Genomic DNA, 72,089 nt, shown 5'->3' with positions numbered 1-72,089 from the left:
ATATCACTTGTGACATACAAATAAAATAATTCATACCTTAATATTTTATAGTAATTTTATATAAACTTTTGGTAACACTTTAGGGTCTTTTAAGCATCCAATTCTCACTATGAACTAGTTGTTAGCTTATTAGCTTATGAACTAGTTGTACTACTTATTAGCACTTCCAAAGGATAAGGACTTTTTTTTACTGTTTTTACTGTTTACTGAACACAAGAGAAGATATTTTGAAGAATGTTGGTAACCACACAGTTGACGGACGCCGCTGACTTCCATAGTGTGGAAAAAAATACTATATAAGTCAATGGGGTCCGTCAACTGTGTGGTTACCAACATTCTTCAAGATATCATCTTTTGTGTTCAGCAGAAGAAAGAAACTCATTCAGGTGTGGAACAGCTTGAGGATGAGTAAATGATGAATGGTGAATATCCCTTTAATAGTGAGATCTGGACCTTAAGTGTGACCAAACTTGATATATTATTTTATGATTAAAATAATGGTAAAGCAAGATTGATCACAGAATTTTTATTTATTTTTAAATCCACCACACTAAGAAAAAAAAAAAGAAAAAAAAATTGTGTTAATGGAAAGTCACGAACATGATATCTGATAAAAAGTTATCACTTGCCGTGTTTGACATGCAAGTCCTTTTTTTTTTTGTCATAACAGTACTTTCCTTTCAAACAAGCAAGACATGTGTTCCTCTTAAACATGCAATGTTTTTGTAAATTTGCCTATGATTGCACATATTTGCCTTCCGTTGTTCCTTGACTGCTTATATTACATTTCCAGTTTTTTTCTCATTCCAATGTTTTATTTTGTCCTCTTTTTTTTTGTTTATCTTGATAATTTCTCTTTTTGTACGCTTATTTTTTTCTACACTGTTCTTTATTACTATTAGTAAGTTTGTCTAGGCTAGGGCACAAAAGGAAAAGACAGTAACAGTACCTGTGTTGGCACTGCACTTAGAGAAATTTAATGACTTAAATGTAAGAATCTATTTCTGCTTCTGGTTCTGCTCTCCATCTTGCTACTGACTGTGTACTAAAAATGTTAACATGGTTTTATTTTAATTGGTGGATGAAACTGTTTTTATCCCATTCTTGTTTCATTCAATGTGTCTGATCTCACGTTTTGAGTTTGCAGAGAATGGAATATCTGCAGGAACTCGCATCCAACCGTATCCATAACTGCAAAGAAAATGAGGCTAGTTAGGTTGCATTTGAACAGGGTGTTTCTTGTCATCAATCATCTGAACACCTAGTGTGTGACATTTCACTAGTGAAAATATAATTACAGATATCAACAATTCATATCCTGGAAATGAATAAAAGTTAAAACGGCTTGTCATAGATGGTGCTATGTCTGACTATGATCTGCTAAAGATTGAACAAAACTAAGAAATGATTTTAGAACCAAAGCAACCCAGATGACTTGCAAATGACATTCTAAAAACAAATGAATAATGAACAGACATTATCTGGAACTGGTTAAGAAAATGTGAAGTAAATCATTTTAGAGCCAACTGCTAAAAAAGAAGAAGAAGAAAACAAAATGAAAAACTTGATTATGGGCATTTTATAGTCATGTGTGTCTAGTATGAGTGTGTGATGGTGACGGCACTTCATGTCTTGTATGTGTTAGTTTGGGGTAGGCCTATACTATTATTTCCCGATGTTGTGGATATAGTGTCATTAACCTATGAGTGTTTTATCATTACAGATGGGTTAAGAGAAGCGACAAAACTTTAACGAAGCTGATAATTCAGAGTCAATCTGATGAAAAGATGATGCAGAACATGGGACAAGCTTTAAATGGATTAGTTATCCAGCTCTGTCTGCTACTGGTAATTATGACTAATTCTGTCATTTATGATGTTGATCTGAATCACTCTCTGGATTAATACGTTTTAAGAGTATTTGTGTAAATGGACTGTGTTGGAAACTGCAAACAGAACTGAGAATGCTTTGACAATTATTAATGCTGAAATAAAATAAAAAAATCAGAGATGCTGTTATACAGAATAGATTACAGTTAGACATGTTAACTGCTGAGCGAAGAGACAGGACATTTTTTCATTTAACTCAGATTGTATTCGACATATACACCTAGGATGACTTGAGGGTGAGTAAATCATGAGCTAACTTTCATTTTTTGGATGAACTATCCCTTTCAAATTAGTCCCCACCACAGAAATAGCCACACATGTAAAATGATGTACATTATTAAGTGTCCACATCTATCAACCAGCAAGAAACCGAAATGTCTATTTACCGGCCCGAAGAACAATGCCAAGCAACAAGTCAGAGCATAGTTCTGTAGCAACCAGCTATGAGCAGCATTCGAATCATTAACATACATTAATATAATCTATGAATTAAAGCTGAACATCAGTTACTCTAGAAACATTTAGCATGGGTGTTTGAGTTTGTCAGATGTGTGTAGGGTCCACCCCTTTCTGACCAGACATAAGAGGAATGGAAACATTGTTATTTCACTCTGTTCCTGAGACATGATGGATCTGCGAGTCTCTGTTGCTATTTTTTTCTTTTTTCTCACTGGAGGTACAAAACACTGCAAGTATTGAATGTATTATTTGGTACACATACTGTAGAGTGGTAACTCACTGTTTCTCTCTGTCTTTCAGGATATTCTCTCAAGTGTTACTCGTGTATATCTTTTTTGACGGGTTACTGTGAAGCAAAAGTGGAGGTCTGTCCAGATGGATTTTCTAAATGTGCAAGCATTACAACGGATCAATCAATCTATGGTATGTCATGAAGAATAGGTCATTGACTGTTGTAGTAGGGGTTGATTGACATCAGGTTTTTTTAAAGTCGACATTTATGCAATGAAAGTCGAGTCGACGTTTAGCTTACTAGTCGCCGAAGACATCATTGATGAACAAAGAAGGCTGAACACCGAGACTCGTATGCAGGTATAGGTGTATGTGTTTGTAATGCATTTTAGAAAGATTAATTTGCCTGTACAATAAGCTGTGTAAACGTGCATTCGTGCAATCCATTTTGAGCATCCAGATTCCAGATGGTAAAATCACACATATCTTGTGGAGCGCTCTCTGAGCATGTATTTATTTGTCATTTTTACTGAAACGGTAAAAGTGGATTTCAAAAAAGTATTATCCTGATCATGGCCCTCTAAAAGCCATGAATGATCAGCAACTTGTCGACGTCAAGTTTAAAGCGTCACGGCAGAGCATTTAAGTAGACTATTCTGTTCAGCTCCTAAGTATCTGTTAATCTCATCACATAATTACAATGATTTGTCTATTATAAGAGGAACATGATTTTTGTAAATCTTTTTTAGGTTATTTACCAGGTTCCACTAGGTGGTCTGAAACAGTTAAAGGGTGTGCAAATCCATGTAAACCAGGGATCGAAAAGGGACCACCATATTCAGGGAATTCGTCCACCTGGTGCTGTGACACTGACCTCTGCAATGCAGCAGGTACTGCCTTTATTCCACAGCGTGATATTTTACATTTACATGGGTTCATCTAGCAGTTGCCTTTTCCAACAACGACTATTATACTAATTAAAATAAAAGTGATTGTTGATAAAGAGCACAATATCAAATTTCAGTAGTCAACAATAGCATAAAGCTGGAAAAATGTGAAAAGAAGTTTTTGAAGTAGTCAAGTGTGTTTGGCAAGTTATTATTGTTTTTAGAAAATGGATGAAATTGATCAAAAATGAACATGCCATTTTATTAACTGCTATTATTATAATTATTATTATTAGTAGTAGTATTTATTAATAATTGTTTTTCTTATGATCTTGATCAGATGGAGTGTGTAAGGCAAGCCTCCTCCTGCTCTTCTGTCCTCTGCTCTTCTACTGTGTGTTTCAGTGAGTCCAGATCCTGCACTTCAGATTCTACAGCAAAAACCACTGCAGAAAACTGAATATGATACACAGGTGCTATAGTTTACTGAATAAAGCTTGTTTGTTGCTCTGCAGTTCTTTGGCATCATGATGTAAGGAACATAAAAATATGTATTTTAATAAACAAATCTGAAACAAATATACTGAGCAGAAAAGTAATTTGTAATAGGATAAAAGGTGTGAGTTTAGGATATTCAGGGTTCACTAACTCCATTAAACCCAAGATGCTCTGTGTACTTTGACAGTGAAATAAACTTCTTGACTGAGATCTTCAACATCCTCATCTTTTTTTTTTCTTACAATAACCTGACAGATAAAACAGATATATGTTTGATTTTAAAACTCTGCAATCATGTTTTTGTGTGTATAAATTATGCGTGAATTCCTAATCTGTCTGATCTCTCTATGGGATAGGCTATGTGATTGCTTTCATATTTCTAAAAATAGGCGATATAACAACATGTCTGTATTAAAGTAAAATTATTGATGAACACGTGTTTTAAATGGAATTATATGACAAGTACTTTGGGTATTGTTCATCATATTTATTTAGGCTACACATAAAAGCAATAGAACTTAAATTACATTCAGTTTATTAGCAACACCCGCCAACCACGGTTGTCTACTTTTTGCACACTCAAAAGTGTCTACTTTTTCTTCATAAAAAGAGTACTATTAGGGCATAGTATAAGTAGGCGAATTGAGTGTTACAATATATTCGGTGTCTGAAATATTTGGTTCCGATGGGTGGAGCTACCATGAATATTCATGAGACCATAGCTTGGGCAGAGCGACCAGCACTGGCGAGTTATTAGCTATTAACAGATAATTAGTTATTAACAGAAATGAATAGCTTGAGTGCCTCAGATCGCGGTTTGTTTTATGGATTATTTATTTCAAACAGAAAGTTGAACGAAGTTAAACTTAAACTACATATATTTGATAAATAATTCACTGTTTTTGTAGCATGTGTTTCTCAGTACTCTTTGTTTACCTGAACTATTACAGACTTGATCCCGTAGATTAAGCTTTTTAAATGTGTATGATTACATGTTTAAATAAATATTTACATATATATTCTTGTGTTTTTATTCTGTCTCCAAACGTTGTCTGCATATTATTAAAATAGCCTTTCAATTATAGACTGATAGCTCACGACAGCATAAGAACTGGAGGCGCATGCTTTAAATGTTTCTTTACACGCAACTGAAAATATTTTTGATACACAACCGTCATATTTATCAAAGGTTATCATAAATGTTGAGCTTCAGTTGCATTAACAGTTGTTTTCTCTACCAATGCTTTAAATGTTGGTCCAATTAAGTGATAATAATGACTAACCATTGAACATAAGAATTAGGCCTACATCAGGTTTTGTAATGTTTTCATTCTTATGTAATCTTTTTGTGAACAAGTGAACACAAAACACACTGGTGTAGAAGGCATGGGTATATCACAAAATGAAGGAAAGGTATAAACTTATTTAAAAATTAAATATTATATTAGTCTTGCTGTAATGTTGTCCTTGATCCCATGTTTTTCTCTTGTCTAACATTCTCATTTTTACAGATGAATATGAATAAAATATGTAAGACACTTTATAGTAATTTCGAGTTAATGAATGAATGCTTTAAAAAACCTCAATACATTTTACACAGAAATATGTTGAGATGTTTTTATTGATCAAATTTTTACAGTCTAGATCATATTTAGGATAGGTAGATACCTTTTTGTATGTTGTATTATTGTCATGATTTGGTTATGTTTCATGTTCTTGTTATGTGTCTGTCATGTGATCCCCTGTTCAAGTCATGTGATCCTGCCATGTGTTCCCAGGGGCATGTTCAAGTTCGGTGCGCAACGTTTTGCTACGGTTTCCGGGTTGAACGTCATGTTTCCTGGAAACGGCGTGCACCGGTGTGCAACGGGGTTTGAGATACGTTTTCTCTTGTTTGGTGGGTGTGTCAGAACTGCAGTCCAATCAGCAGCAACTTAAAGCACGCAGTATTAAAGTGAACTCGCACAACAATGGGTTCAAGGAAAATAATTTACAAATGTGTTCGATCCAGCTCGGTATACGCAACAACTGAAGATATTAGAAGACATGTTTGTCGTAAGTTTTATTGTAAAAATATAGGATATCAACATAATGATGTAGTTGTTTATATTTTTAGCTTCATTGCAAGTGTATGACATTTGGTATAGAAATAAACAATGGTAATTAAGTGCTTTTCCTAAAAATGAGAAAGAAAATACAGGGTATTAAAACAGTATGAACTACAAATAAAGTCAGTATGTGAGGCTAAATAGATGTGTCTGAATTAGGTGTGTGGTTACATTTCAGTTTCCACAAATCCCTTCACTCGATTGGGATGTTCTCTTTTGTTCTGGGCGGCAAGTGCAGTAACTGTAACATCGGGCATATTTTGTAGTATTAAAAACATATTTATACCGACTTCATCAGGCTCCGAAAATTCTTCACAAAGAACACAAAGAATGGCCTTCTCAGCTGCCATAGTTGCAGCTCTTGCGTCATCAGAACAGTGTGTTCAACGCATCACCGTTTCTGTTTAAAAAACGTTGTGCAACATTAGGCTTGTTTGAGATGCGCCTCGCCTCGCCTGAAATGTAGGCGAGAGTAGGCGGCTGCAGTGAGAGGAGGAGTGAAAAAAGCGCAGGCAAGCCGGACAGTTCTCTCTTCTCGCAGTGGATCTGACACCTGCGAGATCAAAGACGGATATCGCGGGATTCACCGGATTCACGCTCGTGCACAGTGTTGCTAATAAACTGAATGGAATTTAAGTTCTGTTGCTTTTATATGAAAATAAATATAATGAACAAGACACCAAAAGTAGCATACTTATTTAATTCCATTCCAAATACATGTTTTTCAGTCTTTTTTTTTTTTTTTTTTTTTTTTTTTAATAAAAATTACATTGCATAACCCATCGCACTGAGGTAGTTTGGGAATATTACCACATAACGTACACATAAAACATGATATCAGAGTTTTAAAATCAAACATTTTAAATAAGAGCAATACATCACGGTTGTTTAAACCAATGAACATCAAGCTGTGTCGTCAGCAAGTCGTTTCCCATCATGCTTCTGATCAGCGCAGTCGGTGGAGAGCAACTGCGCTCGACTGCAGAATCCGACAGGTGCGCCTTGCGCTCGCGAGAGATTTTTTACATACGTCAGCATGACATCAGAGCAAGGCGGACCGCACTCGGACACATTTCTAACCGGCATGCATCTCGCGCTGATCACCGGTGATCGATTCTGCGCAGATTTTGCTCATCTCAAACAAGCCTATTTTGTCGGCGCTGAACGCAGCCCTGGTCTGATGTGTCATGTTGTCATTGGTTCATTGGTTCATTGTGCACAGGTGTCCCTTGTCTAGTCATTAGTCTTGTGTGTATTTAAGCTCTCATGTTTGCCACGTGTCTTTGTCAAGTTTTGTTTCCCTGTAACACAGTGTTCATGCCATGCTTTTGTTTTATGTTTGTGAATAAACTGCACTTGAGTTCTCTACAACTTGCTGCCTTCAGTGGACTAACATTACAATTCTATTATAAACATTTATAAACATTCTTCTTTAAATTACAATAATTTTTTCATTATATATGTCCATGACCCACCACACCTGAGAAACTCAATAAATAATTGGTTCATTACATATAGTTTGTGAAGCATTCAACATCCAATTAGCTATGGTGATGTTTTAAAAGAATAAGGAGCCTCAACCACAATTCATATAAATAAACCTACCTATCTTTATTGAATTTGTCATTTTGGCTGTCAATATAGATAAAGAAAATGTTTAAAACTTTGTATGAATTTAAAAAATCATGATGTAAAAATATGAGACCCTGGATCACAAAACCAGTCTCGAGCCGCACGGGTATATTTGTGGTAATAGCCAACTATACATTGAGTGGGTCAAAATTATAGATTTTTCTTTTATGCCAAGGCAAGGCAAGGCAAGTTTATTTATATAGCACATTTCATACACAATGGCAATTCAAAGTGCTTTACATAGAAGACATTATAATAATAAAAAGAAATGAGAATAATTAAAACAGTTTAGAAAAATAAAATACAGTAGGCCTATAAATAGTCAGACAAACAGTGGCACAGTGCTCATTCAGTAAATGCACAGCTAAACGGAAGTGTTTTGAGTCTGGATTTGAAAGTGACTACTGTAGGAGCACGTCTGATCTCCTCTGGAAGCTGGTTCCAGCTGCGGCTGGCATAATAGCTAAAAGCAGACTCGCCATGCTTAGAGTGAACCCTTGGTATTTCTAGCTGATATGATCCTAGTGATCTGAGTGATCTGTTGGGTTTATATTCAGTGAGCATATCTGCAATATATTTAGGTCCTAGGCCATTGAATGATTTATATACCAGTAATAATACTTTAAAATCAATCCTAAATGTAACTGGCAGCCAGTGTAAAGACCTGAGGACTGGTGTGATATGTTCATATTTTCTGGTTCTGCTCAGAATCCTGGCGCCAGCGTTCTGTATGAGCTGCAACTGTCTTATGGTCTTTTTGGGAAGGCCAGTGAGGAGTCCATTACAATAATCCACCCTGCTGGTGATGAAAGCATGCACAAGTTTCTCTAAGTCTTGTCTGGAAACAAAGCATCTAATTCTTGCAATATTTTTCAGATGATAGTATGCTGATTTAGTTATTGCTTTGACATGACTACTGAAACTAAGGTCTGACTCTAGTGTCACACCAAGGTTCCTGACTCGATGTTTAGTTGTTTGACCCCTAGAGTGAAGGTATGCGTTCACCTTGAGAACTTCATCTTTGTTTCCAAACGCAATGACTTCAGTTTTGTCTTTGTTTAACTGAAGAAAGTTTTGACACATCCAACTGTTGACTTCATCAATGCATTGGCACAGGGAGTCAATGGGGCTGTAATCGTTAGGCGATAGGGCTAAGTAGAGCTGTGTGTCGTCTGCATAGCTGTGGTAAGAGATCTGGTTCTTTCTCATTATTTGGCTCATTGGGAGCATATACAGGTTGAACAGGAGTGGTGCAAGAATTGAGCCTTGAGGGACTCCGCATGTCATGGATGTCCACTCAGACTTATGATCTCCTATACTCACATAATAACCTCTCCCATCTTAGTATGACCTGAACCATTTTAGGACTATGCCAAAAATCATTAGGACATTCAGTAAAGATCATGTTCCATGAAGATATTTTGTAAATGTTCTACCGTAAATATATAAAACATGTATTTGTGTGATAGAAAGGGGTCACTTGCGCTTCAGCCTGGTTGGTGCTCACGGAACAGGAAGAGGAGACCCAAGGTCTAGCTAGGACCAAGGAGCAGGACCGGAGCACACAACGATTTAAGTGATTTTTATTGGTGCAAAACGACTAACGTTTCGACGCCCATGCGTCTTCTTCAGAGTCAAACAGTCAATGGTAGATGTACAGATTTTAAAGAATCTTAAAGGAACTGTTGCTTGCAGTTAGAGGATTCTTGAGGGGTTCTCTCTTCTGTTAGGGTTAGGGTTAGGGTTAGGGTTCTCCCTTTCACTTTAAAGTCTCTAACTTCATCTCTTGTTTGTCTGGTAGATTCTCCAAGGAGCTTGTCCAGCTTGACATCTCAAGGGCTTCAGTAACTCAACGAGATTGTCGCTTGGCAGATGTCGCTTTAAGTCGTCAATTACTGCTTGAAAAGACTGAAGCCTATTTATCTCCTCTCTCTCTCTCTCTCTCTCTCTCTCTCTCTCTCTCTCACCATGTCCACCAGTTTAAACTGGCCCGATGAAATACTGTGTTCAGCCTTCAGTGGATTTACCTCCCAGGACCTTCAGGTCTACATTTGCATCATCCTACTCGCAAGAACAAACGCCACTTCTGTAGAGGACGGTGTGAAGGCCAATCATTAAGAGCTTCATCCTGGACCAAGACAGCCCAGATTAACACACACACACACGTGGCCATCTTTTACATGCTGGGTGATATAGGAAGACATGCAGCTGACAAAGACATTACATCAGTGGAATATGGAGGACAGAAACACAACGAGACATGGGAAACTAATCAGACGGTTTGTTAAACAGCACATCTTAATGGAAGAGCAACTGTGTCTGTAAATACTTCTCTGCAAGGAAGGCACATGGTACTCAGCAAGGCTTTTCACATAAACTAAAAGATATTAAATTCTCAGAGGAATCATGGGACAAAAACAGAGGAACAGACCGTTTCTGAGCTCGGACAGTTCAAGTCTTCCAGTCGATACCAGGTCCTAAAACACAGGCAGGGGAGCCCAGACGTCATGGCACTGAGAGGACACATATCTCCACTGTGACAGTCTGAGTGACGTTAAACTGAACAATATACTGAATACACTCGTTTGAAGTAGTGCACAACAGCATTTCTAACTAATGCAGAATCCCAGCTTGCCTTGAACTGTGGGAAAAGAAGAGGCTGCAGACGACATGGCCTGGACGTCTCTCAGACACAATGACTTCATTACATTGAAGCCTCGCAATCTTTTGAATCAGTCTGGATATTGTTTTCCAGACAGCAGAGTACTATATTCATACATGCAAACCTGTACAGAGCAAACTACATGACCACGCTTGAGAAAACTGAACACAATTCACCTGAACATCTTAAAAACATGACACATACAGTTAGGAAACACATTTCACACTCTTGATCATGTGTCCGGTGTGATTAGGGATAAGTGTTTACTGTGCGCATTACTGTGTGTTACTGGATGAAGTTGCAGAATTTGCAGTCCCTTTAAGAAATGCAGGACTGCTTTACAGTCCACATGTAAAGCAATCATTTTAACCCTTAAAACTCATCTTTAATCACCAAAATGACATATTTAAATGTGTTGTATTCATGCCTTAAAATATCTTGACTGTAACTCGACACCCTCGCCTCATTTAGTATGCGCAGTTCTATGAATATGCAAATGAGCCCCGCCTCCGCTCACTCAGCTCAGAGATCCACTGGTTGACGATCACACGTTGATCTGATTGGTTACAAGGTAGTTTGTGACGTCAGAAACACCAGCGATTTCAAAGTGTGTTTTTGAGACTGTCTTTGGTTCACTGCAGTTTTAAGGAGGAAATACTCAGCAATGCTGTCGACTTATGAACTTACACATGCTTTGTCTTAAAGCAGATTAAAAACACCACATAGACACATAAACAACAGTAAAAGCTGGATTTACACCACAGGGGAGCTTTACAGAAGTTTTGTGTGCTATTTTTCTTTTAATACTCTGATTTGCTGTTTTCAGTCCATTGACATAATAGTCGAGCCATTTCGGTTTTATCTCAAGCTGTATCAGTGACTGCTGATCCAAGAGATTCGACCATGAACGTATCAAAGTATCTGTATTAAACAGTGATGTTTAATTGATCGGTGTCTAATGTTAGCTTGTGAGCGCATCGTTTGTCCAGTGAGATGTGCTTTGGCAGATTGCCTGCCATATCTATATCAAGAGGCGTTGTTCCTGGCTGTGTCTTTCTTCTCGTGAGCATGACTTGGTCTTTTCTTACTGTAATCTGTAAAACAGCCAGAATCATCCTTAATGTGACTCTTCGCCAGAACTTTGTGTTCCCTGGACCTGCTTTGCACACAATGGAAAAACAGCTAATGAGGAAAAAACATGAACACCTTTCTGCTCCCCCAAACCTAAAGGCCCCGATAGACTTATTATGAAGCTCTTTGTTTAGGGTTAAAACGAAGTTCGAAATACGTGAGCATTGATAAGAGCTTGCGTTAGACTTCGTATTGTCCGCCATTTTGACCGAAAATTCTATCATAATCTATTATTACCTGTAGTTTTAATTTTCACATTTTAATGATACTAAGCCGTTTAATAGGCTCTGTTTTTGTTCACATTTTTATTTTTATTCACAAACTTACAGGACAAGCATATAATGCTAGATTATGCATTTATATATTTATGAAGAGAAGGTTGAACAGAGACCTTATGACACTTCACAGGTTTCATCATGAATGATCAAATTAATCGCAATAAGTGTTGTGCTTTATTACTTTTGGTATGAAACAAAGTCTCAGCTTTCAAATTCTGTCCATTTTATTACAAAATACTGAATTTTTTTACAAAAAAAAACAATAAATACCGTTATGCCGCTCTTTAATGTGGCGCGAGAGATCACTGTAAACATGATCATAAAATAAACATGAATGAACATCAGATAATACGTTGAAAGATACAGTCTAACTCACCGAAATCCGTATCATATCTCTCATTTAATCGCTCAGTCTGTGTTTCAGCCACTGAAAGACGTCAATAAAACAGCTCGTAAACGCTGTCACGTAACTCAGAAAAGCCATTCGTGGAACATTAACGTGATAGTCAGCGAGAGCCACTCACCACCAAGTGGACAGCGGTGAGTATTACACTTACACGTTACATCATCCTCAGTGTAATCTGGCAAAATGACGGACGGCTTTCAGATTTTTCCGGTAACTGCTAAACAGTTCGGCACTCTGGTAAAGTCACGTCACATTTATATTATAGCACTTTATACTAGACTGATAAAAATCAAGCAGCTTTACGGTATTAAACATGAGGAACAGTGTCAGTAGCCGCTTCACATTACCCTTCAAACTGCGGGAATTGAAATTGCGAGTTGAAAATACACCCAATGGAAACACGTTTCCCAAAAACTCCCATATATCGCAAAAAAAGTTTTAACGTTCGCATGAGGTGCTTTTTCAGGCAATTCGAAAAAGTAATAGTTTTCCGCATTTACAGTCACCTGACGCATTTACAGTCACCTGACGCATTTACAGTCACCTGACGCATTTACAGTCACCTGACGCATTTACAGTCACCTGACGCATTTACAGTCACCTGACACATTTACAGTCACCTGACGCATTTGCAGTCACCTGACACATTTACAGTCACCTGACACATTTACAGTCACCTGACGCATTTGCAGTCACCTGACGCATTTACAGTCACCTGACGCATGTAGTCACCTGACGCATTTACAGTCACCTGACGCATGTACAGTCACCTGACGCATTTACAGTCACCTGACGCATTTACAGTCACCTGACACATTTACAGTCACCTGACGCATTTACAGTCACCTGACGCATTTACAGTCACCTGACGCATGTACAGTCACCTGACGCATTTACAGTCACCTGACGCATGTACAGTCACCTGACGCATGTACAGTCACCTGACGCATGTACAGTCACCTGACGCATTTACAGTCACCTGACGCATGTACAGTCACCTGACGCATGTACAGTCACCTGACGCATTTACAGTCACCTGACACATTTACAGTCACCTGATGCATTTACAGTCACCTGACACATTTACAGTCACCTGACGCATTTGCAGTCACCTGACGCATTTACAGTCACCTGACGCATGTACAGTCACCTGACGCATGTACAGTCACCTGACGCATTTACAGTCACCTGACGCATGTACAGTCACCTGACGCATGTACAGTCACCTGACGCATTTACAGTCACCTGACACATTTACAGTCACCTGATGCATGTACAGTCACCTGACACATTTACAGTCACCTGACGCATGTACAGTCACCTGACGCATTTACAGTCACCTGACACATTTACAGTCACCTGACGCATTTGCAGTCACCTGACACATTTACAGTCACCTGACGCATTTGCAGTCACCTGACGCATTTACAGTCACCTGACGCATGTACAGTCACCTGACGCATTTACAGTCACCTGACGCATGTACAGTCACCTGACGCATTTACAGTCACCTGACGCATGTACAGTCACCTGACGCATGTACAGTCACCTGACGCATTTACAGTCACCTGACACATTTACAGTCACCTGACACATTTACAGTCACCTGACGCATGTACAGTCACCTGACGCATGTACAGTCACCTGACACATTTACAGTCACCTGACACATTTACAGTCACCTGACGCATTTACAGTCACCTGACGCATGTACAGTCACCTGACGCATGTACAGTCACCTGACGCATGTACAGTCACCTGACGCATGTACAGTCACCTGACGCATTTACAGTCACCTGACGCATTTACAGTCACCTGACACATTTACAGTCACCTGACACATTTACAGTCACCTGACGCATTTACAGTCACCTGACGCATTTACAGTCACCTGACGCATTTACAGTCACCTGACGCATGTACAGTCACCTGACGCATTTACAGTCACCTGACACATTTACAGTCACCTGACACATTTACAGTCACCTGACGCATGTACAGTCACCTGACGCATGTACAGTCACCTGACACATTTACAGTCACCTGACACATTTACAGTCACCTGACGCATTTACAGTCACCTGACGCATGTACAGTCACCTGACGCATGTACAGTCACCTGACACATTTACAGTCACCTGACGCATGTACAGTCACCTGACACATTTACAGTCACCTGACGCATTTACAGTCACCTGACACATTTACAGTCACCTGACGCATTTACAGTCACCTGACGCATTTACAGTCACCTGACGCATTTACAGTCACCTGACGCATGTACAGTCACCTGACGCATTTACAGTCACCTGACGCATTTACAGTCACCTGACACATTTACAGTCACCTGACGCATTTACAGTCACCTGACACATTTACAGTCACCTGACACATTTGCAGTCACCTGACACATTTACAGTCACCTGACGCATGTACAGTCACCTGACGCATTTACAGTCACCTGACACATTTACAGTCACCTGACACATTTACAGTCACCTGACGCATTTACAGTCACCTGACGCATTTACAGTCACCTGACACATTTACAGTCACCTGACGCATTTGCAGTCACCTGACGCATGTACAGTCACCTGACGCATTTACAGTCACCTGACACATTTACAGTCACCTGACGCATGTACAGTCACCTGACACATTTACAGTCACCTGACGCATGTACAGTCACCTGACGCATTTACAGTCACCTGACACATTTACAGTCACCTGACGCATTTGCAGTCACCTGACGCATTTACAGTCACCTGACGCATTTGCAGTCACCTGACGCATTTACAGTCACCTGACGCATGTACAGTCACCTGACGCATTTACAGTCACCTGACGCATTTGCAGTCACCTGACGCATTTACAGTCACCTGACGCATGTACAGTCACCTGACGCATTTACAGTCACCTGACGCATGTACAGTCACCTGACGCATTTACAGTCACCTGACGCATGTACAGTCACCTGACGCATGTACAGTCACCTGACGCATTTACAGTCACCTGACACATTTACAGTCACCTGACGCATGTACAGTCACCTGACACATTTACAGTCACCTGACGCATGTACAGTCACCTGACGCATTTACAGTCACCTGACACATTTACAGTTACCTGACGCATTTGCAGTCACCTGACGCATTTACAGTCACCTGACGCATGTACAGTCACCTGACGCATGTACAGTCACCTGACGCATTTACAGTCACCTGACACATTTGCAGTCACCTGACACATTTACAGTCACCTGACGTATGTACAGTCACCTGACGCATTTACAGTCACCTGACGCATGTAGTCACCTGACGCATTTGCAGTCACCTGACACATGTACAGTCACCTGACGCATTTACAGTCACCTGACGCATGTACAGTCACCTGACGCATTTACAGTCACCTGACGCATGTACAGTCACCTGACGCATGTACAGTCACCTGACGCATGTACAGTCACCTGACGCATTTACAGTGGATCATTGTTTTAAAGAAGGCGCAGTATGGCAAGCCGTTTTAACATTTAATCCTTACAACCTAGTATCTATTTTCATGCTACTAGTACTTATTCTTTAGGTACTAGTGCCTATTTAAAGATACTAGTACTTATTCATTAGATACTAGTTCCTATTAATTAGCTACTAGTACTTGTTCATTAGATACTAGTTCCTATTAATTAGACACTAGTATCTTTTGTAATTGTTACTAGTAACTATTCTTATTTCACTTGTCACAGCTGCTTTTTTACTCGTCTTAAGTTATGACTAGTCAGAACGGCCACTGGAGAGTTCAATTAAAAATCTTACTAGTAAAATAAAAAATCTTACTAGTAACATTTGGAATAAATACTAGTATCTAATAAATAGGTACTAGTATCTATTGAATAAGTACTAGTATCTAATTAAAAGTACTAGTATCTAATTAATAGGTACTAGTGTCTAATGAATAAGAACTAGTTAATAAATAATACAATTATATAAATACTTAGTAATAGGCACTAGTATCTAAAAAAGAAGTACTAGTACCTAATGAATAACTACTAGTATCTAATATATATGTACTAGCCACAGTTGGAATACACACTAGTCAGAACTGAATAGTTGATGTCTGAATGACAGATCCCCATAGAAGTCAATGGCAATTTTTTTTATTTGTTATTAGTAACAAAATAATAGTAGTTACTAGTCACTATATAGGCACTAGAATCTAATGAATAACTACTAGTATCTTTTAAAAAGGCACTAGTATCTAAAGAATAGGCACTAGTACTTAATGGAATAGATACTAGTGTCTAAAAAAATCAGTACTAGTAGCATGAAAATAGAGACTAGTAGGTTTTAAAGATTAAAAGCAACCGTCGGTCGCTCACATCCGCCATGCTCTGTTTTTTTTTTTAACACTTTTTACTCGTGTTTGTAGTTCCTCCTCCAAAGCGCAGTGGATTGTGGGTAATATTAGCTGTTATAGTGAGCACGGATCCACACTAGGAATCGTAGATCATCCTGGGACGTCCGGCACACTCTTCAACACACTCTGCTTTGGGACACGCTGAATCTCACACACTGTTCAGGATGGATAGGATGGACATTGAGACGCAGGGATTGTTTGCACTGGTGGATCTACTACTGTTCTTCTTGTTCTTTGAGATTTTATTGGCGGTTGACAAACAACAAAATGGTGTATTACCGCCACCTACTGGTATGGAGTGTGGATCAATATGACATTTTTATATCCTCTCCCACAAATTAGCTATTCTAAGATACAGAAAAATAAAACTATAACATTAATTTCCAGAGTAATTTTGTAAAATATCTCCTAATATAAATTGCAGTTTTATTTTTGCTAGATTTTGCATTCCTTCTTTCAGCCTCATATTTCTGACAGTATAACATGTTCCAGTTTCTAATTCTCCACAGAATTCACAAGTTCCCGTATCATGTTTACCCATTTTATAAAGTGTGCTGTTTAGTCTTGGATGTCCAAATCTCATCCTTGATATTATTATCTCATCTCTCCTGTTTTTTCCTGCACTTCTCATCTCTCCCACTTTCCTTTGAATTCTGTATAACCATCGACCTTTCTTCTCCTTATCCCATTGTTTTTATCACCTTTCCTTCAACCTTTTCTACTTTTCCTCTTTCTTTTAACAATACTCTTGATTTCATTTTTACTTATACTATCACTTATGTTAATGTTGTTGTTTTTTATGGTTTCTTTTGCTGTCTTATCTGCCATTTACGGGTACCCATAAAAATATCACTGTAAGTCCCATCATTTGAATTCTGTGCAATGTTTGCTGTATTTCTATTAAAATGTCTCTGGTCTCCTTTTTTTTCCTCGTTTTAATGACTTCCTGTTGCGGCTGCAATTGTGAGTGTGCCGAACCAAGTCACCCTGTCATGATGGAGTTTTAGGAGGAAAGTTTGCATTTAAAAAGTTGCCTGATGGCCCGTTTGACAAAACAAAGATGGTGTACAATTTGCAAAGCTGAATTCAAATACCATAGAAGCAATTCATCTTTAAAAAAACATTTAAAAGCAAAGCACCCAGGTGCTAGCAACGTAACTAGCGAGGCTACAGGAGGGCCCCGCCAATCCACGTTACTGCAGGATATATTTATAATGTTGCTGCACGAATTTTATTTGATGGGAACAACTACTCTGTGGTTCTGAGGAGAGTCTGTTTACAGTTCACAAGATGACATAATTTTTTTAAAATATACTTTCTTTGTGTTGTTTAATTTAATTAGGTGATTCTACATTGAAATATTGACGATTACAAGCTTGGGGGAAAATGCAATTAATTGCGATTAATCACAGCAAATTGTGCGATTAATTAGTTAATTTTTTTTAATCGATTCCCAGCCCTAGTATTACGTGTTCAGTCTATAATGTTTCATCGCCATCTACTGGCCTGGCAGCAGAATACAGCGTTTTTATTCGCTTTTGCGGATCCGTGTGAATGGGGATCGTTTTGACAATGGTGTCGTCTGTACATGGAAAACCAAAGGAAAAGCTTCTCCGTTTTAAGCATATCGTTGTCGTGTGAACGTACCCTAAGGGGGCGCTCACGACCAATACCCAGTATTTGAGACAATCATGGCTAAAGAGGCAAAGCACCTCTCTAACATAAATAAGTGCAGCGTCATGGGAACATCACATTGTTGGGAACATCCCTCTTCTAGAGAGAATCCCGACAGCACTGATAATAGAGGGAGGCTGAGAATACCTCTACCTCGTACCTAAAAAGGGCTGGCTGATGAAAGAGTAGGAATGCAAATTATTAGCAAAAAAACATCCCAATCTCCCATCTGGAGTACATATTTAGAGTACAAGGAAGTATATCCTCCAGTCATACGTTTACTGGGGAGAGCTGCTGACAAGAAAGTCTCCAATTACTGTACTTTCTGTCTAAGCTCACATTAAGCGCTGTACCTCAAGAACTCTTATACTAGGAAGAGCAGTAGTGTGATACGCGAGCAACCGGAGATATCCTGACTCTTCTCCATGCTCTCGCTAAGGAGGATGTGACAGACCGTGCCTCAACCTCACGTTCCCTATACAGAAACACGAGGGAAGCGCATCAGTATCAACTCCCTCCTCCTCAACAAATACACAGGGCAACTGATGAGAATAAGGGACTAAACCTTCTCACTATATCAGCTCCTGCTATAGGTATAAAGTCCTCCTAGCATTTCATCCCGATTCCGGAGGAGGTGCAGGAGAAGGTACCCACCTGCAGTTTAAAGTGAGCCTATGACCACTGCTACAGCACACAAGACAAACCCAGGGCTTCAGGGGTTTGACTGAGATAGCTGTCTGCTCTGGCCGTAATTACGTCCCTAAGGTCCTTCTTAGGTTTCTTGTTTCTGGCACTGTCTCCAGCTGGGTGAGTGCCAAAATGTCTGGTAGTCGAGATCGGGGCATCCATGAGAAAGGCTCTGCCCTTCCTCTTCAACCCAGGCAGATTAAGCCACAGACAGGACACAATCAGTGGCGGAGGACCAGGACTGCCTCTGGGGACAGTCCCTCGCCGCAGTCGAGGTCTCTTATCAGGTCGGCCCGGTAAGCTTGAAGCAGACCCATAGTGTGCAGTGCACCACCAGCCCGGCCCGCCGCATTCGCCTTGCCCACTAGTTTAGGTGTTAAATGGCAGGGCTTCATCAGTCTCAGCTTCAGACGTTATACCCACGGACCGTTGGCTGAACGTCTGATGCATAAGGTACACATAACTGGAGACACTTCAGGAGTTTCGAAGTCTTCATCTGGTTGGTTGAATTCTACAGGATGACCGGGAGACCAGTTTGTCGTGTTCTTTAATGGTCCGCCTGGAAACAAATGCCGTGACGCCAAACCCCCTCGTGGAAGAATAGCGCCGTCATTTGACAACCGTGACACTAGGCATTCCATTACAGATTTGCGCAAAACTTTTGCGATTTTTTTCTAAATATCGCTAAAAAACTATTGCGAAATGACAGCGTTTCCATTAACCGATGTTATGCGACTAAAACGTCATTTTTTTCCTCTCGCGATAAGTCATTCCAAAAATCATGGCAACAGACATTGGTAAGTTTATATATTTCACAGCCACCACACTAGACATTATTATTATTAATGGAAGGAAACGTAGGCTTGTTATCCAAGCATTAATGGCAAGGAAAGACCCTTATACTGTGAGCGGCACATGAGGTGTTTCTGGGTGTTTCTCCCTCAGATCTGCTCCGAGGTCTTGATTGTGGCATTTCTTTGAGGTTTAGAATCCAGTATTTCTGTCATTCTTTTGTCTTTTATGAATTTAATAAAGAACTCTGTCTCGTATTCTGTCCAAACACACAGCGCGTCATCTACGTCAGCTGACCTGTAAATGCGCAAAAACTGTTTCCATTGCAGTTTTGCGAAATATTTCTTTTTCGAATTGCCTGAAAAACCACCTCATGCGAGTATAAAAACTGTTTTGCAATAAATGGGAGTTTTTGCGAAATTGACGTGTTTCCATTGAGCGTATTTTCAATTCGCAATTTCAATTTGCGCAATTTGAAGGGTAATGGAATCGCGGCTAGTGAGTGCTTACCAGGATCATCTTAACGCTGGCTTTTAAAAAGTATGTGAAGTTTGCGGCTCCATTGTTGCAGTAAACTTGCACAACGTTCTTGAATGAATGATTTATTAGATGCATGCCAGGTCTGTTATTGTAGGGATATCGACTTTACATTTTTACACCCCTAAACATGACACGGAACAATGCAAGGTGTGATTGTTTGCATTACATGCCAGTCAAACGTCCTCTTGGGTGGTCCTTAGCCAATAAAAGCTGCTATAGATTCCAGACTTCCTGCTGTGAGTTTGAAGGTCTGGCTGCACAAGACTAGGGCTTAGAAGGCAAAGCAGGAGCCCTCCACGAGGACACCACTCCAGGGGAGAAGTTAGTCACAAGCTCCTCTTCCAGTCGCTCAGTGTCGGAGCTGAAGTAAATACGGGCCAAGAACAGTTTCTTCCAGGACTTCTCCATTTCATCATGAAGCTGACAAATAGAAGGCTGACTAACTGAGGTTGTTTATGACACGGGAGAAACTGCTCATCCAGCCTGCCAGGAGCACACTCCTCTCTCTCCACGGACCAGTCCAGTTTCAGTCTGTCCATGGAGCGTTTCTTAACTTCCACCAGTTCTCTGTCTATGGGAGTGAGGGAGGAGGTGGACTAGCTCTGTTCATCCGCCTCAACTCCAACACATCGAGCTCCTCTACACACAGTTCTTGTGTATCCTCAGGAGTTAATAACCTCCTGCATGGCGCCACACATCTCCTGAACACTTTCTCCATTTCGCCAGGTGCGTACAGACAACAGCGGTCTTACTGAAGACAAAGAAGATGATGGCGTATTGGGCGCCCCTTATAGTGCATGAAGTGCGCCAGTGACGTTATCTTATTGCCGAAGCCAATTCAGATTGGTGTGTGGCACACGTGCTTCAGACACTGGTCAGGCTGGGGGAGTTCCCATAGCATCGTCAACATAATAGGGGCTTCGCACCGGAAGAACCTTTTCATAGTTCCTAGAACTATTGGCGGAAGTACCCGGATTTTGGCGTGTTCTAGGAACTAGGAACGATTTTAGTTCTAGGAACTCCTTTTGTCACAACAAAGGAACCAGGAAAACATTCCTAAGGGAACCATTAGTTCTTGGGGAACCCCCCTGGTGGCTCGTTCCCATAATTACCCGATGCGAAAGCCCCTAATGACGAGTAGAGTTCCCTCGAAAGGGAACTATTTTGATATCTGGTTGTAAAATGAAAACTAAATGGGAAGGTATTATGATTTTAGTGATTAAATCAAACATCATAGGTAACAATGTTATGTTCTGCAGAAAACGTTATGTGAAAGGAAACACTAAAGAAAACAATATAGCAGCTGAGTTTGTGAAACTTGTGAAAATAGTTCCAAAGCGATGATAAAAAGTGCAAGTGGACCAACCTCTGGTAAAAACAAATAAAAAAGGTATGTCATAATTCTACTAATTAGCATTTGGTTTGTGTTGTTGACAAATGCCCTAAAGAAAAGACCTCATCTCTTCAAGATGGAAAAAAAAACAAACAGAACAAAACGAAGAATCACATTTTTCTTTGAATTACATTTATTTCTCGCATCAGCTTCCAGCAAACTAGCTCACTGTACATATATCACATAAAACAACCTTCAACAAAGATATCTTGAGTAAATAAGTTGAGCTTTTGCCCAAACTCTCTTCATCAGTTTCTGAAGTATTTACTCTTCTAATGGTGACAACAGAGGTTTGAATCGGGGAAGAAGTGTGAGAAGCAAGCATTTCAGTGCCAACTAAATCTATGATTAAACCTTCATCATAATACAGTTTCTGCGGCCTCACTCATTCATTGTCTTGCTAAATATACAAGTGAATCAGTCTAAAGACATCCTGAAAGAGGATTGTAAGAAAAGTGTAAGGAATGGAGTCACGCATTCATCGGACCTCACGGGAAACATCACAGACACAGGCGCTTCATTCTGTCTTCCTGATTGGCTGATCAGGATTTTGCGAGAGAAATCAGAGCTGTGATTGTTCAGAGCATTTGGCAGAATACCTGAAGCACTTCGAGCGTCTCAGAGCTGTAAATCTCCACGATATGTTCTCTTGACATACAGCAATTTTCATCCCAATCATTTTGATGTGAAAACAAATACAATGCAAATCAAATATTACTGAAAATGTTTTTTTCCCATAATTGGAGGTAGTCAGTACTTGAATATAATATTATCAAAATCTACACGATGACACACACACACTGTTCTATGTGAATCTTCACAATATTTAACCGTCTTTCTTTAAGGCTCAGCAAGACTAAAGGGAAGGTATTTCTAGTTCTCTTCTGTATTATAATGCAAGCAATATAGATGTGCGTATTCAAATATCTATTGTATGTGAGGGTTCATTTACAACCTATGAGTTTTCTTACTAAACAGACAAACATGCAACAGTGATATACGCGAGACAGGATACATGATGTGACTCTGCATGAACGATAGAGGAATATTTCATACAATATAAGACAGTACAGAGCCAAGAAGTCTAGGAATAAAGTTGTGGAGAAGATGGCGAAGGCTGAACGGCTGCATGCAGACGACTGGAATATCTGGAGAAAGTGGGACAAAAGTTGAAAACTGATGAAAACATGTGCTTCTTAGCTCATTATATATGTGTGTGTGTGTTTGCTTACATTAAATGATTAACTGGCTGCGGTCTCCTGTTGCATGATGAAGAGTCGTGAAGCATCGTCCGCCATACTGCCACAGTGAACATCACTCCTGAAACACAGAAGCAGTCAGCATAAAACAGAAACACAAGATAACTGGAACTTAAAGTCAAAAATTTAATTCTGTGAAGACCTGCAATTGAGTCGATCCATCCCATTAGAGCACAGGAGTTTGCTTACCTGTTATCATTAATGTCTGTGCTATTTCCTGAAAAGCATAAAGGAACAGAATAAAAGGTTACAACTGTTACAAGCAAAAACATTGTGTCTAAGATAAACTGGTTCTGGCCCTTTAAACCTGCTAGTCTTTAACATCAGAAGCCTGGAGGCCGGGTTAAGACTTGACAATAACAGGATCTCTGGGTAAACTAATCTACACTCTTAAGTTACACTTTCAGTGGTCCACTTTAGACATTCTACTAACTATAAGTAACTTTGCAAGTACATTAGAGTATTAGTAGACTGTCTGATTATTATCTGTGTAACGTGGTTTGTTGATACAGGAAGAACGAGGCGGGAACCGGCGAACGGTAAACATAACATAACTAATAATAAAATAAACATAAAGAACAAAACGAAAGTAAAGCGGCAGCCCCTCATGGACGACTGTCACATAAACTAAAACAAAACCACAACAAAGTGCCAGGCCTGGTCCTCTCTCGTCCTTCACTGCTGTCACTCCTCCTTTATCCTTCAGGAGTTCCTCAGTGGGACTCGAGACCGGTGTCATTAACACTCGCTCTGTTCCCACAGCTCTCGGCCCTTCTTGCCGGTTTCTGATGCTCCCCAACAGACATTCTACTGACTATAAGTAACTTTGCAACTACATGTCAACTAACCCGAACCCTAACCTAACAGTACTAATGCTCTAATGAGAGTTAGTTGATGTACTTAGAGTCAGTAGAATGTCTAATAAAGTGGACCATTGAAATAAAATGTAACCCACTCTTAAAAATAAAGGTTCTTTATTGGCAATCCATGAAGAACCTTTAACATCCATGGAATCTTTCCATTGAACAAAATGTTTATTTATAGTTGAAAAAGGCTCTTTAGACCAGAGGTTTCCAAGCTTTTAGGACATGTGCCCCCGTACATCTAATGTCACTCGTACCCCCCCCCCCCCCCAACCAACGGCAACATCCTTGATGTATTAGTTAATATAATGCGTATAGAACCTTTTTGCGCTGACATCACAATTACGTCGCAGCGTTAGCTGGAGGCAAAACAAAGGGAAAACTGGAGGCGGCCAATACAAACCAGCACAGATTCAGCTACATAATAATGATCTTGTTGTGTTGTTGGGTGCCAGAATCGACCGAGTACAGGCTCCAATTTGAAATTGTATTGCATAATGTTTTCTAAACTATTGTGATTATTTGTGAATCATCTATGATTGTATACATTGTTGTGATTGATTGTGACTAGACTTTCTGAAGAACCTGGTGAGAAAAAATAATCAAATACATAAAGTTCAAAAAGTAATTTGGTGTATCTGGAATTTTTATTTCTAGAGAATATTCACATAATTAAACCAAGAATGATAACTATAAAGATAACTATAACGATAACTATATTTGCATCCACACCAACCATGCTCGCGCTGCGGTTTCAAAGTGTGTACAACGTCATTGAACATGTTTTTGCTGTTTGTGTTGCATTTACAGGCTTTAGCCAGCAGATGTCCTCAGCATGCAGTGTTTTGAGTGAAGCTAGTGTAATCGATCTAATAATCTAACAGTGAGTTTAGCTGACGGAGTCACTATATCTTTTTCACCGCAACTTTAAAGGAAGCCAGACAATGTTGTCAGAACGAGCGCTGGATACCTGAGGTAAAACTTCTCACCGTTTATTCACAGGGTATGAACGACTGTTTTCCATATCCATTTTCCTGAAAAGGGGCTTGACTTGTCAAACACTGGTGGATTTATCTGGACCTCGGCGATTAACTTCTCCACAATGATGTCTGCCATTTTAAATGTGCGATCCCTTAAATTTGAGTGGATTCTGATTGGCTGTCAGTGTTTTATCATTCAACAGCTGGAAAAAAAATCGTTCTGAAAGTGATTCCAACAATATTATTTCTCTATATCGTTATCGTCATAGCTGTGGTGTGAACTCTGCTATTCTGCAGTATTGAGAACAATTTTTAGAACTATATCTTTATCGTAATTGTTATAGTTATCGCCCTTAAGGTCCTTCCACACTGAGTCCGAAACTTTTATATTATTTTTTTTTGGTATTCGTCATTGGGCGGCTGTGAATTGTCAAAACACCAAAATACTTGCTACAATTGCAAAAAACAAATAAAATTTTTTTTTTTATGATGGACGAAAGTTTCGGAGGCAGCGTGTAAACGAGATTGACACAACGTGAGGTAGTATTTATTTTTTAACGTGCGAAAATTTTCGGACGAGAATTAGGACCTTTAGTGTGAACGGGATATTTTGATCAGGGTTCCTCGTTCCTGGTCCAGGGGAGCCGCTTTCCTGCAGCGTTTAGTTACAGTCCTCAAGACACTTTTATTCTTTAAACAAGTTACTGCTATCAATGTTGGACATTTTTTTTAACTGGGGCAAATTAAAAATGGCAAAAGGTTGCTGACCTCTGGTCTACACCTACACACGCATTGAGTTGATCCCTTCCATCTAAAACTTTATTTTCCCTGTTCATCTAGAATAAATGATTTTATCTCCAAATATCAAGTATGAGTGGCAGTGTATAAGTGTTGTTGATTTAGTGGTGTCACAGCTCACACACACTTACCGTTCTCCACGTCGAGCGGACAGGAGCTCAGTATGTCTATGGATCTCACAGTGCTGTATCCAACACTGAAACGAACAGAGGACAGATGAGAGGAGGAGAGGAGGAGAAGACGAGAGACAGACAGGGCCTGGACGAGAGCACACACACACTCACGGGTTGGTTTTCTTCTCCTCCTGCAGGAACAGGGCGTTGCTGTAGGACGTGGCAGGTTTGCTGGAGCGTGCTGTGCTGGAGAAGCTGGTGGGGGACGTGGCCGAGACGTGGTGTCCGGGTCTCACTGGCTTAGCTGTCAAAACAAAACACAACATCAGGAACCACAACATGAGGAACCACAACATCAGGAACCACAACATCAGGAACCACAACATCAGGAACCACAACATGAGGAACCACAACATGAGGAACCCCAACATGAGGAACCCCAACATGAGGAACCACAACATGAGGAACCACAACATCAGGAACCACAACATGAGGAACCCCAACATCAGGAACCACAACATGAGGAACCACAACATGAGGAACCCCAACATCAGGAACCACAACATGAGGAACCACAACATGAGGAACCACAACATGAGGAACCACAACATCAGGAACCACAACATGAGGAACCACAACATGAAATTCAACATGGTTGTATATTTAAGCTGTGAATATTTCAATTCAAAACATTTCACCTACATTTTCATAATTAAAAAAATCAACAAAATTCACGTTTCAGATTTCACTTCCAAAATATTCATTCTGTTTAAAAATACAACCTATAATATTCGACAGGCAATTTTTGGTCCATTTTATTTCGCTTCCACAAATTCAGCGGGTCAAATTCAACACAGCACATCCCGTCGAATATTATAGGTTTTATTTTTAATGTTAAATGTTTTGAATTGAAATATTCAAAAACATTTGGCATTACTTTACTTCCAGAATTTTACTTGATGAAAGTTGCATCGATACATATTTTTCGGCTTTAATATTTGTATTGATAGGTAACTGTTTTCTAAAAGCAGTAAGGTCCTGTAGGCTAGTGCTGTGAGGTGAGTAACTCACGGCTGACTCCGCTTCGTGTCGAGCCAAACATCGCCCTTCAGCCGGGACTTATTCACCACACAGCTCTAGCCTTGAGTACCTGCTCACCTATCATATCACCTATTATATATGATAACGCAGTGAAAGCAGTACCGATCTGAGCGGCGTTGGGCCGGCGCAGAGGATAGCGCAGCCGCATGGCGTCCCGGATGCGCTCCACCTCCTGCTGGTAGCGGCGCCGGTCGTTCATGGCGCCCTGCTTCGCGTCCTTCAGTGCTGTCTCCAGCGCCCGAACCCGCTCAGCCGTAGAACGAAGACGCTTCTCCAGCTTCGGAAGCTCACAGCGCAGATCTGCGTTATCACGTACCAGCTGCACACACGGGTTCACTAGCAATTAGTGTTAGCAGAAATTATAAGTAAAGGGACACAACATTATGAAATGCAGGAGCTTGTACTCAAACCTGAAAAACAGTGAAAATCTGTGTGTGTGTGTGTGTGCTGATCACTGTTTATATGTGAAGAAAATCCCTAGTTAAATCTGTTCATGTCGCAAACTCTGAATCAACATGCACCAATGCTACATTTTTCTAAATGTTATAATCATTTCTTAACAAAGAAGTATTCATTACTTTAATGAGCTCATTGTTTCTACCTTTAATTATTACATTGTTTAAATTCATACATTTTTAGCTAACTGTGATTTTGTATATGTACATTTCTGAAACACATAACTTAGACAGTTTCCTCTGATAACAGATCACTGTAAATCGTAATGTGGCATTTTCTGTAAAGCTGCTTTGAAACGATGTGTATTGTGAAAAGCGCTATACAAATAAAAGTGAATTGAATAAAGCAATCATTTCTCTTCAGAAGACTTAGGCAGTGTTTACACGACACCGTTTTCAACCAAAACCGTTAAACATTTTATGCGTTTTGGCCGTTCGTTTACACGACAACGGCGTTTTGGGTGCCTGAAAAAATGGGTGCGAACTTTTCAAAGTGCAAGTCTCGTGCAACACAACACAAACAACACAAACGTGAATCTCTGGAGACGATGACGTCATGCTCATGTGTCAAAACTCTAAGGAAAAACTTCTCCGTTTTTAGCATATCGTTGTCATGTGAACGTACACTGAGATTAAACTGATCAATTTTCTTTTCAGGAGCTTTATGAAACTTAGAACATTTTGATTGTGTACTTTCAATGGATGGACAAAAATGATGTATGAGAGAATATTACAAATATCTTCATTTGTGTTCTGAAGATGAATGAAAGCCGTATGTACACTTGTCACTTTGAATGCAGCAATTTATGTAAAGGTCCCGATATACTTCAAGTGAAAGTCACTAAAAAAGCGACGCTGACACGTTTTTTCATGTTTAATGCTGTAAAGTTGCTTGCTTTTAAGCAGTCTATTATATAAAGTGCTGTAAACGTGACGTGACTAAACTATCTCCGCATCACTATGATCAGATGCTTTCTGAACTGCTGTTTTCTACACAACAGACATATTTACATATTCATCTGTATTTACATATTCATATCGGGACCTTGAGAATTAATTTACAGAAATGTATTGTATCCTGAAAGTGCATCCTGACCTGTTTATGAACCTTTGTAAGCTGATCCAGGTTGTTTTCAAGAAAGGAAATCTTCTGTTTCTGAGTGTTAGACCCCCCACTATCATCAGGTCCAATTTCTGTACTCTGTGTGAGGAAAACATGTCAGAAAGACACACAACAGAGGACATTTGTTAAGCAAAATATCCATGTTCACATGCGGAACTCACTTTTTTAACCCGAGTCGTGAGGTCTTGAACGAACAGCTTGCGCAGGTTGTGGAGGGTCTGGAGTTCCCGAGCCTAAGACAGAGAGAGAAGCTGCTATATGAGACCACAGACAATATATTAATATTACTCATTACTTAAATGTATAATTACAGTGTAACAAAGAAACCTCAAAATAAAGTGTTAACCAGAGTTTGTATGAGAAACTTACAACAGTCTCCTCAAGGCCCCTAAGATCCTGCTTGGACTGCTCGTGTCTCTCCTGCTGAAAGCTGATGAGAAAACTCAAACTTTAACACGCATTAAACAGTCATTGCACACTGTAGCATCCCTTAAAGAGGACCGATCATGCTCTTGTACACAGTCTTGATGATGTTTTCAGGCTCTACTAGAACAGGATTATTCTCCTCATATTCTCCATTGTTGCGGCTCCTCTCTTCCCAGTCTGTCAGTAACGCTCTGTTTAGGTTCTGTCTCTATGAAGCCCCGCCTTCTGAAAAGCACACTGTGCTCTGATTGGTCGGCTGGAGCAGTGTGTTGTGATTGGTCGAGCGCTTCGAGTGTGTTTGAGAAATGTCCCGCCCCTTACCATAACCGCCAGTTTAACACACTACTAACTAACTCAACCAGGCCCCGCCCCTTTATTCTGCGTATGAATTATTATGAGGAATATAGTGACATGTTCGTTCCCGGAAGAAACTCAAGACTACAATGGAGGCGTTTCAGGAGTTCAGAAACACTGATATAGAGAAGAACTCAACATTACACACTAAAAACAGATGAACATGGAAATCGCAGAATAGGCCCTCTTTAACACTCACTACATGATCAAACAATCTCAGTGTATACGTGCAATAGTATAAAAACGTACGACAGCTGCTCCAAGCAGGCGCTCTTGGTGTCGTCCTGCATTTTCAGGTTACTGAAACTGGACCGCACATGAGCCAGCTCCAGCTCTAGAGCCTGATTCTTACTGCAAGACAAGTTATGACACCATCAGCACCTCATTTACAACATTCAGTGATTATACAACAATGTGTAATGCTATCAGAAGACACTGGAACTGAGACTGACTCGGTAAGGTCGTCAATGAGCCGCTGTTTCTCATTGATTTCGTCCCGCAGGTGGCTGAGCTGCTTCTGACGAGACTCTGCATGGAGAGCTGGGCGAACAGCGGCCTTCTACACAAACACACACAAATAAACATTTGCACTGACTCGTGACAATAGTCCAATACCATTTCACACACCTAGTGTCCATGTGTTTGAACTGCTGTTAGTGACCTATTTTTAATAATAACCACATCACGTACAACATCTCTCTTATCATAATATGTATGTGTTCCTTACCCTAGTCACAGGACTGTTTATGTGTAAAATACTAGACCCATGTATGTCCGACTTACTTTCCCTTCAGCCTCTCTGTCAGCCTTCTCTCCTCCATCCAGTTCTGCCACATTACTCTCTGGTATAAACATAAATACAGAACCATTATTGTAACAGTACAGAAGCTGAATCTGAACTTCTTTTTCCAGTCTTTTGGATTTTTGCCAACTTTGAAGTTCTGATAAAGGAAACCCACAAGACCAATCATTTAGAAAAGATATAGCATGCTACGTCTGCACAGATCTTCAGAGAGCTCTGACTTTGGTGAATGTAGCTTGTAGTTGAATTTCAATTAGTCTTAGAAGAATAAAGAAAGATTTGTCAAGCAGTCTGAAAGTTTTAAAAGCTTTACAGTCAGCCAGAATTATTGACAGAAAGACCATAAGACCAATCGTCCCTGTTTCCTGGAGATAGTCTCCTTTTTTGGTGGCCCGACCCTGGCTGGAGTTCCTCTTTTTTTACTGCAAAGACAAATAACACCTACGGTGGGAAATTAAAATGATTGTGTGCATCCTCAATCATGTGGTGTTTATTTTGACCAACAGAGGGCGCTGGTCCATACAGCAACGTTAAAGCAGCACTCAGTAGCTTCGGGATTTCTTCGCTGTATTCTCGCTTTTTGCTCGCAGGTTTCTCTGTAGAGCTCCCCTCACAGCTTCGGAATAGATATTTGACAACACTGTTGTAAAAACTCATTGGTGATTCTCAGACACCAGAGGCTATAGATCAACGACATCAAAGCAGATGGGACATTCTTTAAAACGTCTTCTTCATTCGGGTTCGGACAGCGTGAGGGAGCGCAATAATGACAGCATTTTAGCAGATTTCTTTTGGCCGTAAAGCAATTGTTTACATCGTGAGACCTGATATCACGCGAGACTTCCTGACGTGGCGGCCGGCGGCCCGCCGGCTCAAAGTTGCAAGTGCATATTTTCCGCTCACGGGCACCAGGGGGGTGCGAAACGACCACCATTCAACCCGAAATAAGTAATATAACCATTCCAATGACTCCGAAGCTGTTCAGTTAAGGTAAAAAAAGTTACTTAGTTCACCTTTAAGTTGTTATTTATCTTCCACTAATTACTTGCTTGTGCAAGTTTTACATTGAAAACTGGACAAGAATAAACAACCACAAAAGAATCATGTAATCGTTATCATCTATAAGTAGATGCCGCCCATTGTACATTGCACCGATGCCATAATCGTTTCCTTGCAGGTACTATGCCCAAAAGGGGAAGGCCCCCTCAGATGAGCCCGAGTGAGTCCCATGTAGTGTTGTTTTTGGCGGCCTGTTTTACTTTTAGTTTTAGTCTAGTCTTTGTGTCAAGCTGTCGTTTTAGCTTTTATTAGTTTTAGTCACGTTCATACTCTTTTTAGTCTAGTCTAGTTTTAGTCGACGAAAACTGATGACATTTTAGTCTAGTTTTAGTCGACGAAAACTGATGACATTTTAGTCTAGTTTTAGTCGACGAAAACTGATGACATTTTAGTCTAGTTTTAGTCAATGGAAATTATATTTTAGTCTCTATTTAGTAATGCAATGATATTTAACCCAGTCAATATAGTATTTCAAACAAGGTTATCTTATTATATTTAGGGCTGTGACGGTGGCAGTTTGTTGGTAATGGACCAACTACCAGCGGTGGGGGGGGTTGTTTAAAAAAAATAAAAACTCGTTTTATATTTCCACACAAAGACGCGTGATATAGCCTACCACAATGCGCTTTGAGAGGGATGTGGGACACGAGCAGGAAAGAGTCCATCGATCTCTTTTCTGATATCTTCATGTTTTCAACTTGATGTAAAATGGTCTGAAGAGCGAATTTTATCCTCCACAAGGGCGAGATATTTAGGCTATGTTTGAGATTGCGCTGCCAAAGAAAGTGAAACAAAAAATCACCCGCGCGTGTGAAACGCGCTTTACAACTAAACTTGACGCGCCTTACCATGTCTATAACAAGCACAAACTGTAGAATTTGACATTCAAGTACAAATGTAGGCTATCTGTCCTACAGCGTTTTCTACTTTACCACAGTAAAGAATACGAATATAATAGGCCTTATTAACAATGAAGAAACGTTTAATCCCCTTAGAAAATGGGTGAGACGTGAGTGAAGATTTGGGAAAAGAAAGAGATTCCATGCAGGGATGAGTCACGTTTTTTGAATATTCGATTAGTTTATTTAATTATAGAATATCGAATAGGTTGTGCGATTATTCTTTAAAATAAACTCCATGTTTTCTGTGCTGATGCGGTGGTGACGCGTTCATGTAACCAGAGGGTGATGCTGCCAATAACACACATAACAGCTGTCAAAAGAACCGGCAAAAGTAATGATTATGAATGTGTCAAATATATCAATGAGACATTTTAATGGAATAACTAATGGAATAATATAGTTAAATTTGCTGATAATCGGGTGACCAGATCGCAAACCAGAATTTAAAGCCGACAAAGCTATGGGTTCACGCCATAGACAGTATATAAACGGGTTCACGCACAACTCTCTCATTCGTCGTGACGTTATAACATTTCGTCTCGTCTCGTTTTGGTCAACGAAAATGAAGAGACATTTTAGCATAGTTTTTATTTTGCTAAACCACATTTAGTCTCGTTTTTATTCGTCAACGATATTGCATTATACATTTATTTTAGTCATCGTCACATGACCAGAATTTACGTTGCGTCTCGTCTCGTTTTCGTCAGGTGAAAAAGGTTCGTTGACGACAATATTTCGTCATAATTTTCGTTGACGAAAGCAACACTAGTCCCATGGACCAGATCCTGGCCACCAGATGTCCATCTAAGAGATCCTCTCCCAGGCCTGCATCCAGGAGAGGGCCCCCATTTCCCTCTACCAATTTCAAGGGCGAGCCAACCAGGAGCTAAAGATCTGGGCAAAACCTCTTCCATGGTCACTGACACACTCATACTCCTCCACCGTGTTAAGGTGGGGATCCAAGGAGGGTTGGGTGGGGAGTAAGTTGCTGCCCCAAGTGGAGGAGTTCAAATATATTGGGTCTTGTTTACGATTGGGGGTCGGTGGGATCATGGGAACGATAGGTTGATTGGTGCTGTGAAGGCAGTAATGCAGTTGTTGCACCAGAATGTCGTGGTGAAACAGGAGCAGTGCCCAAAGGCGAAGCTCTTGATTTACCAGTCGATCTATGTTCTGACCTTCACCTATGGTCAACTATGGTCTGAAATTTCTCCAGGGTGTGTGGGCTGATCCTGAGAGACAGGACTGACCATCCAGGTACTGACCAGACTCAACCCTGCTTAGCTTCAGTGTGTGGCCAGTCTAGGGCTTCAGGGTGATATGGCTGTGGCAGGCAGATGGTACGCCTTGGGATCCCCCAGGAGGAGCTGGGGTAAGTTGTAGATAAAAAGGACGAACGGGCAGCCCTAATTAGCCAGCTGCCACCAGGACCTGGTCCAGCATAAGCACCAGGAGAATGGATGGACAAAAGATGTGCGGAAAACTAATGAATGCACACCTTTTAATTTTGGGTCAATTTTACTACCCCTTTAACCATTTATAATAACATTTATAACCAGCATAATATTGTACAATGCTTAGATGATCATTACTTCAAATACATTCAAAGATTTAAGAACAACTCTCTATATATATATATATATATATATATATATATATATATATATATATATATATTATTTTACAAGATAAGGGTTTAATGCATTTTACGTTTATTAGCAACAGCAAGTGTTGGCACTAGTTTTTGTTGCCCCTTGTGCATTATATTGCATTGAACCCCCTCAAAATATAATTTAGAGTAGTATGATTTACTATGCTACATTACAGCACTACATTTAAAATGATCAAAATACATAAATCCTTAATCATCACCATTTTTTAGATTCATAGATAATAACACTGGATTATATATTAGCTGTTTTGGTCCCTGTGACCCTACAGAGGACATGTGGTTTGGAGAATGAATGGATAGATAGATATTTGACATTGGACTATTCTTTGCGTAGTCTTGTCAGCCCAAGGTGTTATAAGAGGTGTTGAACCTCTTCCCTTCCTATCTGGATCCTCTATTAGCCCTTTCGTTTTTGGGTTGTTTATTGCTTCTCTGGTTCTCCATGAACATCTTCTGGACTTCTCCCTCTGGCTTTACATTTAATTAAGAGATCTGCACACGGATCCTGGATCCGTCTTACACTACACAGGGCGATGTATCTAGACAACTCTAGGAGTTCGTCATAGAGCCTGAAGGTCTGTGCAGAGTCTGTATTTGTGTTTGTATCTTACCCGAGTTCTGCATCATGTAAAGTTCTTCACTGAGAGCATCATAGTTATCCTCCAGCTGTCTCTTCTTTTGCTCCACGTTCTGCATGTACTCCGTGAGAGAGCGAATCTTTGCTTCATGCTGCTCACAGACACACACAGGCACAGAGACACAAAGTTAAAACACACAGCAGATCTGGGCCAGCATGAACCACACGTCATTTACTACTAGCATCAGAAAGATTCATGTCATGTAATGATGTGCAAATTGATGGCCTGACGAAAATGAAGCTAGTCTAACTTGCTTTACTACCAACGATACTTAGCCGAGTTAAAATGATGTGGACAGATACATATTTGCATGCAACTCAAAACAAGAGCAAACTTACAATTACTGCAATGTTACAAGATAATCATAGTGAACGCAATGGTTCAGGGCTTTCCATAGGGGCTTTCGCACCGGAGGAACCTTTTCATAGTTCCTACAACTAGGAAGTTCCCGGATTTTGGCGTGTTCGCACCGCAGGAACTGGGAACGATTTTAGTTCTAGGAACTCCTTTTGGAGGAACTAATTTACTCTTACTTCAGAGTCGGGTCTAAACCAGCACTATAGGAACTATCCGTGACATTAGTGTGTTCGCTGATTGGCCGAATGCATGTGAAACACCAGCACCCGCCATTTTTAAAAAGGCTGTGTAAACTCTACGAATATGGAAAACAGTGATAGATGGACCTCTAAACCTTTAAGCTGAGGAGAAAATCCAACACAACTTTGAGGAGACCAAGAGAAACATGATTATGTATTTCTACTCAGCAACACTGGACATCAACCACACGCCATACACTAATAACTTTTCATTACTGTCTACTTTCTATGTATGACAGTTCTATCAAATAACGTACGCACACACTCACACACACCTGTGAGATGAGCAGCTGGCAGGAGGACAGCTCTCGGCTGGTTTCCTCCATCTTGCGATGGCACTCGAGCTGCATGTTCTCCAGCTGCCGGCAGCGCTTCACCATCGACTTCACCTCAGACTTGATCTTACTGATGTAGAGCCGCGCCACAGTGAACTCCTCCTCGATCGCACCGCTGATCTCCACCGGCTACACACACACACACACACACACATTACAGACACACACATCTGCATCTAAAGGAAAGTCTTTTACCATAATGCCCCCTTTTGTATTGAGAAAAATATTTTCAATAATAAAAACGAGGACCGTGACGTCGCCCTGGCCGGGCTCAGCCCGAAAGAGCGACGTGGGGCCACCCTCCCGTGGGCTCACCACCAGCAGGAGGGACCGTAAGGGGCTGGTGCAAAGTGGATCGGACGGCAGTCGAAGGCTGGGGCCTCGACAACCCAATCCCTGGACACGGAAACGAGCTCTAGGGACGTGGAACATCACCTCGGGGAAGGAGCCTGAGATTGTGCGTGAGGTTGAGAGGTACCGACTAGAGATAGTCGGGAACACCTCCCGCACGGCTTGGGCTCTGGAACCACACTCCTTGAGAGAGGATGGACTCTTTACCACTCTGGAGTTGCCCATGGTGAGAGGCGGCGGGCTGGTGTGGGTTTGCTTATAGCCCCCAAGCTCAGCCGCCATGTTCTGGAGTTCACCCCGTTGAATGAGAGGATCGTTTTCCTGCGCCTCCGGGTCGGGGATAGGTCTCTCACTGTCGTGTGTGCCTACGGGCCAAACAGTGTGTGCCTACGTGCAGAATACCCAGACCTCTTGGAGTCTCTGGGAGGGGTGCTGGAAAGTGTTGTTCTACTGGGGGACTTCAATGCCCACGTGGGCAGCGACAGTGACACCTGGAGGGGCGTGATTGGGAGGAATGGCCCCCCTGATCTGAGCCCGAGTGGTGTTCGGTTCTTGGATTTCTGTGCTAATTACAGCTTGTCCATAACGAACACCATGTTCAAGCATAAGGGTGTCCATCAGTGCACGTGGCACCAGGACACCCTAGGCTGGAGTTCGATGATCGACTTTGTGGTCATTTCATCTGACCTCCGGCCGTATGTCTTGGACACTCGGGTGAAGAGAGGGGCGGAGCTGTCAACTGATCATCACCTGGTGGTGAGTTGGATCCGATGGTGGGGGAGGAAGCTGGACAGACTTGGCAGACCCAAACGTACTGTGAGGGTCTGCTGTGAACGATTGGCCGAGTCTCCTGTCAGAGAGATCTTCAACTCCCACCTCCGGCGGAGCTTCGACCAGATCCCGAGGGAGTCTGGAGATATTGAGTCCGAGTGGACCATGTTCTCCACCTCCATTGTCGACGCGGCCGCTCGGAGCTGTGGCCGTAAGGTCTCCGGTGCCTGTCGAGGCGGCAATCCCCGAACCCGGTGGTGGACACCGGAAGTAAGGGATGCCGTCAAGCTGAAGAAGGAGTCCTATCGGGCCTGGCTGGCTTGTGGGACTCCTAAGGCAGCTGACAGGTACCAACAGGCCAAGCGGACTGCAGCCCGGGTGGTTGTGGAGGCAATTTTTTTTTCAAAAAAACAGTTTGGTGAGGCCATGGAAAAGGACTACCGGTTGGCCTAGATTCTGGCAAACCGTCCGGAGGGGGAAGCAGTGCCCTACCAACACTGTTTACAGTGGAGGTGGGCAGCTGTTGACTTCAACTAGGGATGTCGACGGACGGTGGAAGGAATACTTCGAGGATCTCCTCAATCCCACCGATGCGTCTTGCATTGAGGAAGCAGAGGCTGAGGGCTCAGGGGTGGACTCATCCATCACCCAAGCTGAAGTCACAGAGGTAGTCAAGAAACTCCTCGGTGGCAAGGCACCGGGGGTGGATGAGATCCGCCCTGAGTACCTCAAGTCTCTGGATGTTGTGGGGCTGTGTTGGCTGACACGCCTCTGCAGCATCGCATGGCGGTTGTGGACAGTACCTTTGGGCTGTCAGACCGGGGTGTTGGTCCCTCTTTATAAGAAGGGGGACCGGAGAGTGTGCTCCAACTATAGGGAGATCACACTTCTCAGCCTCCCCAGGAAAGTCTATGCCAGGGTACTGGAGAAGAGAATACGGCTGATAGTAGAACCTCGGATTCAGGAGGAACAGTGCGGTTTTCATTCCGGTCATGGAACACTGGACCAGCTCTATACCCTCTCCATGTGTAAAAAAAATGGGAGTTTGCCCAACCAATCCACATGGGCTCTGTGGATTTGGAGAAGGCATTCAACTGTGTCTCTCGCGGTGTCCTGTGGAGGGTGCTCTGGGAGTATGGGGTCCGGGGTCCTTTACTAAGGGCTGTCCGCTCCCTGTACGACTGGAGCAGGAGCTTGGTTCGCATTGCCGGCAGTAAGTCAGACTTGTTCCCGGTGCATGTTGGACTCCGGCAGGGCTGCCCTTTGTCACCAGTTCTGTTCATAATTTTTATGGACAGAATTTCTAGGCGCAGCCAGCGGCCGGAGGGTGTCAGGTTTGGGGACCACATGATTTCGTCTCTGCTTTTTGCGGATGTTGTCGTGCTGGCCCCATCAGACCAGGACCTTCAGCATGCGCTGGGACGGTTTGCAGCCGAGTGTGAAGCGGCTGGGATGAGAATCAGCACCTCCAAATCCGAGGCCATGGTTCTTAGTCGGAAAAGGGTGGCTTGCCCGCTTCAGGTTGGTGGAGAGTTCCTGCCTCAAGTGGAGGAGTTCAAGTATCTTGGGGTTTTGTTCACGAGTGAGGGAAGGATGGAACGGGAGATTGACAGACGGATCGGTGCAGCTTCTGCAGTAATGCGGTCGATGTACCGGTCTGTCGTGGTGAAGAAAGAGCTGAGCCGCAAGGCGAAGCTCTCGATTTACCGGTCAATCTACGTTCCTACTTTCACTTATGGTCATGAGCTTTGGGTCATGACCGAAAGGACAAGATCCAGGATACAGGCGGCCGAAATGAGCTTTCTCCGCAGGGTGGCTAGGCGATCCCTTAGAGATAGGGTGAGGAGCTCGGTCACTCGGGAGGAGCTCAGAGTAGAGCCGCTGCTCCTCCACATCGAGAGGGGCCAGCTGAGGTGGCTCGGGCATCTGTTCCAGATGCCTCCTGGACGCCTTCCCGGGAAGGTGTTCCGGCATGTCCCACCGAGATGAGACCCCGGGGAAGACCTAGGACACGCTGGAGAGAATATGTCTCCCGGCTGGCCTGGGAACGCCTCAGTGTTTCCCCGGAAGAGCTGGAGGAAGTGTCTGGGGAGAGGGAAGTCTGGGCATCTCTGCTTAGACTGTTGCCCCCACAACCCGGCCCCGGATAAGCGGAAGAAGATGATGATGATAATAAAATTTTTACATACATGTTCATTTTATATTTGAGTTGTTTTTGTTATTCTTTGTTTTATACACTCTGAGCTGTATTACAATGCACTTTTATTTGTCTTGTATTTTATGCATTGTATTTTCTGTAATTGAAAAAAATAAAAAATAAAAATATAATAAAATCTCTAAAAGTAATCTGAGAGGACTCTTACGAGCTTGATCTCTCCATTGCCGACGATGGAGCTGAACTCGCTAAGGTCCTTCATCAGCCCGTTCAACACGTCAGCGATGCGCTTCCTCTGCTGTGAGCTCACTTCCTGCATCTGAGCAAGCTCCGCCTCCAGCTCCATCAGGCTGGCCTGTAGAACACACACACACGAGCAGAGGCAGCAGTGAACACACGCACACACGTCTCTCTCTCTCTCAGTGTGAGTGAGGTGAGAGTCATGCGGTCATCATCTTGTGGCTGAGCTGCTCTGCCAGCTGCTTCTTGTGCAGGCTCTTGTCCTCACACACACACACACACACACACACACACACACACACACACACACACACACACACACACACACACACACACTCACTCACTCACCATCTTGTGGCTGAGCTGCTCTGCCAGCTGCTTGTTGTGCAGGCTCTTGTCCTCACACACACACACACACACACACATATACACACACACACACACACACACACACACACACTCACTCACCATCTTGTGGCTGAGCTGCTCTGCCAGCTGCTTGTTGTGCAGGCTCTTGTCCTCTCTCTCACACACACACTCACTCACCATCTTGTGGCTGAGCTGCTCTGCCAGCTGCTTGTTGTGCAGGCTCTTGTCCTCACACATACACACACACACACACACACACACACACACACACACACACACACACACACACACACACTCACTCACCATCTTGTGGCTGAGCTGCTCTGCCAGCTGCTTGTTGTGCAGGCTCTTGTCCTCCACCTCCTGGCTCTTCTGGTCGTAGTTGACGGCCAGCTCCTCCAGCGCCTGCAACACCTCCCGCACCTCCGCTTTAGCACTCTCGCTCTCCGTCTGCAGGCGGCCCAGCTCCGTCTGCACCTTATCAGAGTCGCCACGCGTCGACGCCAGCAGCTGAACACACACACACAACAGCAGCCATTAAAGGTGACATATTATGACCCTTTTCACAGATATAATATGAATCTACGTTGCCCCAGAATGTGCCTGTGAAATTTCAGCTCAAAATTAACAGATCATTTATTATAGCTTGTCAAATTTGCCCCTTTTTGGGTGTGAGCAAAAACACACCGTTTTTATGTGTGTCCCTTTGAATGCAAATGAGCTTTAGCTCCGCCTCCGTTCAGAAGAGGGCGGAGCCTTTACACAAGCTTCAGAAACTCCGGCAATAACAAAACAGGCCAATCTCACTCATCCAGAATCCCAGTATAACCAGTAGCGAGTGCAGCCTTACGGAGAGACTCAGGAAGAGTTTCTGAATGTTAGTGGAGACATTTCTGTAGTTGTTGTGGAGTTACACTGATCATCTCATCATCATGTTGAACTTCTCCACAAGCGTCCACAGTTCCTGAGGTCTTTATAAGACAGCGGAGACATGTTCTGGTCAATAGTGTTCAGTGCTCGTCTGTGCTTGTTAGAACTGGTCTCTGTTGTCGCTTGTGGAACCAAATGTCGGCTGGTGTGTGTAAATGTGCAGATTAAGGGCCAGTAATATTATAATAAGATCCTCTTCATACGTCAGAAGGAGAGCGAATATGATCGGCTTATTTTTTGACATGCTTGCAGAGAAAGGCTCACCAGAACAAAGTTACTGTTTTCACTTTTCACGTTTTCTGTGTTGGTAGAAGCACCCGATTACAGCCCTTTAACATGGGAAAAGTCTGATTTTTCATGATATGTGCCCTTTAATACCAGCTAGAAACCTCATAACACAGACTAAAATCAGACTGGATGAGCCACGTTTCGGGTCTTTATAAGATAGCGGATCTGCTCTGCATCATGAAAGATGATGCTCAATCGGGATCAAATCAATGTATTTTGTGGCTCTTATACTCCTCCTTCAGCAAATAGACAGCATTGTGTTGATTGTTAATCTGTTTCATTTTGATTTAATGAAAATTTAAAATACACTTTTCAACTTTTACATTTTTCAAGTATATGTATCTTCATATTAGGAAACTTTTACTTCACTACATTTGAAAGCATATTAGGGATGTACCGGTATGAAAATGGCCGATACCGATAACCGATAATTCTTTATATTTGAAAGCCGATAACCGATATATTGTCTAGCCCCTCCCATCTTGTTTCCTGATTATTGGTTCGTTTGCCCCACCTGTCCTTCCTCGTTACCCTCTTTTGTTTGCTTCCCTATGTAGTCTCCCTGTATTTGCAGTCCTGTGCTGGTTCGTTGTCTATGTTCCTGCTACAGTCCAGTTGGAATGCCTTGATGCCGGTCTTGTTTTCCCCCACGGGGAAGTTTTTGTTTGTATTTTGTTTTATTTTTTATTACTTAATAAATACCCATTGTTTGTGCACTTGAGTCCTCGCTCCTTTCCTCCAACCCAGACCGTGACAATCTGTACAGGCTATAGGCTGCTTTAGGTCATTACTAAATAATGTAAGATTATGCAAATCAGTGCCTACTCTATATTCTCTGGTGCCTTCGCAAATTATATAAAATACTTCAAATGATATAAAAATGTTTGCATACATTTAGAAGTCACACATTTTGCCCAGTGTCATGTGAGATTTTATGTTTTGCTGTGTTGTCACCACCCTTTTTTATTTACTGTATGATATATTTTGCTGTCGTTTTAATTTCTACGTTTTTGTTAATTAAATTGAACGCTTGCTTCTTTGCAGTGGGGCGGTCAAGTGAAAATTCTAACTTTGAATATTCGCTGAATTGAAATGGACACTTGAATGCAAAATGATCCTCCATCTTAAATCATCAGGGACAAAAAAACATCCAGTGCTTGGTTTGTGCTTATTGACTGTTGTTCAATTGTATTTTTCCAGAAATAATATGTCAATATAATTTGAATTTCAAAATTTCTGCCTCTACTAATATTTAATTTTATTGATCTAATGAAATGACACATGGTTCTATTTATGGAGAGATCACTAAGTGATTTGGGAGCATTACAACAGTGTGCTGACTTATCTCCCATGTTTACTGCTTTTATTTTTGGTTTAGCATCTGAATTTAAACCTTTTAAATTTAAGCCTTTCACTATTTTGGAGTAATTAATATATTAACATGATCCAGATGTGACCTCTGACCTCATCCTGATCCATTATCTGCTCCTTCAGCTTCTCCGCCAGCTGACACTGGAGATTGATCTCGTCATCCTAGAAAACACAGTGTAGGAAACAAGGGTAAAAAAACACTGACAGCAATAAAAACCTGTTTATCTTGTTATGCATATGCAGTCAAACCAAAAATCATTCAGACACCAGATATCATTTATGATATGTTTTCACTAGTGTGTGCAGGACACTATAGTTCATTTCTGTAAGTGAGGAGAGCAAAATAAAGTAAACTGTGACATATTAATCCCAAATATTCTTCATACAGAGACTACCAGTGACATTTATACAAATTTGGGAGCAAAAATGATTGGGACACTTTGAGCTGATCATGTTTTGCTGAAGTGTGTTTTCTTTAATTGCTAATGCTCTTTTTACACACACACTGAACACAATGAAGCATTGCTTGGTGATTGGTTGAGCTAAACTGGTATTATCTAATTGTGTAGTTAAATTTAACAGCTGACAGATATTCAACATAATTCATGTGTGAGACAGTCTAACAGAAGGACGGACAAAACCAGTCAAATATCAACTGAGTTCATAACTCTGAGCTCTTCTCTGTGATGATGTGAGAAATGCTGAAGGTGTCTGAATAAAGTTTGGTTTGACTGTACACACTGTGATCTGATACACACAGATGTAGATCTGCTAGATGGACCAGTGAGTGTTGATCATGTGACTGACCTTATCGTCCAGCTGGCGGTAGAGTTTGCGGATCTCTTCCTCATATTTCTGCCGCTCTTCCTCCGAGATGCGCACCACAATAGAGGAGGAGTCGGAGTCCCTGTCCCGCTCCCGCTGGCGCTCCGATGAGGACCTCTCGTTATCCAGAGACGTGTCCTCGCTGACCTCCAGCTTCACCACATCAGCATCAGTCTGCTCCGTCTCCGGCACGTTCTCTCCTGCGGGAAACACACACATCAGGCTCGTGTAGGTGTTTCAGCAGGGACTTTCAATTGATATTTGAGCAAGAATAACAGGAAGGGATATTTTATAATTACATCAGATACATAACATTAAATCAAACATATTATATATTAAAAAATAATTAGGGCTGGGCAACGATTAATCGCATCCAAAATAAAAATGAGTGTTTACATAATATATATGTGTGTGTAGTGTGTATAATTATGTAGTATATATAAATACACACACATGCATGTATATATTTAAGAAAAATGTGTTATTAATATATAAACTATTTATATTTATATATAATATAAATTTTGTATGAATATATATACAGTATATACATGCAAATATTTCTTAAATACATACATGCATGTGTGTGTATTTATATATACCACATAATTATACACACTACACACACATATATATTATGTAAACACTCATTTATATTTTGGATGCAATTAATCAATTAATACCAGATGTTTTATTGATGAATAAAGTGGCATACTTGATGTGGATTTTGTGAATCTGTTTGGTGTCCTATTTGTCACTTTATCAAACTTTTAAGTTAATATTTTAAGTAGGCTTGAGAGGATTTGTCAATTATAGACCTATCTAGCTCTGATCTCCCTTTTATATAAAACATTAGTTGTATTCTTCCAACTATACTCACTTCTGCAGAGAAATGCTATCAGTGAGACTTTAGACCCTGAAACTGTTAAAGACTTGCTTCTATCATCCGACTGTGGCTCTATTACTGGCCTTTAGTGCAGCTTTTGGACTTTATAGGACCCTTTAAAGGCCTGTAAGGCTGAAACCGGCCCCCGAGAGCGGTGTAAGGCTGAAACCGGCCCCCGAGAGCGGTGTAAGGCTGAAACCGGCCCCCGAGAGCGGTGTAAGGCTGAAACCGGCCCCCGAGAGCAGCGTAAGGCTGTAACCGGCCCCCGAGAGCAGCGTAAGGCTGAAACCGGCCCCCGAGAGCGGTGTAAGGCTGAAACCGGCCCCCGAGAGCGGTGTAAGGCTGAAACCGGCCCCCGAGAGCGGTGTAAGGCTGAAACCGGCCCCCGAGAGCGGTGTAAGGCTGAAACCGGCCCCTGGTTCACCCCTGGCTAAGACTCACCGCTACGCCAGCGCTTCAGCTCCAGCTCCAGCCTCTGGATGGTGTCCCTCAAGCTCTTGCTCTTCTCCTTCTCCTTCTCATACTTCCTCTTCCACTGCTCTGCCGTCAGCTCCAGGTTAATGGAGGCCGCGTTCTTGATGGTCTTAGCACTGCACACACACACACACACACACACACGGGTCTCAGTCTCAAAAATCAGAACTGCATTGCACTTCCTTTTCTTCTCCGCCACAATGTTCTGCAATTAATTGAAGCTAAACCTGCCATTGATTTACACTGACAGTGTGTTCAACACTCACGACGTAACCAGAAACAAACGCTTTATAAAACAATAAACGCTTTATAAAACAATAAACGCTTTATAAAACAATAAACGCTTTATAAAACAATAAACGCTTAATTAAACAATAAACGCTTAATTAAACAATAAACGCTTAATTAAACAATAAACGCTCTCACACGGCGGCTCTAGGGTCAGTGGATATTTAGCCTCGACTGGGTCTGCTTTTATTTAAAGGAATTCATTGATTAAAGATTTCAAGTGATCTAAGGGAATAAAGTGAAACAAAGGTCTTCTTGTAGTTGTGACGTAATCAATTTAAACTATTTGCAAAAAATATTTAAAATATGCACACATTATCTCTAAATCTAGCATGTCGAAAATGCAAAGCGCTCCTTGTCTTGTCACATGCAGTTATGAATTACATGAATCATGTAAATGATGGCATTTTTCAATTAAAAATGGCGAAATTTGATAAATAGAAAAACCTGAGTATGTTGCATCAGTTTTGCAGATTATTACTGTCGGTCAGTGAACATTTCAGTCGTAAAACAGTCAAATAATAAATGTTTAGCTACTTCTTACCACGCACTTTTTCACTGTTAAAGCTAAAGCGTTACTGGTAATCGACACTCGTCTTTTGTGAACGGCAAGCCCTGATTTCTTCAAATTGATCTGATTGGCCATCACAAGTTTGCAAGTTCATGATAAATCATGTTAATACAAGAGAAGAGCTCGTGTTTTAAACCATATATTCCTCTTTCTGTGAGATATTCACTTATTCCGCCTGTGCGTGACAGAGAAATAAAGAGTGTATTAGTGCTGAGTAAATGCAGCTGTCACTGTGTGTGTGTGGTCACTGGTCCTCTGAGCGGCAGGAAAAATAAAGCTTTTACTGAAACCGTGAGCTGATTCAGAGTCAGTCATGTGACCGTCCTCTCGACTCAGCTGAGCTGATTCAGAGTCAGTCATGTGACGGTCCTCTCGACTCAGCTGAGCTGATTCAGTGTCAGTCATGTGACGGTCCTCTCGACTCAGCTGAGCTGATTCAGTGTCAGTCATGTGACGGTCCGAGTCAGTCATGTGACGGTCCTCTCGACTCAGCTCACACACTGCAGTGAGTCTCTTATCTGCATCTACAGTTCACTGGATATAACGACTGAATCATGGAAGGGTAGAACTTGTGCAAAGCGCATCTTCAGCGCAAGGGACTGATTTAAACGCCTCTGATTGGCCGCTGCGTTCAACAGACATGTTTGTGATTGGCTATAATGCTCAACGCTGCAGTAACCTTTGATGCAAAGGGGGAAATATAAATATAATGCTGCGATAAGCACTTTTCACGATTAGGAAATCGCAGCAACTGTACTCGTATAATCAGTTATTTGTCTGATAGATTGTTTCACCTCTATGAGAAAGAAAAGGTAAAAGATCATTCGGGCTGAAGTCCCTTTAGCCCAACCCAATTTAACTCGATATATACGATATAATGTTTGTTCACCTAACAGCCTACTACAGAAATTGAAAAAACGAATCAAATATAAAAATAAAGCACTGCATAGTCACTGTATGATTTAAATATACACTGGTTATTTTAAGCTACTGCAGTTATTCAAGAGCACAGAGTGATTTAGTCTTTGTCTTGAACATTAATGACAGACAGCCGCAGGTTTATTAGGCTACTGCCGCTTTAAGAGTGAAGCACTGCATTACATGACAGTCACATGACATGCTTCGGCTGATCTGGATGAGGAGTTTGGGCTTTAAGGAAGAATGAAAGCGCACTGAAGGAGAGTAAAGCAGCGCAGCTCAATAACAGTTTATCTAAATCATCGTGTTTCAATAATGCTGGAAACTGAAACTGAAACCAAAGGTCAGTGATTGCACAACCCTAGAGCGCTGTCCAGTCCGTCACTGAACTCATACAGTAAAGATCCTGCTTTATCTCGATGTGATGTTTGTGCACATGACTTTGCTCCTGGTTTCGTGACTTGTGGCCACATTGTACTAAAACAAGGGAACGAATTATTACAACAAGGAACACACGCTTAACTGTGTGTATTGTGCTCTGCGTGTGTGTGTGTGATGTGTGTGATGTGTTACCGCTGTCCGAACATCAGCGTGGACTTGGTCTCGGCGTCGTTGTAGCTGGAGGGAGAGCAGCAGATGAACATGGTGGTGCGACAGTTCCCTCCCAGAGAGTCCTGCAGGATCCTCGTCATCTTACTGTCCCGGTACGGCACATGAGTCTTCTGCTCACACACACACACACAGGAGAGACGAGCAGTGAGAGTGTGTGTGTGTGTGTGTGTGTGTGTGTCATCTTACTGTCCCGGTACGGCACATGAGTCTTCTGCTCACACACACACACACAGGAGAGACGAGCAGTGAGAGTGTGTGTGTGTGTGTCATCTTACTGTCCCGGTACGGCACATGAGTCTTCTGCTCACACACACACAGGAGAGACGAGCAGTGAGAGTGTGTGTGTGTGTGTCATCTTACTGTCCCGGTACGGCACATGAGTCTTCTGCTCACACACACACACACAGGAGAGACGAGCAGTGAGAGTGTGTGTGTGTGTGTGTGTCATCTTACTGTCCCGGTACGGCACATGAGTCTTCTGCTCACACACACACACACAGGAGAGACGAGCAGTGAGAGTGTGTGTGTGTGTGTCATCTTACTGTCCCGGTACGGCACATGAGTCTTCTGCTCACACACACACAGGAGAGACGAGCAGTGAGAGTGTGTGTGTGTGTGTGTGTGTGTGTGTGTGTGTGTGTGTGTCATCTTACTGTCCCGGTACGGCACATGAGTCTTCTGCTCACACACACACAGGAGAGACGAGCAGTGAGAGTGTGTGTGTGTGTGTGTGTCATCTTACTGTCCCGGTACGGCACATGAGTCTTCTGCTCACACACACACAGGAGAGACGAGCAGTGTGAGTGTGTGTGTGTGTGTGTGTGTGTGTGTGTGTGTGTGTGTGTGTGTCATCTTACTGTCCCGGTACGGCACATGAGTCTTCTGCTCACACACACACAGGAGAGACGAGCAGTGAGAGTGTGTGTGTGTGTGTGTGTGTGTGTGTGTGTGTGTGTGAGTGCACTCACAGTTCCTTCAGCGAGGGCAGAGATGACGTTCCCCAGAGAAGACAGGGATTTATTGATGTTCTTGGCCTCGTCCAGAACGGCTCCGGCCGCTCCAGTCTTGCTGACCTGTGTGTGGAGAGACACAAGATCGACTATTTTTGACTGTCAAAATGCCGGCGGACGGAAACACTGTGAGTTGTTCAAAATCTTTCTCTTTAGTAAACTCTGTGTACTCAAACACAGTTCTCAATGCTGGAGTTCATGTGTAGAGCCGCTGGTGACACTTCAGCACAGTTTCATGTTGTGTCGAGCCGCATTAGTGTTTTAGAAATAGTGATTTTTGATGCTATCATAGAAGTGCCCCATTCACTCCCATTCACAAGGCATTTAACCTAAAACGCAAATAAGGTCAAACTTAAAAGTGGCGTTTTCATTCTAATTATGCTTTTAAACGAAAGTTTGCCTCGAGTAGATTAACAAAAAGACCCTAGGTTGCATTTTGGCGAGAGTTACCCTTTAACTCCAAATCAGCTTCATACATTCATCAATGAACCATTCAACAGAGGTGTAGAGTCCAGCGGTCAGGAAGTAAAAGTCCTGCCATATGTTTATTCCAGCCATGAACTCATCCAGCTATAAGTTCATTAGTTCATTAGTTCTCTCTCCTGGCTGAAAAACTGTGCTAATTGGCAAATCCAGGTGATTGGAACAAAATACTGAGGAGGACTTTTACTTTCTGATGTTTCTGGATGTTACACCTCTGCCATTCAATAAAGATATCATTGATTCAATGCACTGACCAGCGCTGACGCTGACGCCACTCATGGTAAATACCCCTAAACGTTAAAAGGATGATACGACAAATATTTCGCTATTTTTGATCCATGTAATTAAAGTCAATGGGGTCCAATGTTGCGTGTAACCCCAACACTATTCCACTAAAGACAGAAAGTCCAAAGGCGTGTAGTAAAAGAGTCCAGACCTTCTCGCTGCCGGCCAGATCCACCAGGTAGAGCTTCCCGCAGAGCTTCTGCTCCGTCTCCACGTGCTCCTGCTTGATGTTGATCAGGAAGATGCTGTGACTGCGAGAGCTGTGCTCGTTCATGTCTGCCCACACAACAACACCGCGTTTACTCTTCACTCTCCTCGTATCACTATGATATCATGAGATTATAAGGAGTGTGAGCACTCACTGGTGACGGCCACGTGCCGGTTGGACTTGCCCTCGTCGATGACGTCCATGACCTCTTCCGGACTGGAGACGAAGCGCTCAGTGCAGCCCTGATAACACACACTTCATTAGCGCGAACACAACCCTGATAACACACACTTCATTAGCGCGAACGCAACCCTGATAACACACACTTCATTAGCACTGGTAGAAAGCTTAAAGGAGGAGTTCACCTCAGAATTAACATTTCCTGATCATTTACTCTACCCCACATCATCCAAGATGTTCATGTCCTTCTTCAGTGGAAAAGAAATGAAGGTTTCTGAGGAAAACACTCCAGGATGTTCCTCCATATAGTGTCTTCAATGGGGTCCAACGGGTCGAAGGTCCAGATATGAGTTTCAGTGCAGCTTCAAAGTCTCGACACGATCCAGCCGAGGAATAAGAGTCTTATCTAGACAAACCAGCGGACACTTTATAACAAAATAAACATTTATATACTTTAACCACTAATGCTGGTCTTGCACTAGCTGTGATGATCCACACATTATGAAAAAAGGGTGAAAAACTCCATCTCATTTTCTCCTCCAAACTTCTAAATCGTCCAACATCGTTGTTTTACCTTTTATTTACTTATTTACTTTACGTTAATGAGTCTTTGCACGTTGGCTTTGTAAACACTGGGTCGGTTCTTCCGCCTACGTCACGCTTGACCTTTCACCCTGATTACGTAATGTGTGTCTCATCACAGCGAGTGCAAGACCAGCATTAGTGGTTAAAAGTATATAAATGTTTATTGTTCTAAAATGTCCGCTGGTTTGTCTAGATGAGACTCTTATTCCTCGGCTGGATCGTGTCGAGACTTTGAAGCTGCACTGAAACTCACATCTGGACCTTCGACCCGTTGGACCCCATTGAAGACACTATATGGAGGAACATCCTGGAGTGTTTTCCTCAGAAACCTTCATTTCTTCTCCACTGAAGAAAGGCAGACATGGACATCTTGGATGACGTGGGGGTAAAGGAGTAAATGATCAGGAAATGTTAATTCTAAGGTGAACTCCTCCTTTAATCTCACTCTCACTGAATATGCTGATCGCTCACCTTCACGTAAGGAACCCGGTTCTTGTCCTCGTGCACAGACAGGTTGGTCTTCGTGACTGAAGAGGAAAGAAACACAATGAGGAGTATTGTAGGGAATTCGTTACGCTGCACTATTTCTGTTTCCTACAAACCGTCCAGGAGATCCCGGATCTTCTCCATGTAGATCTCGAAGTAGGACACCTGAGGAGAGAGCAAACACTGCCTTTGAGAGCACTGGTCGAGCACAACTAGCATTCATTTTTCTTGCAGGAATAACATTTATATGCTTTTGAATCCTAAATGTTTCCAAACTCTTTGGTCAAAAACTCGTAACTGAGTGTGTGTGTGTGTGTGAGTGTGTGTGTTAGTGAATCATGTCCTAGTATAACAAAAGGGGAAATTAAACTAGGCGGATGTCTAGGTTTATAAACTCGTGACTTTGAGTAACAAAGTGAAGCAAACACTAAAACAGAGTTTGCTTCTACCTAGTAACAGAAGGGTTTGCATATAAACAACCAATCAAATTGTAGGGAAATTATGTATCATCATGTCCGCTTTGCCATGCTCCTATTCTATAAAAACTGTTGTAGTTTTGTATGCTGGTGGGATTCTCTCTGAAATTGGTCTGAGATCCTCCAGCCGTGAGAAAGCATCTTCGAAGGCATTGTCTGGAGTCTGTCTAGCAGGGTTAGTGGGACACTACAGACCTTAGTCCCAAGTGATAGTGTTCACAAAGGAACGAGACGTCGTTCGACTCAGTGTGAGACTCGTAGGTGGGGTTAGATTGTGGTCAGGGATAGGGCTGGGTAAAAAATATAGTTTTCTCGATTTTAATCGATTCTCATTTTTACGAACCGATATCGATTCTTAAATCCCAAGTAGGGCTGGGCGATAAAACGATAACGATAATTATCGCGACATAATTTTTCTCGATAAAACGATATCAAGAGGTCGATAAATGTTCGATAATGTTTATGCGCCAAAAGCGGAACAAAACTCATTTAAACCGCGCGCCACACGGACCATTTATCCGCTCGGCTCAAAGTCCAAACGGCAGCGCGAGCTCACTAGGGCCGATGCATTTACTCTGATCGGTCTCGGTCACGAAATCCAGTGAGAAGCGCTTGAATTCAGCGAAGAACACAAATGTCTCAGTGATTTAAACCAGTTTAAAGGCAGATGAAACAGCGCTGACTAACAGGAGAAACACTGAGCGCAACGATACTGTCAGAAGGCTTTTCCGTCTAGTAAGCCCCATCATTTACCATGGATTTACTGCACGTTAGCCTAGTAACGTTAATATTAACTGCACCATGAAAGGTGGGATATACATGTTGAATTGTATTATATTATTAATGTAGACAATGTATTAAAGGACTAATGGAATATAATTATAGTATTTAATAATGTATAGGCTACTGTTTTTCATACAAATACCATTTTGCCATGATAGTGAGGTGCTACAGGGTATGCCTGGTTTCATCTGTGGTTGTCATGATCTAAATGCATGATACTGGATGACCAATGGTTAACTTTAATAAAACTCAAACAGTCAGAATATTACATTTTACCAACAAAAAAAAAAATTAGCACATGCAGAAACTAAGAAATTGTCCAATAAATATATTTATTTTGTTAAGGAAAAATGACAAATGTTTGAATATTCTTCCTTAGATTTGTGAAATGTTCTCCTGTTTGGCAAGAGTTTGTCATGATATGTTCTGACAATAAAGAGTAGTTTAAAACCACAGTTAACGCTCTGGTTTCTACAACTTTCACTTAGGAGCAAAAATCTGCCTTTAAACTTGAAAGAAATAATGATTTGACTTTTATCGTGATAATTATCGATATCGACTGATATAAAAAAAATTATCGTGATTTTTTTTTTTGGCCATATCGCCCAGCCCTAATCCCAAGAATCGATTAGTCATCCTGTTTCCAGTTGATGAATGATTGGAACATTGTAGCGCATCCCGTCCAATAAATCTCAATAATCTTTGTGCTTTGTTACTATTGATATGGAACAAAGTCTCAGATTTCAAATTACGTCCATTTTCTTACGAAATTCAAAAACATAAATACAGTTTTGTCGCTGTGGCGTGAGATCGCTCTGGCTCAGCTCTAGAGAAGCACATGACCTTCTCCTCCGCCTTAATAACACCAGTTACAGCGCGAGATAAACATGAATGAGCTTCTGAAAGTGTGTTAAAAATAGAGTACAACTTATCGAAGTCCGTATCATGTGACATGGAGTCGCTCAATCAGTGTTACAACCGTGGAAAGACGTCAGTAAAACAGCTTGTAAACAATGTCATGTAACGTCACATTTACCTCAGAAAAACCACATCCAGTGACCATAAACTCGTTAGTCAGCGAGAAAAATGAACTCTAGAGAGGAGCATTCTGCTAAATATATGCACCATATAACATAATCATTATAATTTTTAATGTTCTTCAATTTTTAATGCATGTTTATATTTCATATAACTTTATTATTATAAAAATAAATAAAAGTGTAATGTAAGTGTTTGTTTACAAATCAGTTAATGTGTACCTTCAATATTATAGTGGGCTAATGAAGCCTATAGGCTACCACTGACTCCCATAGTTTACAGCATTAGTGAAGAGATCTGTTTTCCTTGTATTGTACCTGATATCCAAAATAATCAATATCGAATCGAATTGCAAACTTGTGAATCGAAATCGAATCGAATTGTGAAATTTGTGTCAATACCCAGCCCTAGTCAGGGAACTATAATTATTAGGCCTTTTATGCGGTCAGAATAGTTAGGCGTCAACCCGAGCCGTCAGAGGTGAAGTCATGTTTAATGTTATAGTTTAGAGAGTATAATGTTTATAATAGATATAGGTTATAATAGAAGTATACTGTTTAAAAGTGTCGACTGTGTGTAAACTCCAGTCAGGTGTTCAGGGGGAACTCTAGTACCTTGATGTGGAACTCCAGGTTCTCGTCCATGGAGAAGATGTGGTTGAAGATGTCCTCTGCGATGCGGGGGATGATGCCCATCTGCTGCGGGTCGTGCAGGTTCCCCTGAAACACACACGGCATTAGTAAAACTCCTGCAGCTCGAACAGAAAGCAGTGCCACAGTTCAGCTGAAGTCAGATCTGCTGTAAAGATCGAACTCTTCAAGGGTTCAAGGGGCTTGTATTGTATACTCACTCCACACACATTTCTACATGAAGGAACGAAACGAAGCACTGAGGTCCCGGTCAAAACACAGGATAAAAGCATTAACCAATGAAACATCAGAAACTAGAGTGCATGTCTACGCCGCTTCCTCAATGAATGCCACAATAGCAATATAAAAAACTAAAATAAACAATGCAAGAATAAACACTGTGCAATAATTATAAATAAATTAGGACATAGTCAAATATTGTAATACTGTTATGTATTTTTTTTTATTCTATATTATCTCTGTTATTGCACGCAGAGTCATTTATTTAGTATAATAAAAGTAACTGATTTAGTTGTTCGTCTATAAAGCCGTTCGGTTAAATCAGTGATGTCATCGTCCGGCTTGGTTCAGATCAATAGACGGAGCAAGGGCTCGCATGATTGTTCAGACAGCACAATAAATCCATATGCATATGTTATTATGCATTGTGTATTATTTATTAGATACATTAGGAAAAAAGTATTTTAACGTTGTCAATTCGTGGCAGAATGTTGCTAACTTACACAGACAGACATGCTTTAACCGGTTTGATGATATGTTTTAATGTTATGCTGATTTTCTCTTTCTACATCTTCTTTTATTATTTTTTTGACAATGTTGTGCTGCTCATTTTGGCCAGGTCACGTCCATCTTTAATCTTTTAATAATGTGAAAATATGGCACACCGGCGTTTTGCCAGATGAGAAGTTTATCTACGTATCATCTTTTTACTCTTTTAATTCCTTTTATAACTATTTTAATTTTCCTTGTTTTCATTTTGTGATTATTTTAATTTATTGAACCAATGACACAAACCACAACTGTAGATTTTAGTAGTGATGTTTAACATATGTTCTGCTAAATATTTGCCATTTTGAGAGCAAAGTCATTTTATTAAACTTTTGACTGGTTTTGCTATTTTTATAATGTACAAAATGGTAAAACTTTACAATAAGGTTCATTAGTTAATGTATTAACTAACATTTGTTACAGTATTTATTAATCTTTGTTAACTAACATTAACAAAGATTAATATATTTTGATTAAAATCAACCTTTGATTTTATTAATGTATTAGTAAATGTTGAAATTAATATTAACTAATTAATAAATGCAGTAGAAGTATTGTGCATTCTTAGTTCATGTTAACTAATGTTAACTAATTAACCTTATTGTAAAGTGTTCCCTAAAAAACGAATGCAAAATGAGCTCTTGCTAATGTTGCTGGAATTAAAACTGTAACCCACTGTACCTCCATGGTGTGAGTCTTCCCAGAAGAGGTTTGTCCATAGGCGAAGATGGTGCCGTTGTAACCTCCCAGCACATCTACACACACACACACACACACACACATTCAGTATACGCCTGGCGAACGCTATCCTCCCAGCTCAGATGTAATGAGTTCAGCTAAACACACTCCACACACACTGACCTTTGACGATCTGCTTGGCACATGTGTTGTACACCTGCTCCTGAGTGGTGTTAGTGGGAAACACACGGTCAAACGCGTACGACTTTCCCTGCGGACACATAAACACACAGAGGAAACGGGAACGTCATTGTTTGGACTCAGATATTGATTATTAGGCCATTAATCACGTCACAGAGATATAGACGGAGGAACAGACTGTCTCAGTTCAGCTTCACACACTATAGGCCTTCACAGACCTGTGATGACTTTCACATTCAGCTTTCACTACATATATATACATTTATTCCCCTCCCTCCCCAATAACTGTTACATTATCATCATCAGCCACTCCCTGCATTCATTCAAACTATCTCTCTCTCTCTCTCTCTCACACACACACACACACACACACACATATATATAGATAGATAGATAGATATAGATATAGATATACAGACAGAACAATATTTATTTAGTATATAGCTAGACTCAGATTAGGCCTCGAGCCTCTATATGTGCTGACGTCATACTGACACAGTCGCGCGCATCATCATCATCATCACCGGGCTGATTCATATCATCAAGTAATGTCTATATTAGTGTTGAATGTGCGGTAGATCTGGTTAAAGGCGATGGTTACCGCGATGATGACCGTGTCGTCCCCTTGGAAGCTGGGCAGGAACTTGTCTCCGCGCAGGATCTCCGCCTGGTTCAGAGGCCTGAAGCGACACAGCACTTTAATATTACACTCGGCTACGGCGTCCGTCATGATCACACAGTATTATAAGCGAGATTATATTAGAACAGCAGAAGACGACGAGGAACGGGCTGAGCTCGAGCTAATGGCGTCAGGCGAGAGACAGAAGAAGATGCTGGTGTCTGCGTGTAGATCTGCTGGAATCCTTCTCTTCAGGGTTATCTGTGTGTGTGTTATCTGTGTGTTGTCCTGCTGGAGTCAGTCGCAGTGATGCTGGGATGGCGAGTCTTCTCTTCAGGGTTATCTGTGTGTTGTGTTCGCAGTGATGATGGGATGGCGAGGATGCTGCTGTTGTCATGAGGATGCGGAGCAGGGCGTGGCTGAGGACCACTCTCGCAGGGGGCGGGGCTAACTGCGCTACGTCATCCTCCTCACTGCTTATTTCACTAGATTTGTCATATGAAATATGAATATACGTATTTAATATGAATAAATATGAATAAATATAAATATAAATATAAATAAATATAAAAACAATGAATATACATGTGTTTTTTATTATTTATTTTTATGTATTAATATGTAAATTCGGTATACTGTATATTACTAATGTTCGTTGGATTTTTTTTTTTTAAACGGCTTATTTTCACTTATATGCACTCGTGTAAGCGTCATTATTCAGAGTTTAATCATAAATAACGATGATCTGTGCTCTGCTGAAGTGAACCCGCGGTCACGTGGTGCCTGTGACTTTCCTCGGCGCTGCTCGGGACGGGCCAATCACAGCTGGTTACTGGATTATTCTGTCATTATATAGTCAGATTTTGTGACAGAGCAGTTTTCTAACAACATGTGCCATGGTATTTACTGTAACAGTGAAAGGTCTCTCATCTAAAGTACTGCTGTACTGTAATTATACTGTATGTGTGAGTAAAACCCTGTAGACCAACTTCCCTCATGATCATTCCTGCAGAAGAACATGCTCAACTATAGTGCTCTGTCTTTCATCAGGAATAAATGTCTTTTGACCTTGTCCTCTTCATTTTAATTTTCCTCTCTTCTTCCTCTTTCTCTCCCACGGGATTCATTTTACCAAAGCACATAATTCCCCATGGCCCTTATCCTACCTTATACTACTATCACAACAGATCATCAAAGTGCACTTTATTCAAACATTTCAGCACATTTTCAATTGTGTTAGTAAATACACAAAATCACAAAGTATTATTTTCACAACACAAAATAGTTGTTTCATCTATATAACCATTTTGTTCACAAAAAATGCCTTTCATAAGGCCATCACTATCAAACTTTTGATTTTCAAAAGTACAAACCTATTCTTTTAATAGGGTTAGTGTAAGGGGAGAGAGTAGTTTACAGTATTAAAACCTTTACGCCTATGGAGAGAGAGAGTGTGTGTGTGTGTGTGTGTGTGTGTGTGTGTGTGTGTGTGTGTGTGTGTGTGTGTGTGTGTCGTCCCTATTTTGTCTAGGGTTGAAGGGACAAGTAACAGAATAAAAATGGTGTGATGTGTGGAGGCTGCAAGGTTCAATTCCCAACCCCAATGCCGTAACAATGACCAAAAACAACTCAATAGAAAAAACACGTTCTTTATTTAACAAATGTGGGAGGATTTCAAGGCTTCAAGAGGGGACAAGGCCAAGACAACAAACATAAACCCTCTAACTATTTGGGAGAAACTATAAGCTACAAAAAAGAAAAGAAAACAAAAGTACAATAATAATACACTAACTCCCTAACTAGCTTAAACAAGAGAAAAACAAGATATAAAAGGAAATGGCACCCACCTCTCTACTAATCCCTTCCCAATGATTAAACAATATATACTTATTAGGTAATGGACAATAAAAGTATATACAAACAAACAGTAACTTACAAAACAAAAAGGATTTCTTGTCCACAAGAGTGTTAACACAATAACACAAAAAAAGAAGAAAAAAAAGAAACGCACACACGAACACGCGCGCGCACACACACACACGCTCGAGCTTGCCATACTAGACAGCTTGAGATACACCCTTGAGACACAAATCCCCCAAAACTTTTTAATAACCAAATGTTTCTTATATATGTTACCTTTCTTAAGCCAGGCAGCTACACACTTCGCTTTCTCTCTACAGTGTAAGTTCCAGAGAATAGCCTGCAATGCAGATCCAGGAACAGGAAGCAGGACGAGCACAGACGTAAGTACATGCCACACTCTTACAATCATATTGCACTTTCATTTTAGTCTGAGAGTTCGCAAGATGAACTTTAGCAATCTTACAAGCTTTGTGAAGTCGTTCATGAAAGGAACTGATTTAGTCAAGGATATATATACACTCACCTAAAGGATTATTAGGAACACCTGTTCAATTTATCATTAATGCAATTATCTAATCAACCAATCACATGGCAGTTGCTTCAATGCATTTAGGGGTGTGGTCCTGGTCAAGACAATCTCCTGAACTCCAAACTGAATGTCAGAATGGGAAAGAAAGGTGATTTAAGCAATTTTGAGCGTGGCATGGTTGTTGGTGCCAGACGGGCTGGTCTGAGTATTTCACAATCTGCTCAGTTACTGGGATTTTCACGCTCAACCATTTCTAGGGTTTACAAAGAATGTTGTGAAAAGGGAAAAACATCCAGTATGCGGCAGTCCTGTGGGCGAAAATGCCTTGTTGATGCTAGAGGTCAGAGGAGAATGGGCCGACTGATTCAAGCTGATAGAAGAGCAACTTTGACTGAAATAACCACTCGTTACAACCGAGGTATGCAGCAAAGCATTTGTGAAGCCACAACACGAACAACCTTGAGGCGGATGGGCTACAACAGCAGAAGACCCCACCGGGTACCACTCATCTCCACTACAAATAGGAAAAAGAGGCTACAATTTGCACGAGCTCACCAAAATTGGACAGTTGAAGACTGGAAAAATGTTGCCTGGTCTGATGAGTCTCGATTTCTGTTGAGACATTCAGATGGTAGAGTCAGAATTTGGCGTAAACAGAATGAGAACATGGATCCATCATGCCTTGTTACCACTGTGCAGGCTGGTGGTGGTGGTGTAATGGTGTGGGGGATGTTTTCTTGGCACACTTTAGGCCCCTTAGTGCCAATTGGGCATGGTTTAAATGCCACGGCCTACCTGAGCATTGTTTCTGACCATGTCCATCCCTTTATGACCACCATGTACCCATCCTCTGATGGCTACTTCCAGCAGGATAATGCACCATGTCACAAAGCTCGAATCATTTCAAATTGGTTTCTTGAACATGACAATGAGTTCACTGTACTAAAATGGCCCCCACAGTCACCAGATCTCAACCCAATAGAGCATCTTTGGGATGTGGTGGAACGGGAGCTTCGTGCCCTGGATGTGTATCCCACAAATCTCCATCAACTGCAAGATGCTATCCTATCAATATGGGCCAACATTTCTAAAGAATGCTTTCAGCACCTTGTTGAATCAATGCCACGTAGAATTAACCTGTTAAGCTTCACCAGTGCGTCGGCGCACTGAAGCGTTTTTTATTTATTTAATTCAAAATTACTATCAGATTTAATGTTATACCTTGACAAACTATACATCATTAAAAAGATATAAGACTCAAGTTTCAGTATTTGACCACTATTGTATTCTGAGAAACTCATAGTGACAGTTATGTCTTAATTTGTGTCAGGAGTTATGAAATGAAAAAATGAGTCGATACCTTTAATATGAATTATGCGCGTCAGCCGCTCCCATTCATAATAAACTCCCGTGCTGTCGTCATGACAGCGATACACAAAACAACGTCCCTCAGGGCTTTAGCTCAAAAATGTGCAGATTTGGAGAAATATTGATAGATTCTTTTAGATTTACATCATATTTCTATAGACAGGAATAATATTTATTGAATTTATACCCAAATGCGTCAATGTAATCTTTATGAGCGTTTGGTATTCTAATTCACAGTGTTTTCAATTCATACCAATAGCCTGAGGGCGCTATATGCACAGTAATATAGTCCATATATGAAACATGAAGAAGAACCATGATCATGTGACATTCCAGGAAGCCTCGAACACACACAAAGCTACAGAGTTCGCGCTGTAAAATGCAGATACAGATGTTTTAAAGACAATAAACATGATTGCAATGATATCTGATTTGCCTGTGTTCTTCAAGCCATGCCAGGTATTTTCATAATAATAGATTATATTTATAATGTAATGCTAATCTATATAGACTTCATCATTGTGCATAATACTATCAAATAATATATTTTCTGTCTGATTTTTTTATCTGAAGCTAAATTAGATCACAGAAGATTATTTAAAACATTCGGCTTGAGTTATAAAGTACGTTTTGAGCATAAACATGGTTTTAATCTCATATATTGTCGTGTATTGATGGTGTGCTAAGCTAACATGCTAGCTAGCCCTAACTGTTAGTCACATGACATGGTCTTGAAAAACATTTAACTAAATACAGAGTTTTGGGCTTATTATCTTCAGATTTTAAACATAAAATGTTTAGACATGTGGCTTTAGCTGTAGTGCATTTCTAGATTGCTCCAGTGCCAACTTCAATTTTATTTTCATGAGGATGTTTCATAAAAAATAATTTCTAATAACTTTACAAAACTTTGAAGCTATTTATAACAATTTTTGTCATTACGACAATAATTAATTCTACATTTACAATAAACTGCCAGGTGTCAGCTTTCAAACGAGATCATACTTGTGCTTTTAGTACAAAGGGTTCATGAACTGTATCTGTTTCAGTTTGGGTATGTCATTTCTGGGGATTTTTCAAAAGTGGCGTTGCAGCTTAACAGGTTAAAGCAGTTCTGAAGGCGAAAGGGGGTCAAACACAGTATTAGTATGGTGTTCCTAATAATCCTTTAGGTGAGTGTAGGCGAAGAAAGCAACTGCTCACTGATTAACTTAATGGGACCTCTTATAATGTGTCCAAACACCAACTCTGCTGGACTGAATTCCAGTGACTCCTGGACACTCTCTCTTGCAGCAAACATAATCAAGGGTAAGCCTTGAACCCATTCCTTACCAGTCTCAATGCAAAATTTTCGGAGCATTGACTTGAGAGTCTGGTGGAATCGCTCCAATGCACCTTGGGATTCCGGGTGGTAAGCACTGGCCAATTGGTGCTTAATACCAAAATCATTTAACATCTGTGAAAATACTTTAGATGTAAAATTAGTGCCTTGATCTGACTGGATCACTTTTGGTAAGCCAAATGTAGAACAGAACTTGATGTGCTCTTGAACAACTTTCCTAGCCTTAAATGTGCGGAGAGACACTGCCTCAGGATAACGGGTCGCGGCACACATAATAGTTAGACCATATTGGTGACCCGACTTTGACTTCGGCAAGAGCCCTACACAATCAATGATTAATCGTTCGAATGGTTCCCCAAGAACCAGTATCAGTTTCAGTGGTGCTGGCGGAACAATTTGGTTTGGGTTACCTGCCAATTGACAAGTGGGACAGGAACGAACAAAATTGAACACTGTGGACTTTAAACCAGGCCAAAAAAATATATATTTTGAAACATGATGGAAATGGAAGGTCAGAGTGTCCAGATAACACATTTTATGAGCTAGTTGTAAAACTTGTGAACAATAATTATAAGGTCGTACAATTTGATGAACCTCTTGCTAATTCAAGTCAGAATGCTGAGGCTTCCATTTGAACAGTATTTTAAAATTTATTTGACTGTGCACGGGTCACAACACAGGCAGGAATGTGGCAGAGAATTGGGTAGAGAGATCAGGCAAGTCATCAACACTAGGTTTGTGTACTTCAATGGGTCTTGGATAAACTTTACCACCAGCAAGCTCATTTCCCAGAATAAGACTAACGCCATCTACAGGTAACTGTGAGCACACACCAAGCGTAACAGGTCCTGTGACAAGGTCAGACTCCAAATACACCCTATGGCGTGGAATGTTAATGTTAATGTCTCTTTATTTGACATGGACATACAATTACATTGGACGAACCATATGCATTGGTTTTTGTGTTATAGCATACATGCTAATTTTCAACACCTGTCCACTGGAGGCTTTTGGAAAGAAAATACAATAGCAAGACTAATAACAAAAGCGATAATAACAATACCAACAACAAAAAAAGGATAACTAAAATATACCATATGATTAAAGAGGAAGAAAAAGAGAGAAAACAAAAAACAGCAAAGCATCAGAATCAGAGAGTATCTTAGTAGTAGGTTATACATGCGAGCACTGTTGTTTAGTTTTTAGCCATTGTTTCAGACCTCTGTTAAAAGCATTGCCATTGGTCTCTAGTTTTAAATTAGTGGGTAAAGCATTCCAGAGTTTTGGCCCCTTTACAGAGAAAGCAGACTGACCAAAAGAGGTCTTGCACTTTGGGACTAGGCAGTCACCTCTGACAGTGGCTCGTGTGTTCGCCCTATGAGAGCTTTGACGCCTACTTACTAATTTAGAAAACAGTGGTGAAACATGATTATTTAAACATTTATAAACCAATTTAATATAATTAAAATCAATAAAACTGTCAAAGCCCAAAAGCTGATGCTTTCTTAAAACATCACAATGATGCCCTCTCATAGGTTTCCGGTCCAAAATTTTTATTGTCTGTTTATAAATTCAGAAAATAGGTTTTAATTTGGATGGAGATGCTTGTGACCATGATGTAACGCAATATGATAGATGTGAGAATATCATCGCATGGCATGCATGTATGTAATTTTGCAGTGTGACGAGACAAATCCCTTCTTATAAAACGAAAACAATTTATATTTGGTTTGACCTTTTTGCAGATGTACTTAACATGATTGTCAAATTTTAAATTGTTATCCAGAATAATCCCAAGGTACTTGACTTCATTTACTACTTCTATTACTTCTATTACTCTTTTATAAAGCAGAGACTTGTGGCAAGTTGGTTCTTTTTATATCAATTATTTTATTATTTCTATTACAATTGTTTTACATACAATATCAAGAAATCAAAATAAAATTCAAAACCTAAAGTTGTCAGTTCACAAGCTTCGTCAGCAGGTGTCAGGCTTGGACCATCAAACAAGGGAGAGGCTGTCTTCCTTTCACAGCTTCTGCCTCTCATATGTCTCACTGTACTTTTATAATTCATTTCATCACACCCCTTCATTACCTATTCAATCACATATAGACAATTTATCCAATCCCAGATCTGGAACTATTGTCAACTCCTTCAGTCACTTTACAACTTTCATATAAGACACCTTCCTTTGCCTTGTCTTCCTCTTACGCGCTCGGACCCTCAGCCGCCTTCTCCTCTTGGTCTAGAATACAACAACCAGGTAATAATTTTTTCCATTTTACTGAATATATGCTTTCTAATACATAGTATTATTTCTATCTATACTATTTCTTCATTTAATAAATGCTTAAAACACAAGATACATTTCAGTGATTTCAGTATTGTATTACTTTAATAAATAATTTTTCCACAAATGGTTTACAGTGTCTTTTTTCTTTTAATAAACCAAATTATTAATAAAACAATTTTATAAAAACATGTCTCAGTGTCTTTTCTATATACCAATCATAAAGGTTTTCTTATAAAAACCCTATTACAGTGTTTTCTTTTACATACAGGTTTTCTTATAAAAACCCTATTACAGTGTTTTCTTTTACATACAGGTTTTCTTATAAAAAACCTATTACAGTGTTTTCTTTTACATAACACTTTTCTCTTATAGGATAATACATGGTTAAGGTAAAACACTTTTCCTTACACAAAGTTAAGATTATAATTAATATAAGCCTGCTTATATAAGGCATAACAGAATCAATTGCATGTTTCACCCAACAATATACATTGTAAACAACAATGGGGCAAGTACGGACCCTTGCGGTACTCCCATGTTGTTGGCTTGCAGAGGTGACTTCACCCCATTGACCCTAACACATTGCTGTCTTCCACCCAAATAAGACCTAAACCACTGCAAAGTTTCAGAAGACATTTTAAATTGATTTAATTTTTGTAATAAAATACTGTGATTAACAGTCTCAAAGGCCTTTTTTAGGTCCAAGAACACTGCCCCGACAACATTTCCTTCATCCAGTGATTCCTTTATTTTGTCGAGTAAATAACAGTTTGCTGTTTCGGTGGAATGTTTGTCTCTAAATACAAACTGCAGTGGATAAAGCAGCTGGTTGGACTCTAAATGTTACGCTAATTGCTCGGCAATAATCTTTTCCAGAACTTTTGAGACTACAGGAAGGATAGTAATAGGCCTGTAATTGCTTGCTAAATCCTTATCACTCGATTTATAGATCGGTGTAATTATTGCTGTTTTCCAGCTCTCTGGGAACATTTTGTTTGTATTGACAAATTTACTAAATAAGTAATTGGCTCTAACAGACAGTTTTCATATCTCTTAATTAGTGCAGCGTGTATGTTGTGTATGTCCTTAGACATGGAGTTACTCATGTTTACAATCACCTTTTTAACTTTATCACAAGATACCTTTTTATTACAGAAGAAGCCTGTGTGAGCATTGTCAAGCTCTTCAAGAGATGACTTAGTAGTATATTTAAAATTACTTGCTAATTCTTGTACGGAATTGATAAAAAAAAGTATTAAAAATATTTGCAATAGCCTCATTACTATGAATCAAATCATGACAAACTTTAAGACCATTTATTTTTAAGTGTTTTTGTCTACTTGAATTGGTTAATCTATTTATGTGTTGCCACAATTTAGAACTATTTCCACTGGCTTCTTCAATTAGTTTAGAGAAATAATTAGTCTTGGCCTTTCGCAACTCTGAAACTACTTTGTTCCTCAAGCCCGTATAAATAAGGTGGTCAGTATTAATTTTTGTCGTTAAAGACTTTTTAAGAGCAATATCTCACCTTTTAATGATCTGAAGGATGTCACTATTAAACCATGGAAGAGAATGTTTCTTAGATGTTTTTTTCCAGGTTTTTGTGTATTTACTTATTAGATCCTTTAACACATAGTTAAAATTGCATGCACTGTAGTTTAGATCTGTTTCTTTAATTACCTCTTCCCAATTAACTTCCTTTAAATCATGTTCAAAATTTGCTTCTTTGGACTTGGGTATTCCTGTTGTTATACTTGAGTTTTCTGTATTGTTATGGTAAAGTAGACATTTTTTTGTTAGTTTTCTCACAATCAGTGTCATGTTATGATCTGAAAAGCCAGTAATGAGATTATATGTTTTTGTTACTCTCTCTGGCCTGTTAGTAAAAATCAGGTCTATAAGAGTTTCACTCTTTCTAGTGATTCGAGCGGGTCTGTCAATCAGCTGTTTGAATTTAAATTTCTCCATAGTTGACTTTAATTGTAGTTTGCCACTTTTAACCATCCAGTTAATATTAAAGTCCCCAAATATCATACATTCACAACGATTGTCTGCGAGAGAAAGAAGATTTTTCAGTTCGTTGTAGAAATTCACATGACATGGAGGATTATAAAGCACAACTATGTTAAATTTCATGTTTGGAGAAAGAATTACATTCAATCCCAAGCACTCAATATTCACATTCAATTCAAGTTCTAAGCTTTTAAAATGCTCCCTAATATAAATTAAAATGCCCCTTCCCTTTCCTTTGGCCCTATCTCTCCTATAGCAAGTATATTCTGGTATATTAATTAAGTCAGTAGGAACATTATGATTCAGCCAAGTATCAGATATACACAAAAAATCTAAATTAGAATCAATAAGTAAATTATGTATCTGGTCTATTTTTGGCAGTATGCTTCTTAAATTTATATGTCCTCCCAATATTCCTTTGGGTTTTGTTTCAGAGTTCCAGATGATTCTAGCATGATTAACAGTTTGTAAGAGTCTTGACTTCCTCTGTTTCAACATTGCATGATTTATTGCAAGTGTTTTGACCCTCATGGGACTCTGTCTTTGTTGACTTTCGTCCACTATCACTGACGGGCCATTGTAAAATTGACAGTTTGTAGCTGGTATACTACATGGATCAATGTGAGGCACACAACTCACCCCAGTGTCCATGATAGTGGTCCCGGACTGATCAAACACTACTGCCGCTGTTGCCTCCCCCGTCAGACACTCTGAGCCCGGAGTTTGTAACTTTAACCGCTGCTCGAGTCCATCCTGCTCTCCCAGAGCACCTGTTGGTTCACTACCACCCGGCTCCGCATCTCATTTTCATCCCATTTCACATCCACGAATTAACACATCACTACCAGTATATGACTCGGCTGAAAAAGATAATATCTCCTCCAGAAACATTGACTGTACAGCTCCTGTGTCCCTCAGTTTACTTACTTGCTGCTGGGTCTCTGAATCAGGAAAAAGAGACACTGAGCCAAATGAGAGAAAAGGTTGGTAAGCAACAGCATCCAAATCATTTAACTCTGGTACAGATTGTACTAACTCTACATTTTTGGGCTTGGAAGAGACACTTTTCTGTTTCCAAGCCTTACACTCTGAAATTAAGTGACTTGGATCAAGACAATAAAAACAGACCCACTTGTCCCCTGTGTGGGGACACACACATGCTTAGGACTAGATTTACATCTACCTCCAGCAGACATCTCAAATTTAACGATCAGAAGACTGAAATGGTTCTGAGCTCTCCATAACTGAAAACGTCCTGGTTGTGTATGTAACCCACCGTTCCCTAAAGGAGGTCAGTAGGTCGACATAGTCAACGTCGACTGAATGGGATCACGCCAGGGAGCCTGTCTTCTTTGAGTACTATTAAACGAGTTATAGCAAATTGGCATGCTTGATTCGCATCACACACACCGCCCCCACGGCACGGTTATAAATACGGAAGTGGATGCACGCACTAGTTGCTTTATGCTGAGGAGCCGAGAGTAACTCGGAGTCAGCGGTGGTCCAGCTATAGTGGCTAAGGGACTACGTCCTCCATACCCTCCTTCAGGGAACGGTGGGTTGCATACGCAACCAGGACGTTCCCTTTCAGTCGAGAACGTTAGAGGTAGTTGACGTTGACTGAATGGGATCCACTATGGAAAGCGCCATCTAGAGCTTCCACCTTCCAGTTCCTGGACTAAAGCCTCCTGACCCCCTGCAACTTTGAGGCGGAGAAGGGTAAGGCTAAGACCAGGGAAGTCAACTGCTGTTCCACAGGACCACTGGGAAAGCGTATCCTGTCAAGGAAGGAAGGGACGCTGCGGAAACCACATCCTGCCCGAAGGGAGGTAACATGTGGAGAATACACATATGGACTGGGCGGATATCCGGGCAGTACAACATATGGAATGTCACTGGGATGACTCCAGCTTATAACAGGCGGGAGGATCAACCGACAGTGACAGAGGGAAGACACGGGCTCGCCGCAGGGAGCCGTACCGTGGAAGAATACACATATGGGATCGGCGTAGGTATCACAACATATGGACCCAGCCTAACACAGGTTCCACCAGTGCACACGAGTGATAGGCCTGGCTTCGAACTTTCCGCCACGTCTGTTGCCGAAGGGTATGGAGGAACTCAACAGGGTTCGGTTTAAGAGGGAACTCAACTGGAGCAAGAATTGCGCACGTATCCAGTCCATAGGAGGGGAATGGCGCAGCAAGCCGACACTTTGAACCGTGCTTACAGTGAAACTGGCTTCATGTGAAGGGAGCCCACGGGAAGAAACGGTTCGACACATAGGCTAGTTCTCTAGCGAACATGTATAGGTGTCGCCCAGCCCCCAACTCTATTTAACATCTGTTCAGCGAGGCACTCTGTGTCAACGCCTAGGAGGGAGCAATACCCTCACTTAGGAGGAGCTCACCACCCAGGTGAGCACGTGCATCTTGGGAAACTTTCTCACCAAGATGAAGGCAACCACTTGTAGTGGGCCAACCTTGTCTTGGAAACAGCCTTCCCTTCTGCTGGTTTTCGTAACAGACAGAGCTGGTCTAAGGTCTAGGCTTTGCATTCTGATCACCTATAACCATACTGAAGCGGTCGGACAGAGAAAAGCCGCAGACTCACCACCTGGTCCCGTAGGAGAGGTAGGAACCTTGGGCACATATCCAGGCCGGGGTCTCAGGAGTCATGAGAGTTAGCCGGCCCGAATTCCAGGCACGATTCGTAGAGACCAAACAAACAGGAGAACTGTTTCTTTAAAAACAGAATTTTTAACTCACTACCTGAAGGGCTCAAGGGAGGTCTCTGCAGTGCAGTAGCACCAGAGATAAGTCTCAAGAGGCTAAAGATGGATTTCAGTTTTTTCCCCTTGCTCCCCTCAGGGACCTGCATCATGGCACATCCCCACGGCACTGTATCTTGATGTGCTTCAGTACAGAAGCCACAACATTTTGAGGTGGAGGAGACAGCCTCACTCCAACCGTTAGCAGGAAGGAAGCACTGAAGTGATCGAACACCTCCGGGATCGCCTCACGGAGAGAAGACTCAATTCAACGAATATGTTCCCCTTCTAAGGGGGAGCGAGCCTCTTTTTGAGAGGGTGCTCTCACAGAAGTGATGGTCTCTACGGCATAAAAATTCTTGCGGTAGTAACCAGAACCTCCGCATCCGTCGTGCCTCATCCCTGAAAATGTACTCAGAGGAAGGAGTCAGGAAGGCTGTTGAGAGGAGAGGTCGGTTGGGCCAATAAAGGGCAACTAGCAAGACCTATTCCATCTCTTCCTGATTTTAGCACCGTAGTGCAAGAAGGCTCACTGGGGAACGCATTTCTGCAGGGGCCCCAGGGCCAGCTGTGGCCAGAGGTCTTACTGTGTCGAGGGATATCCACTCAGACAGGAGAAGAAACAACTGGTGGAGGGACGAGTCTGGAGGGGCAACAAACGTGGCTGTGTGGCCCCGAAGTGGTCCCAAACAGCTGGCCAGCTGGGGACGGAGTCTCCAGTGTATCTGAACCAGAGGCTGTTGTGCGGCTTGTCAGCAGCATGATTGAGCAAGCCAGAAGAAATAAGTGGAATGAAACGGCCTTAGAAGCTTCTGACTCCAAGGGGGAGGTGGCGGGCGAGTTGCAACATGCAAGGGGAGCGCAGCTCGATGGCCGCAATATTATCAGAACAGTACATGCTCACTGAGCAGCGGTGTCTCGAAGCGAGGAAACTGTAAGCAACTCGAGACAATGAATGCCAATGCAGTCAGAGGGCGCCCAGACCTCTGTTACTGCATGCCCTTTATACGTGGCCCCTCAGCCGACATTGATGGACACTTGTTCCAGGAGCCATTGGCCCGGGGAAACAAAATGTCTATTTATGGGCTGAGGGTTTGGCGACAGGCCAGGGTGTTCACCATACGGATTGTGTCGCTCTGCCACGGCCACCTCGGGACTCGGTCGTGAAGCCTTTGCTGAAGCGGTCTTCATATGGAGGAGCCATGTGTCTGCATCTGCCATATGCCCCAGGAGCCTCTGAAAGTTTCAGTGGGACCCTTTCTCACTTCTTTAATAGCACTGAGCTGACACACCTCTATCTGAGAGATGCGCTAGACCAAGACCATCTCCGCTCGATGGTGTTTTAAGCCCCCAATGGCTCCTTAGAGGCAGCTAACCCTACCCTCAACCTTAAACCTACCCATCCCCTCGCTGCCTGGAAGGCGCCGTTGGGGGCTTAAAACACCAAACACCAACCATCTCCACACTAGAAAAGAGATTCTCGTCCCTTGGGCGAGATACTCTTTCCCAGTTGACCTAAAGACCCAACTGGCTATGGAGTACTCGAAGGGTAGGACTATGTACTGATACTTCGTACCTTCGAACGCAAGAACACAGGAGGCCTGTGGGGGGAAGAATAGAAATCTGAAGTACACGTCTTTCAGGTCAAACGCTGCAGATCAAGCTTGGGGATGGGGCATTGAATATGCAATTCTGTGTTTAACAAATGAACGGAGGCTTTCGAAAAAGGGCCTGTTTCAGTTGACACAGATCCAAGATGGTCGTAACCCACCACACTTTAAGGGTACAATGAAGTACGGGCTCTTGGAAGCCAGACTTCATATTGGCTGGAGGGAACGGCTAGCTCGCATCCTTCGCCAATAGGACTGCGGCGTACACACACAGGACAGGAGCACTGCTCAACACCTAGGTGTGATGAACCTCACTAATTTTTTTTTTTTAGGAGCATCTCTGCTTAACACCTAGGTATGATGAATATCACTGAGCCTGGGCAGAAGCCGAGCGAAATGAATCGCAAGTCGAGTCTGAAGGTACTAATTGGGGCCAGGCTGGGCATTGGTTGGGAAGCGTTTTAGACTTCCACGAAACCGGACCAGGGGCCAGGGACCACAGACATACCCGAGGTGGGGCAGCGAAGTGGAGGACAGGGATCCGCCTCGAGAGGCCCGCAGGTGGCCCTCGAGAGGCCCGCGCTGGCAGCGCCTAGAGCGGGCTGGGCGTCCCTACTGCGGCCGGCTCTATGCTAAGGCCTGGCTGGAGGCTGCTGCGGAGGCCCAGCGGGAGTGGCGGCAGGGGAACACCCTCGGCGACGAGCAGGCGAAGGAACTACCACCGGCGGTGGGGTGGCAGCAGCATGCCGCCGGGGCAGGATGTGCCTGATGGCCTCCGCCTGCACTTGGGCTGCAGAAAACTGCTGGGTGCAGTTCTCTGCCGCATCGCCGACCAGCCCATCCTGAGAAATTGGGGAGACCAGGAACCGAACCTTGTCCGCATCAGCCATACAACCAGGCTGAGCCAATGATGGCGTTCCTGGACCACTAACATGGACATCGCTAGACCGATCATGCACACGCCACGACACTTGTGCCCCAGAGGGCGAGGTCGGATGCGGGGCGGAGTTCACCTATGAGCGCCCTGGCCTGATAGACCTGTTGCAGCGCCATGGCACGCAAGAGGAGGCGGCCTGCCCACAGGCCTTGTAAGGGGGGAGACGAGAGGCCATGTCCAAAAAGCAGCGGCCGCCGGACACAGGTGCACCTGTGTCGCGCCAGACCGCTCTATTGGAGGGACAGCCTCGCAACTCTTCACCGCTCCTCCGTCAAGGGTAGTGAGGGGGGAAAAGCTTATTCAGGCAGTTTCTGGCAGAGAAAGGTGCCGTCTACAACCTGGTAAGCTCTCCATGCACTTCGGAAAGGAAAGGCACTGGGGCGGCGAGCTGAGAACCAGCGCGGCCCGTCCCGAGATACTGTTCGGGACACAGTGGAGGATTCCACTCGAGCCCGACAGCCTCGGCGGCCCGATTCAGCATAGCTGACGTTTCTGAATCTGGCTCGGGCAACGTTACACTCCCAGAGGGAGACAACGCAGCCGAGTCATCATTTCCAGAGGTCAGTTCACCCTCCGATGCTGCAATCGGCATCCTGTCCCCTGGAGAGGCCACGAATGAAACGGCTGGTCGGTCCATTACAGAGGGACCAGCGTGCTCAACGGGGGGCTCCACCGGCTGCGATGTGATAGAGGAGTGAGGAGCCCATAGGGATTGGTTAGCGGGCGGGGGGCTACGTCTGACAATCTCGACTGAAGGGAACTGACTTTTAACCTGACGCGTAGAAGAAAACACGTTACGATGCGTCAACACAAACTCATCCACTATAACAGCAGCATCAAGTCAAGTCAAGTCAAGTCAAGTTTATTTATATAGCGCTTTTCACAATACAGATTGTATCAAAGCAGCTTCACAGTATTAAATTAAAATAATACATCAGTGTTTGTTTCTAGTGGAAAACGTCCACGTTTGGTAATGCTGATCAATAGTATTGTTGATTGATTAATTAAATTAAATATCCCCAACTGAGCAAAGCCAAAGGCAACAGTGGCAAGGAACCGAAAAAACTCCATCAGGTGACCTAATGGAGAAAAAAAAACCTTGGGAGAACCCAGGCTCAGTCGGGGGCCAGTTCTCCTCTGGCGTTTATGAACTAGAGGTCAGATTTAACTGTAAGATTAAAAGTATTATATGAATGCCTGGCTGAAGAGATGCGTCTTTAATCTAGTTTTAAAGGTGCTCTAGGTAACTTTTTAACCTTAACTGAACAGCTTCGGAGTCAGTGGAATGGTTATATTACTTATTTCGGGTTGAATGGTGGTGGTTTCGCACCCCCCTAGTGCCCGAGAGCGGAAAAAACTCACTTGCAACTTTGGGACGCGGGTCGGTGTCAGGAAGTATCGCGTGATATCAGGTCTCGCGATGTAACGAATTGCTTGACGGCACTGCACACGTACACGCCCCTATTCAAGCACCGGCGGGCTAGCTATAAGCAAAGGGCAACGATAGATTGAGTTATGGCTGAGGCTGAGCCTGTAAAAAAGAAGCAGAAAGCTAGGAAATCTTTGTCGGAGGACCAACGAAAGAGGAAACGGGAGACTGACCGAGCAAGAAGTCAGACTCGAGTAAATATATCGGACCGGCTTTTTCAGAATGGTGAGAACTGAGAGAAACAGAAAGCCTGCAAAACGGATGCTGATCCTGCTGTTGCACTTGTAAGTTAAGTATCTTTGGAATAAACTGTGTTTAATATTTAAATTTCAAGTAATTGCGACCTCAGGATGTTTGCTATTGTCTGTAAAGGTTTTTATTATGATCGCTGTCTGTTAGGGGCTTACTAGTACGCTAGATACTATAACTTTGATGTTAGCATTGTCATAGCAAACACGTATTCTGTAGTTGTTTGGCCGTTCCTCTGTCGGTTTTATTTGTGTAACTTACACTTTTATTTTATGTCACTAAGTCAACGCGTCTGATAGTAGGCAATAAACATGTTGCACATATCATGATCGAGCTACAAAAAACGTTCTGATGTTTTCTTAGACAAGCAAAGGTAAACCATCATTCTACCAGATGAACTTATAGACCTTGCTAATATAACTTTAGACAAATATTAGCCTCCGATATATATATATTTTTTATGCTCATGCCCATTCTCCCAAAAACAAACAAACAAACAAACACGAAAGCAGTAGTTCGACTCGTTCATATCGTTCGTTCCCGGTAAAAATACTAGTATGCATGACAACACAATAAATAAAAAAATCGCCATCAGTTGGAAAGAAAGTATTGCTTTACTTGGCTCGGTAGACATAACTGGTTTTGAAATAGCCGGTTCCTCTGCTCAGCTAGGTTGACAGCTGATCAGCTGGGTTGCTCGTGGCAAGGGGGGAGGGACAACAGTTCGTTTTTACGACAGAGTGTTTGAAAGCATTATACTACCAGACACTAGGGGGAGCTCGTAGAGAAAAAACACTCAGACTTGCATAGTGTCCCTTTAAACTGGGAGAGCGAGTCTGAGCAACGAACAGTATCAGGAAGACTATTCCAGAGTTTTGGAGCTAAATGTGAAAATGCTCTCCCTCCTTTGGTGTACCTAGATATCCTAGGTATGACCAAAAGCCTCGAATTTAGTGATCTTAAAGAGCGCGATGGATTATAGGGCGATAGAAGGTCCGTTAAATAGACTGGAGCAAAGCCGTTTA

General features: G+C 41.7%; 1 protein-coding gene across 1 annotated transcript; it reads right to left on the bottom strand.

Moving 5' to 3' along the window:
• Window positions 1-21,885: 21,885 nt before the first annotated feature.
• kif5aa (kinesin family member 5A, a) lies at window positions 21,886-55,114 on the bottom strand. Its single transcript, XM_079882157.1, has 29 exons — window positions 54,638-55,114; window positions 54,019-54,106; window positions 53,839-53,912; window positions 52,354-52,458; window positions 49,559-49,607; window positions 49,428-49,483; window positions 48,346-48,433; window positions 48,135-48,259; window positions 47,174-47,278; window positions 46,167-46,315; window positions 43,784-43,932; window positions 42,439-42,656; window positions 41,725-41,793; window positions 39,346-39,552; window positions 38,642-38,788; window positions 35,097-35,285; window positions 34,199-34,316; window positions 29,936-29,994; window positions 29,605-29,711; window positions 29,402-29,503; window positions 28,742-28,802; window positions 28,534-28,605; window positions 28,346-28,450; window positions 26,897-27,113; window positions 25,865-25,997; window positions 25,712-25,776; window positions 23,129-23,156; window positions 22,913-23,000; window positions 21,886-22,828 (listed from the first exon to the last, which is right to left on the bottom strand). The coding sequence occupies exons 1-28, from the start codon at window positions 54,764-54,766 to the stop codon at window positions 22,922-22,924; spliced, it is 3,093 nt and encodes a 1,030-aa protein (XP_079738283.1). The 5' UTR covers window positions 54,767-55,114; the 3' UTR covers window positions 21,886-22,828; window positions 22,913-22,921.
• Between the last annotated feature and the right edge of the window lie 16,975 nt (window positions 55,115-72,089).

Source organism: Squalius cephalus (genome assembly GCF_949319135.1).
Source record: "Squalius cephalus genome assembly, chromosome: 9".
Lineage (NCBI taxonomy): Eukaryota > Metazoa > Chordata > Actinopteri > Cypriniformes > Leuciscidae > Squalius > Squalius cephalus.
Note: the sequence above shows the minus strand (reverse complement) of the source record. Positions and strands in the feature narration are given on the sequence as shown.

Coding starts and splice junctions, on each gene's coding strand:
- kif5aa (XM_079882157.1), bottom strand. CDS start 54,766: ATGACGGACGCCGTAGCCGAGTGTAATATTAAAGTGCTGTGTCGCTTC. Junction 43,933..46,166: donor ACGCTGATGTTCGGACAGCG/GTAACACATCAC, acceptor GTGTGTGTGCAG/TGCTAAGACCATCAAGAACG. Junction 28,606..28,741: donor GGGGCCTTGAGGAGACTGTT/GTAAGTTTCTCA, acceptor TCTCTGTCTTAG/GCTCGGGAACTCCAGACCCT.